Source organism: Panicum virgatum, chromosome 2N, assembly GCF_016808335.1.
Source record: "Panicum virgatum strain AP13 chromosome 2N, P.virgatum_v5, whole genome shotgun sequence".
NCBI classification, from domain to species: domain Eukaryota; kingdom Viridiplantae; phylum Streptophyta; class Magnoliopsida; order Poales; family Poaceae; genus Panicum; species Panicum virgatum.
The window spans coordinates 44,871,557-44,940,979 of NC_053146.1; the positions used below are offsets into that span (position 1 = coordinate 44,871,557).

The 69,423-nt window shown below is 46.7% G+C and overlaps 6 protein-coding genes and 1 pseudogene across 14 annotated transcripts in view; 4 read left to right on the forward strand and 3 right to left on the reverse strand.

The window, feature by feature from the left end:
- Nucleotides 1-4,154: 4,154 nt before the first annotated feature.
- LOC120658848 lies at nucleotides 4,155-6,022 on the forward strand (annotated as a pseudogene).
- A 4,501-nt stretch (nucleotides 6,023-10,523) lies between these two features.
- LOC120660655 (probable methyltransferase PMT2) lies at nucleotides 10,524-13,953 on the forward strand. Its single transcript, XM_039939264.1, has 7 exons — nucleotides 10,524-10,868; nucleotides 11,282-11,931; nucleotides 12,025-12,235; nucleotides 12,351-12,645; nucleotides 12,744-13,133; nucleotides 13,220-13,297; nucleotides 13,388-13,953. The coding sequence occupies exons 2-7, from the start codon at nucleotides 11,290-11,292 to the stop codon at nucleotides 13,614-13,616; spliced, it is 1,845 nt and encodes a 614-aa protein (XP_039795198.1). The 5' UTR covers nucleotides 10,524-10,868; nucleotides 11,282-11,289; the 3' UTR covers nucleotides 13,617-13,953.
- A 2,923-nt stretch (nucleotides 13,954-16,876) lies between these two features.
- On the reverse strand, nucleotides 16,877-22,308 carry LOC120660656 (ATP-dependent 6-phosphofructokinase 5, chloroplastic-like). Its single transcript, XM_039939265.1, has 14 exons — nucleotides 22,151-22,308; nucleotides 21,322-21,653; nucleotides 21,128-21,209; nucleotides 20,914-20,987; nucleotides 20,448-20,559; nucleotides 19,814-19,909; nucleotides 19,626-19,727; nucleotides 19,472-19,546; nucleotides 18,850-18,990; nucleotides 18,626-18,742; nucleotides 18,442-18,546; nucleotides 18,259-18,339; nucleotides 17,451-17,579; nucleotides 16,877-17,348 (listed from the first exon to the last, which is right to left on the reverse strand). Exons 2-14 carry the CDS (start codon nucleotides 21,627-21,629, stop codon nucleotides 17,181-17,183), a joined length of 1,590 nt encoding a protein of 529 aa, XP_039795199.1. The 5' UTR covers nucleotides 21,630-21,653; nucleotides 22,151-22,308; the 3' UTR covers nucleotides 16,877-17,180.
- Nucleotides 22,309-55,549: 33,241 nt separating this feature from the next.
- On the forward strand, nucleotides 55,550-60,237 carry LOC120660657 (sugar transport protein 7-like). Its single transcript, XM_039939266.1, has 4 exons — nucleotides 55,550-55,887; nucleotides 58,404-58,723; nucleotides 58,802-59,428; nucleotides 59,551-60,237. Exons 1-4 carry the CDS (start codon nucleotides 55,743-55,745, stop codon nucleotides 60,025-60,027), a joined length of 1,569 nt encoding a protein of 522 aa, XP_039795200.1. The 5' UTR covers nucleotides 55,550-55,742; the 3' UTR covers nucleotides 60,028-60,237.
- Nucleotides 60,238-61,341: 1,104 nt separating this feature from the next.
- LOC120662664 (60S ribosomal protein L22-like) lies at nucleotides 61,342-61,983 on the reverse strand. The gene has a single exon (XM_039941763.1). It carries the CDS (start codon nucleotides 61,981-61,983, stop codon nucleotides 61,342-61,344), a length of 642 nt encoding a protein of 213 aa, XP_039797697.1.
- A 331-nt stretch (nucleotides 61,984-62,314) lies between these two features.
- LOC120660659 lies at nucleotides 62,315-65,529 on the forward strand. 3 transcript variants are annotated; one of them, XR_005669689.1, is made up of 6 exons: nucleotides 62,316-62,980; nucleotides 63,063-63,226; nucleotides 63,356-63,584; nucleotides 63,787-63,889; nucleotides 64,608-64,860; nucleotides 65,226-65,529. XR_005669689.1 is itself a non-coding variant. In XM_039939274.1 (5 exons), exons 2-5 carry the CDS (start codon nucleotides 63,146-63,148, stop codon nucleotides 64,762-64,764), a joined length of 570 nt encoding a protein of 189 aa, XP_039795208.1. In that variant the 5' UTR covers nucleotides 62,315-62,980; nucleotides 63,121-63,145; the 3' UTR covers nucleotides 64,765-64,996. The 3 variants fall into 3 exon arrangements, 2 of the variants coding, with proteins under 2 accessions (XP_039795208.1, XP_039795207.1); XM_039939274.1 differs by lacking the exon at nucleotides 65,226-65,529 and having other exon boundaries at nucleotides 62,315-62,980; nucleotides 63,121-63,226; nucleotides 64,608-64,996; XM_039939273.1 differs by lacking the exon at nucleotides 65,226-65,529 and having other exon boundaries at nucleotides 64,608-64,996.
- Nucleotides 65,530-66,576: 1,047 nt separating this feature from the next.
- LOC120660658 (phosphatidylinositol N-acetylglucosaminyltransferase subunit A-like) overlaps nucleotides 66,577-69,423 on the reverse strand; it is a 4,289-nt gene continuing 1,442 nt past the window's right edge. Inside the window, exons 2-9 of one of the 7 annotated variants that reach the window (XM_039939269.1) lie at nucleotides 69,287-69,415; nucleotides 68,597-69,169; nucleotides 68,212-68,330; nucleotides 67,660-67,750; nucleotides 67,408-67,524; nucleotides 67,197-67,300; nucleotides 66,915-67,005; nucleotides 66,577-66,843 (exon numbers count right to left, since the gene is read on the reverse strand). In XM_039939269.1, the coding sequence (XP_039795203.1) occupies nucleotides 66,769-66,843; nucleotides 66,915-67,005; nucleotides 67,197-67,300; nucleotides 67,408-67,524; nucleotides 67,660-67,750; nucleotides 68,212-68,330; nucleotides 68,597-69,169; nucleotides 69,287-69,403 (1,287 nt within the window). In that variant the 5' untranslated portion in view covers nucleotides 69,404-69,415 and the 3' untranslated portion in view covers nucleotides 66,577-66,768. The other 6 variants (XM_039939268.1, XM_039939270.1, XR_005669686.1 and 3 more) reach the window with 6 other exon arrangements.

A 69,423-nucleotide genomic window follows, 5' to 3' on the forward strand; every position in this document is an offset into this window, starting at 1 on the left:
TTGATGAGGCTCATCTCTCTAGGTATTCTATTCATCCTGGCAGCAACAAGATGTATCAGGATCTAAAACAGCGATTTTGGTGGACAAGGATGAAGCGGGAAATCGCTAGGTATGTGTCAGAATGTGACACCTGTCGGAGGGTTAAGGCAAGCCACTTGAGACCAGCCGGCCCTTTGCAGCCCCTGAGTATTCCCTCCTGGAAGTGGGAGGACATCAGTATGGATTTCATTGTCGGCTTACCCAAAATCCCCAAGGGGTATGATTCGATATGGGTTATTGTGGACCGTCTTACCAAGACCGCGCATTTTCTACCGGTAAAGACCACACATACGGCAAAACAATATGCTCAACTGTATATGGACCGTATTGTGAGTCTTCATGGAATTCCAAAGACAATCATTTCAGACCGGGGCGCTCAGTTCATTGCCCGGTTCTGGGAGCATTTTCACGCCGCCCTAGGCACTCAGCTCCTCCGCAGTTCGGCTTATCATCCCCAGACTGACGGCCAGACAGAAAGGATAAATCAAATCTTAGAAGACATGCTTCGAGCATGTGTGCTCACCTATAGTCAAAAATGGGATGAGTGCTTGCCATTGGCCGAGTTTGCTTATAACAATAGTTATCAAGAAAGCATCAAGATGGCTCCATTTGAGGCCTTATATGGACGGAAATGCAGAACCCCATTGAATTGGTCAGAAGCGGGGGAGAGAACTTTCTTTGGGCCCGATATGGTAAATGAAGCAGAAGAGCTGGTTCGGGTTATTCAGGAAAATTTGAAGATTGCCCAATCCCGACAAAAGAGTTATGCCGACAAGAAGCGTCAATCTATCCTGTTTCAAGTGGGGGATCATGTCTATCTGCGGGTATCTCCAATGAAAGGGGTTCAACGATTCGGGGTGAAGGGAAAGCTTGCACCTCGCTATGTTGGGCCTTTTCTTATTAGTGAGCAGTGTGGACCAGTGGCATACCGCCTAGAGCTTCCTACTCACTTATCCGCGGTTCATAATATTTTCCATGTCTCTCAGCTCCGGAAGTGCCTCCGTGTTCCAGAAAAGATGGTTGACATCGAGAAATTGCAACTAGAGCCCGATCTTGTCTATCCGGAGCAACCAATAAAAATTGTTGATTTCAAGACTCGGGTTACTCGGAATCAAACCAGCAAATTTTATAAGGTTCAGTGGAGTAATCACTCCGAGCGAGAGGCTACTTGGGAGACGGAAGACTTCGTTCGGTCTAAATGTCCGGAATTGTTACAAATGTATCAAGGTACTCACCAAGTTCCATTTTCCTCAATTTAGCACATCCATTAAATCTCGGGACGAGATTTCTTTTAGGGGGAAGGATTGTAACACCCGGATACTCCGGCCATTGGCCCGGAGACTCCGGGCATGGAGTTACTACTTTCATAATTTGGTCATCTGGACCCACAACCATTTAAATAAAATATATCACTCTCTCTCTCTCACTCACTTTCACTCTCTCCCGCGATCTCTCTCTCCTCCTCACTCTCTCCACGAGCTCTCCCTCTCTCTTTGGCCCTAAACTCCAAATCCTTCCCTCCCAATCCATTTCCACGGCCAAAGAAGCTCAAATCGACGTGGGGAATCATCTTCTCCAGGTATTCCACCTTGAGATGGTTTCATTTTCGAGTTTTTCTTGCAATGGAAGCCCCCTCAAGGTACCTAAGCTAGGGCTAAATGGATTGATCATTCTAGGATGTTTTAAACGATTTCTTTTGGGTCAATCATCTTCTTATGAGTCACTCTACTAGGGTCTAGGAAGGTTTGGATTTTTGTGGGTTGGTTTTGTCACAATCGAAATTTCAGTTTTTGGGGCGAAAATGCTGTCAAGCCCGGAGACTCCGGGTATAAGCCCGGAAACTCCGGGTTTTGAAGACTCCGGGCGAAACTCCGGGTATAGGCTCGGAAACTCCGGGTTTTGGGACACTCCGGGCGAAACTCCGGGTATAGGCCCGGAAACTCCGGATTTTCGGAATCCGGATACTCCGGGTATGAGTCCGGAAATTCCGGGTTTTAATAGAACTGTTGGGTGTAGAATTGGGTAAATTTGGGGTAAATTTGTAGTGTTTCTACTTGGGCATTTTAAGGATTGTTGTTGCATATCGTATTTGCATACATTCTCATATCATTGCATACGTGTAGACGTTGTCGCCGAGGGATCCGTATACGCAGTGGTTGCGGAGCCACAGGAGCCGCAGGGGCCAGCCCCGCAGGAGGAGGTTCGCGGGGAGTCGGCCCAAGGCCCCACTCACCCCAGTGTTGAGCAGCAGGCGCAAGGCAAGCCCCGGTGCATGTCCTATTATTTTAAATGATGATTCACTATGTATATGTTTTATCTATTACTTGTGCATTACGTATTAGGGAATTGATTGAAACCCTAGTTGCATAATCCCTAGGTTTACCTTGGGTTTACTAGTAAGTCTAGGTCGATAGCGGTGCTAGGCTGAAAGAGTCCGGTAGAAGTCGAGTGGCTTCGTGTCACTCGCGAGACACAGGAAACTTTAGAAGCCGAGTAATTGCCGGTTACTCGCGAGATACATTACTATCTTTATACTTTAGTATTGCTGGATTGGATTGTAATGGATATGGTGATATGAGACCGGGCGGGGATGATGGATAGGTATGGCAGCAGGACAGGGTTCCTGGGTGTCTTAGCCCCGTCTGTGTCGATTAAGGACCGGTGGATGTGGCAGTGCTGATCGGGGATTGAGTTGTACTAACCGCATGCCGGGAGTAGGAGGTAGTCGAAACCGGTAAGCCGAGTACTGCCTTGCTTCGAAAGTACAGGAACCCGCACCCAACTCCTGGGGCGAGTCGAGTAGTCGCGGAGAATTGGGATGCATATGTTTACTTTTGGTGGTCTCACGTTGAGCTCGACTGACCATATGTCGTTGGGCTGGTTCCTGTAGTTCGAGGCGGGGAGGGGAATGGTTGGCATGTATAGTCCGACGGGGCAAATACGTGCCGTGTTGGTTAGGTCCACCTTGCAAGGTTAAATCGGATCGATTCGCCGTGTCTCGCGGATATGAGGGCCTTGATCTCTTTGTCACACCGTAGCAAATGAGATAGAATATTAGAAACATAGAAATGGATACTATTCTGAATCTTAATTGTATGCCTCAACTTGGGTGTTTAGATAGGCAAACATTAGTAAAAGTCCATCTATCAAAAATTTGTGGCTAAAACATGGAAAGTAAGGATACACCTCTAGTTGCTTTTTTTCTGCAAAACAAACCACCATCCAAAGGCCGTGCATGTCTAGATATGTGGGCTAAGTTATACCCACTGGTCGGGTAAGCCTTGCTGAGTATTAGAATACTCAGGGTTTGTTGCCACCATTATTATTTCAGGACCCCAGGACGTCGACTTCTGCCCCTGTTGCGTCAAGTTCATCCGCCGGGATGCAGAGGGGTGGCAGGTCGTGGAGCGAGACCCTTAGGTTAGGGGTTTGTCGGGTTGCACACTCGAGGGCGGAGTGTTCAGCCCATCTATTTTGTTGATACCGGTCTGGTGGACCGGTCTGACCGGTGTTGTTAGGCTGAGAGTGGGCAGCAGTGTAGGGTAGTTGTTTTAGTGAAGTTTCTTTCAAATTTAACTTTAGACCTCCAGTTGCAAGTTCATGAGGGTTCCAACTTATGTAAATTAAATTTTGTATTTGAAACTCGGTTTGTAAACTTAAAGTTCTATCACGCGTCTTTGTATAATTTCAAGTATTTTGTGTCATGCTTGTACCATCTGAGCCCACCTTCGCGTGGGACTACCGGTGTTGTTTCGATCGGGCCGTGGGTTGAGAAGGGATCGCCAAATTAAGCCGTTAAGCTAATGCGCCCGATGTGTTCAAATGACGGCCATTACGCTTAATTAGAGTTTTAATTTGGCGGTTCCGTCACATAGACCCCCTCAAAAATGACCCATGGGCTAAAAGTAAAACTAGATGCAGAATCATTTGCTCTATGCAAAGATCTCCTTCCCTTTGGATACATGCTGGCATGATTCCATCCCACCCGATCTTCTTTCTCCAGGTAAAAAAAAAAGCCGGGTACCGCAGCGAGCGCCACGGACCACATCTTGAAACAAGTTGGGAATTTGGGATCCATTCATACCACGGCTTGTTGGCCTATAAATACTCCAGCTCACTCGTCGTGTCGCGAACAGATCTGGAGTCTATCTTCTCTGCTTCACTCCACATCACACAAGCAGCGGCATTCCTGCGAAATGGCGCTCGCCGGCAGGCTGCTCGTCCTCCTCGCCGGCAGGCTGCTCGTCCTCCTCGCCGTCGCCGGTCTTCTCACCGTCGCCATGGCCGAGCACGAGGTGAGAATGAGATCAGATCACTGTAATGGACGTGCAGGTTGCTTATTACTCGAAGTAGTTCCCCCGAGAGGCTCATGCGCGCGGTTCCTTCTTCCATTCTCAGGTGGCGGCCAAAGGATCCGAGTAGCATGACGACAGTGTGTACAGAGTGAGCAAGGTCTGCACGCACTTCTCTCTCTTCGGATCTCACTTTTCCAGTTCTCCTTGTTCACAAACTCGAAGTTTTCATGGTTTCGTGCCAGTCCACTACTGATACGTGTGTTGTCAATCAAAATTGGCAACTGCCGAATGCCGACTAGTCTGACCGGTTGGGCCGACCGGCCAGACCGGTCTGGTCCTGTGTAATCCGAATAAGATTAGATTTGATTTGTAGAGTCCGTTTATAATCCGATTTGGAAGGGGTACGTTCTCCCCGGCCTATAAATATAAAGGTCATGGCCGACTGCCTGGCCCTGTGTAATCCGAATCAGATTAGATTTGATTTGTAGAATCCGTTTATAACCCGATTTGGAAGGGGTACGTTCTCCCCGGCCTGTAAATATAAAGGTCATGGCCGACTGAGCTCCTACTACCCAATTGAATCAATTAATCTACTATTTTTCTTATTTTTCTCAAACCCTAGCTTTTTCAACCTCGTGCTGTTTTTTTGCTCGTCTCTACGGCGTTCAAGAGCGTCTTGGGTGGTCTGCCGACTCCAAGTCAACTCTAAATCTGCGAGCTCCGACGGGGTCCCTCCCGAGCTTGCAGTCTTAGGTCTTCGCGAAGCTGCTCTGCGTCCGACCAGATCGGTTGGCGCGACCAGTCTGACCGGTCGCCGGGGTAGTTCGTCTGATTGCGATCGTTGCGATCCTGTGTGTTCTAACATTTGTGTGTTGACAAAATCTGCGTCAACAATGTGCTCCCGCGGATCCTTGTTCTCGTTTTGCAGGGAGGACAGGGCAGTCTCAAAAGCTACCGTGAGTCCCCCCGGCTGCATTATTCCCGTCCTTCAATTCCTTTCTCGATCTACTCGTCCTGCGCTGCGCATCATCTTCTTCAGCCATGCTTGGCATACGCAGCAGTTTAATTTTCTGGTATGTTTGTATCCCTGATAATGATCAGTCTGTGCGTGCGTTTCCACTGGCATGCAGAGTGCTCGCCGGAGTGCGCGCGGCGGTGCGGGAACACGCAGTACAAGAAGCCGTGCCTCTTCTTCTGCAACAAGTGCTGCAGCACCTGCCTGTGCGTGCCGTCTGGGTACTACGGCAACAAGGGCGAGTGCCCCTGCTACAACAACTGGAAGACCAAGCGCGGCGGCCCAAGTGCCCATGAATGAGGATCCGCGAACCTCGGAGCTTCCGTTCTTATTCCGCTCGAGCTGGCTGCTTCGATCTTCCCAAGGCATACGGCACCGTTACCACACGCCCTCGATCAAGAATACCAGAGATTGATGTGCTACACTCCTCACAGAGATCTTATTGCAATCCTCCGCGATGCAAATCTAGTGTATCGCCACACATTCTCACCAGAATGTAGCCTATTGTTTTGCTTCCTATCCGTTGACGACGGTTCAGGCCGCTGCCTGCATAGAATTAGAACAGACTGAACAGCCAGAGCCCGTGGTTGTATGTATGTAGCAGGTCTGGCTGTTCATGCACCTGGGATTTCGAATTTGGAACCTGCTGCAGGTGCACTTTTCTCTGCCGCTACACTGCTGCTTTTGTGCCACGCCATTTTGCTTTGTAAAGTCATTTTTTCCTTTTCCAGGGAAACCTGAAAAAGCAGTCCATAATCCCATCCAGCCCACCAGAACCACCTCCAGAAACTCGAGACTGAAACTCTCTCTCAAGCTTGGGCTGCTTCTGGCTGTCCACCACGTACCCCACAGGCCGCCATCGACATGGCGGCGTACGCAGGCCCATCTGGCGCCTCCAGTGTTTCGGGCTTCCGGCCCCAATGTGAGCGGCCGGTGTTGCGTGGCAGTGGCACGCGAGCTAATTCTGAGCCACCACGGCCGGTGCGTCATGAACCAACTCCGTTTGGGTGCGCCCGCCCCTAACCGCCGAGAGGCGTGTCGTGTCACGACGACTAGTCGCCGGTAAGAGTAAGACTGCCAACCCTCGGGCGGCCTGGAGTATGCGTCAACGCGTGCGAGACCGCGACCACGCCCGTGTGGATGTCGTCGTCGCCCGGGCCGACGCGGCCGCCGCCGTCGTGCATCGTACCCGTCGTTTGTTTTTTATTTTTGTTTGTTGGACGACCCTGGTGAAGCGAAGCCCTGTCCACACGGCCACACGGGGCATCTGGATGGATGGGCCCACCTGACGCTCTCTCATCCAACACTCCCACGCGTGGCCCGCACGCACGTGATCCCTCATTAGTGCGAGCCCACCGAGCCAACTCCCCGCTGCCGTTGGGCCCGACGTGATTTAGTACGTGCGTCCGTCGAGTCACGGCCAGGGTTAAAAATCCCGACCGGAATCGGTTCGATTTTACTGGTAACCGGTCAAACTGGTCCGGACCGATTCCGGTTCCGGCCGGTTTCAAACCGGCCCAAATTCAAAATTTGAATTTGAATTTTTAAAAAATAAAAAATTCTGAATTTTTTTTTTAAAAAATACTTCAAGTTGCGATGAATCTAATGGTATCAATTTTTTTCAAATATTCCTTCATTTAGTATACTTTGCTAGCATTTGAAGTTAAACAAAAAAAACGTGCATACAAAAGTATACAAATACAATGTAAAAGTAGTACAAAAGAGGGTTGAAGGGTTCATTTAGGCTTAAACATGTTATACAAATATTTATTTAGTATACTTTGCGGGCATTTGAATTTAAACCAAAAAAGAAAAAAATTTGAATTTTGCCGGTTACCACTCAAACCGACCGGTTACCACTCAAACTGACCGGTAACCAGTCAAACTGGACCGGTAAATCGGTCAAACCGGTCAGCTAGCCGATAGGAACCGGTTGAACATGAGTTTTTGGTTTGGATTTTAAATTTGATCGTTTTTTCAGTAACCGGTCAAACCGGTCCGGTTTACCACTACCGGTGGACGGCGGTTTTATCCCACCGGTCGATAAAATAAAAAAAACCCTGGTCCCGGCCTCCCGGGCACGCGCTTGCACATGCACTGATGCGGGTGCTCACGCAACGAGATCTCGTGCCTATGCGAGGCAATTTGTCAATTTGTATTTGTATGGGAGGATTTTTTTTCTGTTCCACGGTATCATCATCATTGGTACGAACGCCGGGCCGGGATGTTTGTCGTCCCCGCACAAACAAAAACAGAAAAAGTATCTCTTAGACCGGGTACCGGGCTCCGATCTCGTACCCGCACCGCTACATAACTACTCCTATATGAAACTAAATAAACAATACAATCTTCAACCACAACTGCTATAGTTAATTAGGATTAATATGACCATTTTACACTACTACTGATACTACATTAGAGATTTTCTAAACGAACAATTTTTTCATTGCTAGTAGCTCCCCTCCCTCGCTTGCCATAGATGGGTATGTGTTGCGTTTCTTCGCTGGCGAGGAAGAGCAGCGGCGGCCTGAGCATGGCGGCGCGCGCGTGGTGGGCGAGAGGAGCCCCGCCGCGTTGAGCGAGGCCTTGACAAGGAAGACAGCAGTGGCGCGAGCACGGCGGCCAGGCGGCGACGGCGGTGGCGCAGCGCGCTCGGAGGCCACAACGGATAGGGGAGGTTGAGGAGGATAAAGAAAAGGAAAGGAAAATGATGACATGTGGGACCCACACACCAATATGTATGGAGGATGACAATGGAAGGAGCGGTTGAGATTTGGAGAATGGAAAATGAAGAGTTTGGACTGCACCTCAGTATGGACATGTTTTAAGAGAGTTAAAAAGGAGAGTCTGATAGAAAATTAAAATAGCTACTCTCTTTGAAATGCTATTGTACGTTTAAAATGGTTGAATCAAGATAACCACAAAACATCGTTAATTCGTGTTTATAGGAAGGAATTGGAGTGAGATACGCCTCTGTTTATTTCTATAGTATTGTCAAATACGATTTCCTTTTGTGGTACGGTTTTCTCCCACCACTTCTAGAAGAGTGAATGCCCTTAAGCAAAGACTCCCAAATGACAATTCTACTTCTACATTTGCCTAAAACATTTTTAGGCCGTGTTTGGGAGCGCTCCGGCTCCGGCTCCGCACGTCACTTCGGCACCGGAAAAGCCGGAGCTGAACCAAACGGCCATTCCACCGGAGCCGCTCCTAGGCATCCGTAAGAGGAGCTGGAGCCGTTTTTAGTCTGCATTGGTGGAGCTGCAAATAGTAGCTCCGCTTATAGGTGGCCAAACGGGCGGCCCGGCCCGGCCTGGCACGGGCCCGATTAGGCACGGCCCGTTTAGACACGGCCCGCGTAGGCACGAAATTATTTACGGGCCGTGTCGTGCCTGCCCATGGGCCTCACTGTTGGCCCAGGCACGGCCCAAAAATGATTTAATCGTGCTGGGCCGGCCTGTTTGGCCCGACAGCCCGGCGGCCTGAAAATGTTTAAATAGGGTTTGATAATGGGATGAGCGAGTATTTAAACGAGCCTATCATGCTACTCATTGGCTCATCGGGCCGCCTATTTTTATTTTTGGGCCGTGCCTGGACGTGTCCATGGGCCGGCATTAAGGCCCGGGCACAGTGAAAGCGTTCGGGTGCTCTAGCCTAAGAGGGTGAGGGGTGAATTAGGCACTATTAAAATCTTAACCTATGGCTCCAACTAGTTTGCACAAAATTTAAACTAAAATAAGCTATCTAGATGTGCAACTACGGTTCACCTTAGTGGAAAACCCTCATCCTAAAAAGTTTTGCAACCTATAGCTAATTTTAGCAAGATACTACACTAAGAAAGTAAAGGCACACAAGTTGCAATATGAAATGCGGAAGCTTAAATAGAGGAATGAGAGGAAGCGAACTATCGACACGAGGATTTATCCCGTGGTTCAGATTGCCACAAAGGCGCCCCTCCGTCCACGTTGTTGAGACACTCACTAAGAGTATCGCTTCCCGGCAATCAAGTCTCTTCCGTGAACACAATCACGGTCACCTTGATCCCGATCTTCACTAAGGGAGATTGCCCACGAAGGAGGGGTTTCCGTGCCCCGCACAATATCGTCGACGCCGCTCCACACCAAACCGGAGGGTCGTTGACTTGACGGCGAGCCACCAAACCTCCAAGGATGGCCGGCGCACCAAGATACAAGGATGGTTCACTCTAGAACCACAGCACAAGGATCTAAACATTGCTTGATCACTCACTCAAGAGCTAACCATGCACTAACACTCACAAAGATTGTGCTAAGGACTAAGGATTTGATCTTTATGCTCTTGGATGGCTTGGAGATGTTCTTGGGTGTGTGTGGGATGTTCAGCAACTCCAGCAATCTTCAAATGGCCGGGGTGAGGCATATATATAGGCCACCAATTCAAGAGAGCCGTTACTAGCCGTTGGCTAGTTTTCTGCGTAGGCATCGGAACTTCCGGTCACTCACAACAACTGAAGTAGCCGTTGGCTTCCTGACACAGTTGCAGTGCCTTCATGGACCACCGGATGAACCGATGGACCACCGGATGAACCGATGCATAGGGCGTCGGTTAAACCGATCACACACAGCACCAGGACTAGCCGTTGGACCTCCCACTTCTGCTGACGTCATTGCACCGACACCATGCTCCGATGCACCATCGGTTGAACCGGTGCTGAAGGCTTGGCTCCTGTGTGCTTGACATCGTCTCTGGAACATAGTACATCCAATGCACCGATGCCTAGCTTTACGCCGTCGGTTACACCGGTGACCTGACAGTCTTGACTTGGTCTTCACTTGATCTCCATTTGGTGCTCAGACTTGACATGGCGTCATTTATGCCATTTCGAGTGATTTATGCCATGTTCGTTACACACGGCCCTGCTATCGGGCCCGTGCCGCCCAGGGCCCAATAATGATCGAGTCCGGGCCGTGCTCGTGTCTGGCTATTATGGGCCGGGCCTCGGCCCCCATGGGTATCGGGCCAAATGGCCAACTACGGCTTTGCTGCTCTGGCTCTGGCTCCGGCTTCGGCTCCGACTCCGACTCCGTGCGTAAAGCCCTCGGCGAGGAGCCCTCCCAAACAAGACGGTCAGGTCTCAGGCTCTCGGAGCTACACGGCTCTATCCACAACCCGGAAGCCAGACCGCCGGCTCAGCCAGATCTATGCGCGGAACCACATCAGCACACCGCCTCCAGCCTCCTTCGAAAGCCCCGAGCTCGTAACCTTTTTTCCCCCCGCTTTACTATTCATTGGAACCCAGCGATTCTCCCCATCCCCATCCACGGTGCGCACTGTTCGCCCGTCGGTGGAGGAAGAAGGGGAGTGGGAGCCGAACTGTAAAAGCCGCCGGGTGGGGGAACCCGCACTCCGCCTCCTCTCAAAATCGCAGAAACCCACAGGCCACATCCTGAAAAACCCCTGGCCAAAGCCTCAGATTTTGCAGCCGCCGCCGAAGCTGGCGTTCGCGTAGGAGGCTGCGCCCTCTGTCCTGGATCCATCCGGTGAGCCGCCGCCGTCTCCTTTGCTCCCCACTTCTTGTAGATGCCTTATTCGTGCTCGTCGCCAAGATCCGCTGCTGTCGCCGTTGGGGCGTCTTCGGATGCTTGTAGCTAAACCCGCAATGCGATGACTGATTTGCTGTGGAGACCTTCTTATGGCATTGTTCGTCCTTTATTGCCTTCGTTCTCGTGTTGGCAACTAGGGATCTGACGGCATTTACAATTTTGGTAAAGTTCGGTGGTTAGGGCGCACTGATGTGATAGGTGAATGTGGCTTGCTTATATTATGAGTACTGGCCATGCTTGCGTCAGGGGAAATTTCTTAATTTAGTTTAATTCCCGTTGCCTTTAATCTTTCTCCCACTACTTCGTAGTTGGTAAATTTTCTTTTTCTTTTTTAATGTCTAATTTCTCAGGGTAAGCCATGGCTGTGAAGGCGAGCTCCGTCGACAACAGGACCAGGAGCACGGTGTCCATATGCATAGTCATTGGCATGTGCTGCTTCTTCTACATCCTCGGAGCATGGCAGAAGAGCGGGTTTGGCAAGGGAGACAGCATCGCACTGGAGATCACAAAGCGCACGGACTGCACCATCCTGCCGAACCTCAGCTTCGACACACATTCTAAAGTTGACAGCAGCTCCAGTGATCTTGTTTTGCCGGTGAAGAAGTTCAAGCCGTGCCCTGATCGATACACGGATTATACCCCTTGTCAAGATCAGAACAGGGCGATGAAGTTCCCTAGGGAGAACATGAACTACAGAGAGAGGCACTGCCCGCCACAGAAGGAAAAGCTGCACTGTTTGATACCGCCGCCGAAGGGATATGTGGCTCCGTTCCCATGGCCGAAGAGTCGGGACTATGTTCCTTTCGCGAATTGCCCATATAAGAGCTTGACAGTTGAGAAAGCCATCCAGAACTGGGTTCAATATGAGGGCAATGTGTTCAGATTCCCTGGTGGAGGGACACAATTTCCTCAAGGAGCAGATAAGTACATAGATCAGCTGGCATCAGTCATTCCGATCGCCAATGGAACTGTCAGGACTGCACTTGACACTGGTTGCGGGGTAAGAGGAAATGTCAAAGTACATATTACTTAATACTATGTCAAGCTAGGTTACAAAGTCTAATCCATGTCTTAACACACTAAACTATTTCAGGTAGCCAGTTTGGGAGCATATTTGTTGAAGAGGAATGTCTTGGCCATGTCGTTTGCACCAAGAGATTCGCATGAGGCACAAGTGCAGTTTGCCCTGGAGAGAGGTGTCCCTGCTGTTATTGGTGTTCTGGGTACAATAAAACTTCCTTATCCATCGAGGGCCTTTGACATGGCACATTGTTCCAGGTGTTTGATTCCATGGGGAGCAAATGGTGAGCCTAACCATGCATCCTTTCATATTTTGCATCAAAGCAAACATTTATTACGATTAATACTTTGAATATTCATGCTATGTTTATACACATTTTATTTCATTCTCATTCACAGATGGAATGTACATGATGGAAGTTGATAGGGTTCTAAGGCCTGGTGGCTACTGGGTTCTGTCTGGACCTCCAATTAATTGGAAGGTGAACTATAAGGGTTGGCAGCGCACAAAGAATGATCTTGAAGCAGAGCAGAACAGAATAGAGGAAATTGCTGACCTTCTTTGTTGGGAAAAAGTCTCAGAGAAGGGTGAGATGGCAATATGGAGGAAAAGGGTAAACACTGAGTCTTGTCCTTCTAGGCAAGATGAATCCACTGTGCAGATGTGTGAATCAACAAATCCAGATGATGTCTGGTATGCTATTCATGTAAAATTTTGCTAAGTGCTAGCAACATCAATCATTTTTATAATCCCTTTTTGTTCCTAATTTTTACTTGCTGCTGCTATATCAGGTACAAGAAGATGAAGGCCTGTGTGACACCCCTTCCAGATGTAAAAGATGATAGTGAAGTAGCTGGAGGAGCAATCAAGCCCTTCCCAGACAGGCTTCATGCAGTTCCTCCAAGAATTGCTAATGGTTTTATTCCAGGGGTTTCATCTGAGGCCTTTCAAAAAGACGATAAAATGTGGAAGAAGCATGTGAAGGCTTATAGCACTGTAAACAAATATTTACTTAATGGTAGATACAGAAATATTATAGACATGAATGCAGGTTTTGGGGGATTCGCTGCTGCGATAGAGTCCCCGAAATCTTGGGTGATGAATGTTGTGCCAACCATTGCGAAGATGTCTACCCTTGGGGCTGTGTATGAGCGAGGATTGATCGGCATATACCATGACTGGTATGGCATTTCACACTCAAATTCTGTACTCGCAAAAGTTGGGTTCTAATGAGCATGAACCTACAATTTGACACAATGTATGCCAGGTGTGAGGCTTTCTCTACTTATCCAAGGACATATGATCTTATCCATGCTAGTGGTCTTTTCACCTTGTACAAGAACAAGTAAGCTAGTCTTGCCTTATATAGCGAATTAATTGCTCTAATATCCTGTGCTGATTGTTGATCTATTTTATCTTTTGAAACTAACAATAGGTGCAGCATGGAAGACATTATCTTGGAAATGGACCGCATCTTGAGGCCAGAAGGTGCTGTCATAATACGGGATGATGTCGATGTCTTGATTAAGGTGAATAGCCTTGCTCAGGGCATGAGGTGGAACACAAAGATGGTCGATCATGAGGATGGCCCCCTCATGCGCGAGAAGATCTTGTATGCTGTAAAGCAGTATTGGGTTGGTGGAAATCAGACGGCTGTAGCTTGAACCAAGGACGTTTCCAAGCTTCTAACACGAGAAAAATCTGCAATCCAACCTTTTCTGACGACCAATTAGCATAGGGAGTTATCCTGTGGAAGGGAAATGGCCCACTGTTGGGGTAGCACTGAAGCAGCCAAGATACCATTGCTTGCTGGAGATAGCTGCAGCCACATAATGTTGTAACAATTTTGTAATTTTTTGAAGCCCCTCGTATAAACTGGTTACTATGTTCAAAAGCTTGCCCATCTCACAAAATTTCTTACGGATCCCCGTACTGTTTTTTGTGTAGCCTCTTTTTGTAATCGGTGGCATGCAGATCAAGGAGCACATGTGCTTTGGAAAAGCCCAGGTCTGTGTATGCGGTATGCCCTTCTGAATGATTCTGAAGAAATAAGGGCTGCTTAATGTTGCAACACGCTGGCGCCAAACCCGAAAGAGCAGCGGACCGAAATTTGAAATAATATGGAGAGCATCTAGATGAGTGTGAAAATACAGGGCATCTCGTCTTCATGATATTCTTTTTTTTTTTGAGAATCTCGTCTTCATGATATTCAATCAAAAATCAAGATAATATTCTAGAATACCATATCTTTGTTAGTGTTGAATTGAATGCCTCCTGCTGATGAAGTAAAGGCCCAAGGCCCAACAAACCCCCAAGTCTAGATAGATCCATCCATCGGCTAGATAGATCTACCTCGACTTCTTCTTACCCGACAAGTCGTTTTTTTTTGGCAAATTAAATTCACTCTACATTTTCTTTTGACTTACTACTCGGAAACTCTACTCCCAAGAGTCAAGGGCTAGATATACCTGTATCTTCCACGCTTCTTTGGATTAAACCTCACAGCACTACGTCAAAATGATGATTATATCTTGTTTAGAGCATGTTCGAGAGTTCACCAAGCTTGACGGAGTACGCATTCTTGAGTGAGTCCAAAATGCTCCCAAGAGATGTGATGGCCCATACGAGGGTTCTGTTAGGAATAAACTGGTATGATCTCATCCACTGGGTGTCTATTCGCTAGTGTTCCTTTCGTGGCACCATTTTCACACACACACACACACACACACACACACACTTTTAAGATCAATAAAAGGATTCATTCATATCTCATTTTGTGTCACTCCTACTCTAGATACGTTATCATGGTTATCATGCACTCGCTCTATGCCAACAACTAATCGGCCACTACGAAAAGAAGATCTGGACGTCGTTCCTCGACTTTATCAAGTCGTGACTAGAAACCTGGGGCGCGGCGTTGCCGCGCCATGTTTGTGCTAGCCACTGGTAATTCTGGGTGGGAGGACTTGCTTTAGAACTTGATGGACAAACCGTTACATAAATCAACGAATGAAGACAAGGAAACCAAAGCAGATTTCTGGCAAGAGCATAAGTATAAATATGTTTGATGATTTTGTCCTCGAGAAAATATATGCATTTTATTTGCCACTGCATATACCATGTTTCTGAGCAAACTTTTGTACTAGTATACGTCGAGCTCCCTGCAAACAATCTAGATAAAAAATATGGGGGAAAATAATACCTTAATTACTTTCGGAATCTCATCTCATGCTATTGCTTTTTCCAGTTGCAAGCCCAAAAGAACATGAGATAGCTATTGAGTGTTTGTATATAGTACAATTTTCAAATATTCTATATCAGGAGTGTTATGCTTCATTGATGTTCTTTTCTATCTTATTATCAGGAGTGTTATGCTTCAAATATTCTGTATCAGGAGTAGTAGTTATGAAAAAGGGAAGACGGACTGAACCCATATAGAAGATCTTACACGGAGTGCTAATTGTGGATAAAAAAGACGTATTGATATTTGATAGGAATCGGTTACGGAGACACGACAAGCTGATGCTCACCGCCCACGGGTGGTCCGGCGGCGAGGCAAAGGGAAGCGAGCGCTCCAGTGCAGGCGCGGGGAGCGTGGTGAAGGCCGTGGAGTGGCGCACTGTCGCGGGCTGCCAGTTGTCTTGCTCCTCGTCGCGTCCGCAGCGCACAGCCGCAGAGCAGAGAGCTGGCGATGGCCATTTTCTTCTCCATATATCCAGAGCCGCTCCGCCATGGCAGGTGAATCCACGGCGTGGTTCCCTACTCCCACCGTGACTGCCCGAGCCAAAGCATTTGCGAGAAGTGGCGCTGCTGCTAGAGCCGTTACGCTGGGCGGAGCGCTGAAGTGGAAGAAGCACAGGCGAGGCCGTGGGATCTGCGCTTGCCATCGCTGGCCGTCGTGGTCGTGGCCACGCCCCGCCGGCGGCCCTGCCCAGCCGCGGACCTCGCGGAGCCGCGCCGGCCACGCTTGGTCGCCGCCGTGCCCGGTCTCGCTTGTAGGGGAAGGGAGGGAGGGTGCGGCTCGCAGCCGCGCCCGGCATCCGCGGCCCTCGCGGAGCCGTGCCGGCCGCGCTTGGCCGATGCCGTGCTTGGCCTCCTCTTGTAGAGGAAGGGAGGGAGGGAGAGCGGCCTCGACGCCGCGCCCGGCCACCCCACCGCACGGCGGCACCCCGCAGTGCCGCCTGCCGCTGCGGCCGCGCCGTCAGATGTGCCCGCCACCGAGGAGAGAGGGAAGAGGATAAGGGAGGGGAGGAGAGAGGGGATCCGGACCGCGGGTTGATTTCATCAAACCTTGAGGTCCTTTTTGCAAAATGTCCGGGTCCTGGAGGATCTACACCGTCCATCTCGCGATCGGATAGCCGAGAAGAAGGCGTTAGACATGGCTCAATGCGCGCTCGTTTTGGCCCGATGGCAGGGTCAGGATTCGTCTATTAGAGATAGGCCATATAAGACCGTCCACAGCGATAGGAGGAAATGGAGGAGTAAATCTACTGTTTGGCACTGTAGATGCACTGTTTGGCACTGTAGACAGAGAGGGCGTGGGAAACGAGGCAAGAGCAAATTTGCTCTTGCTCTTGCCATTGTGGACAGCCTAATGCCGTGACAGTTTCGTAATTTTCCTCACTCGTGGGAACTGTTGCAACATGCGGGGTATGAAGCACAACTTACCCCAGCCAGATTATTTTTCCCCTTACAATTACGGCCACGGGCTCTGACATTCCTAAAAGGAGAAAATTTCAGCGCATTATTTGTCTACTTGTGAGGAAGCATATATAAACAAAGCTCCAAACTTCCCACAGCAACATCGATTCCACCAAAAGGCAAAAACCCATCTCGGGCTGCTGAGGATGCTGCACTTCCCAGTCAGATTGTCCATCATAGAGTAATAAATTGCCGTCAATTAAACATCTCATCAGGCTGCATCTGGATTACGTAGTCTCCAAAGTTCTTTGTGATGGGATTTATGGTCCAATCGTTTGCAGTGATAGATGTAGCGTTTTACAAAATTTTCCCTTCTGGGGGCAAATCAGAATGATCAAGGGGCAACTCTGGAAAGTTTACTATGACCTCCTCCAACTTCACACACAAACTTTGGAGCCAGGAGGATTTATTCTAGTTTCCGGGAAGAAAATTTGGCGCCACAAGGAATTTATTCTCATTTCCCCTTAGCAAATACATGATGGACAGATTCTCTTGGCACCTTGCGTTGTGGTGATGGCAAGGTGGAATCAGTGGAAGTCAGGCTGGCCAGTGGATGTCAGGCAGCGGTGCCACATCCTGCTATTGGGGTTTACATGCTTTGGCGTTGTGATGACCTCTGGAATGGGAAGGTAGACGTAGTGTGTATTGCAAACACCTGATGTGATGCCACTGAACCCGGCAAAGGCTCCATGTACCTAAAAGAGCATTCGTACAATTTTCTTACAGTCGAACTAATTAAGATTGATAAAAACTTTACTCTTACATTCAAATGAGTACAATGTAAGAAATCAACTTACAGCATTTTGCCCAAGCACAGTGCAGAGAATAGCATCAGATGCATTTGCCCGGCAGGCCCGAACCATATATGTTGGATCAATATATTTTAGATCAGCTGGAACACCAATATCCTTGAAATGCTTCTTGATCTGCAAGGTTGAAACCAATGCTATTGAATAATTTGTAAAAGGGAAAACTGTTTAGAATGGAACACAAAGCTAACAACCATATGGAAGAAAGAGTTCAGTAATCTTCACATTTATCTGCCAGTTGAAACAAGTTATGCTTGCACTTTATAGAAAATTAGAGGTTTTATCTACTGATTTCCATATGTATTTGGTATGCATAGAGAAAACTGAGTTCCATAAACTACATACTGGCCATGAAAAAAACAACTGATGCTATCTTAACTACTGTTTGCACTTTATAAATCTGGTAAGACTGTATCAGACCTATATTGTTGGTAACTTGGTATGTCCCCAAATATGAAACTTGAGGAGAATCAACAATTCAAAATTAATCATATGCATATGGTTAACATCAAGAAAAGAACTTGATTCTGAAAACTGGAGGTCCGCACCCCTAACAAGTAACAAACGTAACTCAGCACCCAGTGCTGTACTGCAACACGCACAGTGGTTGTAGGATGGCTTCACTTTTTGAAAGTTTTTATCTTATTCTAATGTGGTACATTTTCATGGTACTTTTGCACGAATCCCTGGCACGAGGTGCAACCTCCGTCTGGGGACCAGATCACAACCAACCCTTATACTGACTTCAAATATACTAGAGGCAAATGTATGTGTAAGGAGTTTCAGACGAGGATACCTTCTGTTGCATGTGGACACCAAAGTCACTAAGTATCGCATTTCCTGAAGCATCAGTTGCATTTGACTTTTGCAGTAAATCCTGGAAGAAGAGTCAAAGAAATACATTCCTCAAATTTCATAATTCATTCATATACCCCTTCAGTCAAAAGTTTTTGAAGTAGAAACCACAATGCCAACTTACCTGCCCCGCACCTTCAGCGACACAAATCACGCAAAATCCCTTTGTATTAAGTAAATGCTCAAGGTGTTGCAAGACACCATGTTCTCCGTCAAGTGTGAAAGACACCTTCATTCATATTGTAATCTTTTGTCGGTACATGTGAAGCAAAGCCAAATTTTCATCATAGGTTTCAGTGTTTGCAGACCTCGGGGATTAGGCAAACATCGATCTGTCCACTGGAAAGAGAAGCATGCATGGCTATGAACCCACTGCTTCTTCCCATTAGTTTGACTAACCCAATTCCATGGTACGCACTACGTGCCTAGAGACAGAGGAAAGCACAAGTAAAGCAAGTTCAAACAGTAGGGTAGAATCCATATTCATTTGACTATGCATTTTGAAACACACAACTGAGCAATAGCAGCCTACCTCTATATAGGCAGAATTGATAGCACGCTGGGCTTCTTCCACAGCCGTATCAAAACCAAATGTCTTATCCATAAAAAGTATATCATTATCAATTGTCTTTGGAATAGCTACAACTGAAACTTTCAGTTTCCTCTTACGACACTGCAAGCCAGAAAAAAGACAAAAACATAAATCATGCATGAAATCACATTCTGCAGAACTTGCAATATATGATGTTTGAGAGTAGATGATTCATTGGAACTCTTCCTGAATCCTAACCAAGGTAATGTACAGAATAGAATATAGTTTAGTTTCAGGACTTTGTGAAAAATCACACCCACCACCCACTGGAATACTTTGTGCACAAGTGACCTCCATGGATGAGAGAAACACACTCCTGTTTTATTTTACTCATACACATAGTTTAGATATAAAATAGGGTTCAATTCAATTTTGTTAACTTTAACTCTGAAATTCAAGAAACTTGATAACTTTTATCTCAGTATTGCAAAAAAATACCAAGGTAGTGAAATTAGTTCATATATGGATTTGGCTACTAGATGAAGTGAATGAAACTAAATGTAAATACTACAAACATGCCCGAAAATTTCATAGAAGTATGAAAGGAAGAGTGAGTAGCAACCTCCTCATGAATAGCATTAGCTCCTGCATGGCTACCATTTCCACCAATTACAAAGAGCATATCAATTCTTCTGGCCTACAAACATAAGATGATCACAGAAACAATATTGAAGCTGCAAAACAGAATATGGTGTCTTCCACTTCAGATTAGTTACCTGTATACTATCTACAATCTCACTAGTTTTAGCTCCTCCACGAGAGACACCTAGGAAACTTCCTCCAGAAAGATTTATGTTTTCCACCCATTCACGTGAAAGCTGAAGGTTTTCACCACGATGATTCAACAGTGTCCTGAACATTAACTCTCTTTAGCACCTAAGGGATAATGGAAAAGCAACCTTACCGGCATTTCTTTTAAGCCTTTCTCAAAAAATCCACGATAACCAAATGGAATTCCAACAATATTCTTCACCCCATAGGTCTCCAAGGTAAATACTATCTGTAAATATAAGTAAACCATATACAAATACAGTTCTGATTATTCATGGATCCATAATCTTATTAACAGTATGCAACATTAATTTAAACTACATGCATGTAAAAATGACCCTTTGCCAGATTATTTCTGGGTATGTCAAATAAATACTAAATGCAGGGCAATCATACTGAAAATCTGAATAACTGTCCTAAATTAGATTCAGAGTTCTTTGAATCAAAAAATTCTTTAATTATTCAGCATATACATGAAAGTGTGCTACTCAGGATTCAAATAACATCTATAAGCTCAACGCATAGCCATTCACTAATCAACCCATCAACTTTCGTCTGCATTTTGTCTTCCACTTTTCTTGTTAGCTCTGATCAAATGGGTTGTCATAGCCCATAACATATCTAACTCCTAAAATGGTCAATAATTCTATAACTTTACAATTGTAAATGTGCCATAAATGCCTAGATAGTGCATCATGGACTCTATGCAGTGAGAATAAAAACAATGCAATAGTACTTTAGCAATGTTAAAAGAATCAAACTCATACCTGTCTAATGACATCATTTAACCCAGGGGAGAGCCCTCCACAGGTAACAATGGCAGCCTTTACTTCTTCAGGTTCGTAGTATATCTCCTTACGAGGGCCTGCACGATGAACCCTATGGAAAGCAACAATCATTATCTCATTCTTATAACAAAATTGTTTTCTGAAGCAACTGGAAATCTGATGGTATTTTATTAACTGGAGATCTTGAATGTCTAAAAGTGTGAAAAAGATGAGAAAACAAAGAAACAAGAAAATAAACACTGTACAGTTAGCAGGACCAAAGAACAAGAATATAGAGATTGTCGATTGTTCTCTATCAGGTATACACATGATATGATAAAAGGTGAACAATGACGTAAGTTGGCAACACAGAGCATTTCATGGAAACATTCATACTTTTGCATAAAAAGGCAAATCAGTCCCCTAGAAAAAGGAAAAATAACCAATGTGCTGCATGAGATCATACCAGTGTTCCACCCAGCTACAATCAGGATCAATGCACTCAGCTCCAGCAGAATTAGGAGACGCATACTTTATCACCTAAATAAACACATTACGGTAAGCGATAGTTTCACTAGTAGAAAAAACAAAGCCTCTTCTCGAGACCATGCCTTGTTTTATGTACTCATCTGCAAGTGATGAACAAGTTATATGCCATGTCATATGTGCTCGATATTGACCTTTAGAAGTGCTCGGTCATCCTTATTAACATAACCATTCCGCATATCAGTTGATGAGACATCACCATCACCCAGCGGAGTTCTGTCAGAATAAACGATGGATTTCTTGAAGTATGAGATCCAGCTAATGTTTCCTGTTCAGATGCATAAACCAGCTATTAAGTCAAACAAAGATATAGCGAACGGGAATGAACCTGTTTTTCTTCAGAGAGAATGTAGTAGTCCTGGGCTCCAAATCATATATGTCAGTAATGTGTGGCAAACTAAAACGCCCATCCCAGTCTTCCTGATACTTTTGCTTCCAAGAAGGATCACTGAAATCTAGGTCTAACTTCCCAGAAATAGCTTTAACACCCAGCAGCACAGGTCTTTTTCTGAACTTTCGCTCGCTTAAGAAAGTGAAACCATACTGACATTGGTCCCTTGTTGGATGCCACCACTGTTGCTGTGTAACAGAACTACTACTTGCTTTAAACGCAACGGTCATCCCAGATAAGGACATGAAGCTTACAGTTTGCCCACTAATCTGCAGCAGAAATGCAGTGAGTTGAATGTGAATTGATGCTAACAGTCCTATAGAAAAATGATGATCACATTTCATATGAGTGATGGGCAGTAACCCAAATAAGTACAATAGGAGCCACAGCCATAGCACCTAGCATCTGAGACTCTGAGTATCTTAACACAGAACACCATTACCTGAACGACTAAATACACTGGCAGTTTGGCAAAACTCAAAAAACATCAGTACGAGTGATGAAGTTGAAGTTAAAGCTGGCACTGGGATCGAGCTCACAGCCCATCTATCTTCATAACAACCTAACCATGGCCCATGGGCACTCGCAGAGGCTGGAGCAAACCAAAGTCAACATGACACGGCAAAAGTGCATTACATTCGAGCCAGGGGCGGAACCAGTACAGGACATGGTCAGATCCGAATAGAATACAAGTAGCAAATGTTGGGGGCTTGGGAGTTCGATTTCGCACAGCAGGGAAGGAAGGGAAGGGAAAGGGCGGGCATACCTAGTCGGCCGGCGGAGCGCCCGAGGAAGAGCTGGCAAGGCGGCGCCACTCCCCAGTCGTCGCCGCTTGGAAAGAAGGCCGAGAGAGATGGATCCGGGAATAGAGAAGAGGAGGAGAAAGGGGGCCCGCCGCATGTGGGGACGGGGGACAGAGGGGGTGCTTCCAGGTGGCGGGGACGGTAGGTTGCTGCTGGGGTGGTTCGTTTGTCGGCCTGCGATCGGATTGGACGCAGTTAACCCGCGACCGGTCGCGCAAACCGCACAGCGCGCGACCCCTTCTCCTTCGGATTCAACACATGTTTCCTCTCCCACTAATGAATGTCGCTTTCCACCTACAGTATGACGAGGGTTCACCTCCAGATTTCTTTTTTTAATATGAAACTTCTTCAACTAAATGTTTTATTTCCTTCATATGATCTTTATTTTGAATACTAATTGCATCATTGTGATCTACATGATGAGACGAACAAAACTAGATCTCACTTGCATATATTTTGAACACATTTTGCAATAGTAACAACTTGTATGTAAATTTGAGTTTGGTATTATTGAAGGATTTGCTACAATATACATATATAAATTGTCACACATATAAAAAAAAATATTTATAAGTTTTTTACAATAATAAAGTTCCCACCAAAGCATAATCTATTACTCAAAAAATAGAATTTGTCATATACATAAGTTGTTACAGACACAAGATGTCATTTTACATAAGTTGTAAAAAAAGAGTAAATTGTCGTACACATAAGTTTATATACAATAAAAATAAAAATTGTCACACATTTAAATAAATGTTGCCACAAAACAAAATTGATTATATACATGAGTTGCCACACATATATGATATAAGGTAGTACAAATAAAATACTCATATAAGTTGACACAAGACAAAAAAAAATTATTATATGCACATAATAAGTTGTTACTATAATAAGCCGATATATACATAAGTTGATACTACAGTAAATCGATATACACATAAATTGCTACATAAATAGAGCAGATCTTCATATAAGTTACTACTATTTATAACATCGTCAAAATATATGCAAGCGGGGTCTAGTTTTGTCCGTCTCATTGTTTAGAATACAATGACGTGATCGATTCTTAAAACGGATGTAATATGAAGGAGATAAAATATTTTTTACCAACAAGCATATTCAATAAAGGAGGGAGTGGAGAGGTTGAGAGAGCGGGGGACGTGGACCCTGGGCTAGCGTGCGCAGCAGGCTCTGTCAGCAAGTCGCAAGCCCAACAGCTATAAATGTGCGTGTAAAACCAATCAAATAAGGGCCGTGTTTGGATACACGGTAAATTTTTCGTGCACGTTTTTCGAGAAGAGAATCTCGCATGCATGGAGTACTAAATAAAGTCTATTTGCAAAACCTTTTTAGGGATGGGTGTAACTTTTCGAGACGAATCTAATGACAGTAATTAATTGATGATTTGCTACAGTGACACTACAGTAACCATCCTCTAATCGCGCGGTCAAAGATCTCATTAGATTCATCTTTCGATTTACACGGGGGTTGTGGATGTGGTTTTGTAATTAGACTTCGTTTACTACTCTAAATTTTTGGTCAAAAGTGCTACAGTAATACCATGGTTTCTAACCAAACACGGCCAAGCCAAAAATAAAAGTCAATGCAGGCCAATCAAATAAGCCCAAAGCAGAAGTCAATGCAGGCCATAGTTGGGCGCTGGTGGGCTGCCCAGGGTCGCGTGCTCGGGCGCGAGCGCGACTCCGCACGCGGTAACATTTTCCGATCGGATTGTTTGACGAAGCAGTCCGATGGGCCAGAAAGGTCCAATGGTGTGTGTGTGGGTCGTTTCGTTTGGGCTCGGGGGTATGATCATCGCGTCTTTTTTTATATTTAAAAAAATATATGTCTGTTTTGAAAATTTTTGAAAATAGCCCCCGGTCGCCCGCCCCAGGGGCGACAGGAGTCCTGTCGCCCAAGCAACAGGCAACAGGACCTTAATGTAATTTTTTTTTGAATTTGCAAAGAGGTCCCTGGCCGGGTGTGGGGGTCCTGTCGCCCCCCCACGGGCGACAGGGGTCTCCCACCCTATATAAGCCCTGGACTCCATTCCTTTCTCATTTGAGCCCAAAAATTGCACCAAAAAATCAGAAAAAAAGAGATGGGTGAGGAGAAGAAAAGCGGCGAAGCTCTGCCGAATTGCGCACTTGTGATCTACCGGTAACTTCCGTATGAATCCATTGATATTGTATAACAATTTAATTTAATTAGCGGATTAGCTGAATTAGATTTGGTGATTTAGAACACTCGTTTAGTATTATAATTTCAGTACTATTACAGACTTGTTTTTAAATTAATTATGAATTAGAATAGAATTATGACAGTACCTTATTGATATTGCAGCATAAGGCAATGACTGCCTCCAATTGTGGAGGATTTTCATGGACCGAAGAAAAATCTAGTATAATACTTGATATCATGACCCATCTTGTTATCAGTAAGAAGTTGGATCCGTTAGCGGATGGTACGATAGAGATGGTGTTGTCCAAAGTAGTAGAGTTTAAAGATTTCATATTATTTCGAGGTATTACAAATAAACATCGGAGATACAAACATCTTCGGTGGACTTATGCCGCAAACTAGGCGAAGGAGGTGGAGAAGATCTTCGGGTGATAGTACTTGGCCTCCACAAGAACAGATGACCGGAGGTTCGTCAAGTCATACTGCAGCACCTCAAGCACCAAGTTGTGTTAACTTGGATGACGACATGGATGACTTCATGCCCCCCAAATTATTGCCTTCAACACATGATGTTCCTTCCCCTGTACATGAACCTAGATCCAGAAAAGAAAGGGAAAGGGAAGAGGTTCGTCAAGTCATGCTGCAGCACCTCAAGCACCAACTTGTGTTAACTGGGATGACGACATGGATGACTTTACGCCCCCCCAACCATGGCCTCCAACACATGATGTTCCTCCCCCTGTACATGAATGTAGATCCAGAAAAGAGAGAAAGGGAAAGGCAAGAGGTTCGTCGAGCCATACTACACCACCTGCAACACCACCATCTGTCAATTGGGATGACGACCTAGATGATTTCATGCCATGATCTATAACATATGATGTTCATCGGTTTAAGATGTATTCGCATTTAGTATTGTTAATGATGTATTATACTTGTATGTATGTTTCGTACCTAACTTGCATTCACTGGACATATACATAATGTCGAGTTTGAATCATAGTTAGTCCTAATGGAGCATCGAAGCATAAATATACCATCTATCGTATGTAATGAAAAATATGAGAGTGATCAGAGGCGAACGTTGAAGTGTACAAATAAGCAGTCCACAGCTATCTCATTATAAATAAACATCAGAGATACAAACATCGGATATATCTAACCACCCCTAGGGCGTCGGACCCTCTTAGCCCTCTGTTGGGCACGGACATGCCCCTCGGAGTAGGTGTGACGATCCGGAGATCTCACCTGTCGCTCAGGACGCACAAGGGGCTGCGGTGTCTGCTGCTGAGAGATCCCAAGTGGTGCTCCTCCAAGCTGTGAATACTCCAAGACATCGGGGTCACCGTGCGCGCCAGGTGACTCTGGAGTCAAGCTGTCGAGTTCGTCTAAGGTGACGCCCTCGTTATCTGGAACGAACATACTCGAAAAAACCCTGCATAACATATAAAGGTAAACCAACATATGTTGCGTGGTAAATTAGTGAGTGTATTGAGAGAGTGTTTTGTACCAGGTCGAAAAGAGGAAGAAGGTCCGGCGCCCGCATCGGGGTAGAATCCTACGCATAAAATGCGGATGTTAGCGTACGGTCTTGTCTTTCGTCATGACATGTAGAAACCGAAATACGAAACATAAACTAACCTGTGTAGGCCGGTATCTGTGGCCCCGGTACCATCCCTGGATACGGTCCGCCAACTGGTGGTGCCCCTCTAAACATTCCAGTATGGCCGAACGCAGTAGCTGGATCGTATCATGTTTGTGATATTAGTAAATATGTAGCAACACTTGATCTAATTTTAAAGAGATATCTACGTTACCTGCAGTTGTGTACAGTGGCGAAGCCAGCCCGAGAATTCACCTAGGGCGGACTCATACTCTAAAATTTTCGCTACTAACGACAGCTTGCATGTTTTGAGCAAAAATGGTAGAACAACCAACAAAAATCAAGATGTTACCTTTTAATAATGGAAGTATCAATAATAGATGTTTCAATAGACAAATGAAGTACAGAACCTGTCATTTTTTTACACAAGTCAATTAGAAAACAACATTAATCATAAAACATTGAAGAATGTAAAAAGGACGTCTAAACATTGAAGAATGAAGTACAGAACCTGTCATTGCGAGGAGGCCTGCAGGCGTCCCGCGTCCGCGGCGGCGGCCGGCCGGGGCGGCGCGTGTCGGCGGCAGGGGAAAGGCCGACCGGAGGCGGGCTGCTACCCTGGCCCTGCTGCCCTGCGCCCCTGCAGGTAGATCCCCGCGGCGGCGGGCGACCGGGGGCTGCGGCCGGGGCCCGGGGGCGGCGGCCGGGGCCCGGGGGCGCGAGCGCCGAGCGGTGGAGGGGGGAGCCGGGGAGGAGCGGAGGGCGCGGCCTGGCCCGGCTGCCCTGCGCGGCTGCGCCCCTGCAGGCAGATCCCCGCGGCGGCGGGCGACCGGGGGCGGCGGCCGGGGCCCGGGGGCGCGAGCGCCGAGCGGTGGAGGGGGGAGCCGGGGAGGAGCGGAGGGCGCGGCCTGGCCCTGCTGCCCTACGCGGCTGCGCCCCTGCAGGCAAATCCCCGCGGTGGCGGGCGACCGGGGGCTGCGGCCGGGGCCCGGGGGCGGCGGCCGGGGCCCAGGGGCGCGAGCGCCGAGCGGTGGAGGGGGGAGCCGGGGAGGAGCAGAGGGCGCGGGGTTCAGGCGCTGAGCGGCGGCGGCTCGATGCGGGTGGGTGCGTTGCTTGCGTTAGTTGGAAGAGGACGCCCGCGTTTTTTTGGGCCGTAGGGCGCAAGCTGCAGCCCACCAGGCCAGCGGCCCACGCTCGCCAGGTCGCCCCCAATCTCAGGCTGACGGACGACGCTTTCGTTCTTCTCCGTCGGAGGGCGCCATCGCGCCGCCATGGGACCTCGCCGGAGCTACGGACTACCTATATGATGTGGAGTTCGCCCACAGGGACCTAGGGCGGCCACCCTAGCTCGCCCTAGTGGTGGCTCCGCCCCTGGTTGTGTAGTACTGAGACGTCGGCCCATGCACGGTCGCCGGACACGGGAACGACGACGAGGTTTGGGACGACCCGTGGCTGTCTTCATACTGCACACGGCTTCCCAAGTTGTGCAGTACTGAACGCAACTGGTCACGCTGCCTCGACCATGCCTCTGTCTGCTCAAACTGGGTCATTGGGGATCCGGCACGTACCCTCGTCAGGTAAGTCGAGCAGTACGTCTCCATCATGTTGCAAAGGCGAAACTGCATCCATTGAGTAAAGAAACAGTTAGTAACACATGAATTATCTTATAGATATATATATATGAAAATATGATCAAGAGACTCACCGCGCCAGCTAGTGCCTCCACGTGGTGCCAGGCATAGCCATCCTGAGGCCTCGGCTGGTGTGGCTGCGGGTGAGTGTCAACATAAACCAGACGAGCCCGAATCCGGGGTAAGTACCAGGTGAGGTAAGCTCTAAAGGAACTGTCTGTGTGTGGTCCTGCTGGATGGACCAAGTACTCGTCTGCCTGTTCCCATTGGTCCACCCACGGCTGCATCTTGGTGAGCCAATCATCAGAGCACGGCAAGCCACTCCTTGACAACCTACAAAAGTGGACCACGAAGAATCGTTAGATTCGACACGAATGTATGAGTCAAGTTAATTCATAATTACCTGTGGGCCTGGCGACTGACACCCTCCAACGCGGTGGGCACCGGAAACTCCTGGCGCTGCCCAAACTGTCTCCTGACTCTCCAGGGGCAATATGCCTCAACCGCGATGTCGTAAACCAGGACGGTTGTAGTAAGCCACAGGCTCGCATTCGCGTAGCAGTATGAAGACAGGCCTGCTGGTGCACGGGTAGCCACTGCCTCTGGGCTGTAAGGCTCCCAGACAACGTCCTCGGGCGTCAGGATGTCGAGCTCCGAAACAAACTCAAGATATGCGCGTCTAACCTGCGCATGCGCCCAGGACCTCTGCAGTCCGAATAAGTAAAATTAAAAGTGCGCTAATGCAACGTGTAACAATGAATAAGAAAATTAGATTTGTTGCGAACGTACCTGACACCAGATCCAGAGAGTTCACATAGTGGGCCTGTCGTCCTCCTCGTCGCCGTACATGGCCTCGTGGTAAGCCTCGTGGCTGACGATGGGCCGACCAACGGCTAGCTTCTCGTACGACCAAAGTTGCAGCAGTAGTGGGCACCCCGCCAGGATAGCATTCCCATGTGTCTTCCTGCAGCCGTCGCAGAGTCCACAGTAAGTGGCTGCAAGTACCGCCTCACCCCAGCTGTAGGGCGGTACGTCCTCGTCCCCATCCGCAATCTCCCGTGCATACGGAAGGAGAATCCTATCGACCGAGTTGCCATGAGTGTTGTTGAACATGATGTAACCAAACAACCATAGCAGGTACGTCTCCAGCGATCTGGTCATACTGTACTCGTCGGCATCCGCAGGCAACATGGTAGGCTGCATAAACAATTAAGATTAATGGTTTTAACTGACAATACAACATGTGAATTATAACAATTAAATTTAAATATGCAATGAATACATACTGTAAACTGTAGTAACCAGGTCTTCGAAGGACCTGCTGTTCGCGGGTGCGGGTTGATCAAACCTGCTTCTTCCACGCGGTCAACCAGGGCAAAACGGGCCTCCAGGTCATCCTTCCACGAGGCCGCCACCACACGCGGACCTACAGCCTCCCCGACGATAGGGAGACCGAGGAGGTAGGCCACGTCCTGCAGCGTAGGAGTCATCTCCCCACACGGGAGGTGGAACGTGTGTGTCTCCGGCCTCCATCTGTCAACGAGCGCCGTCAAGAGGGATCGGTCGAGCTGAATTGTCCCATCCTCGACAAGACGGCCCAGAGTCAGTAGACCGGACTCACATAACCTGCAATAAACAAAATTGTCGAAACAAAGAAATACCGATGAATACATAAGTGATAAACAATAATATTTTATTATATACCTGTCAACCCAATCGTGGTGTATAGAGATCGCCTCCCCAGGATTTTTGGGCTCAAATGAGAAGGGAATGGGGTCAAGGGCTTATATAGGGGGGCAGGAGCAGGTCGCCCGATGGGGGGGGGGGCGACAGGCCCCCGTGTCGCCAGTGGGTGGGGCTCTCCAGTCGCCCGGGGGGGGGGGGGGGCGACAGGCCCCTTGCCCCCACACGCCCCCGGTCAGGGTCTTATTTGCAAATTTGAAGAACAAAAAAATTACATTAAGGGCCAGTCGCCCCTTGGGCGGGCGACCGGGGTATATTTTCGAAATTTTTCGAAATGGACATATATTTTTGAAATTTTTATTTTTTTTAAATATAAAAAAGAAAAAATCGCATGATCATCCGGCGCACGCAGTCCAATTGGATGAAACAAATCCAAAGCCCGTTCATCCTGCAAAACCAAATCCTACTGGGTCAACTCTACCAGCTAAAACAGGCAATCTCACCATGTTAAGCAAGGTTAGTCTGGAACAAGTTGTCCATCCCAGAGTCTCCGCTTCCTTGATCAGATAAGCGTGCATCCATGTCGGGCAAGAGAAGTGGCAAGCAGCGTCACGACTCCCACGACCAACCATGCGTATCTCAGATGATTACGCTCCATGTGAGTGACAGTATGGCTATCCATCCAGGTCCAAGCTTTCGACTCGGCACAGGCACTTGTGAGTGGGCATACACGTAGGACCCATTACCTGAGATCATCGCAGCTCACGCCAGTCGCCAGGGCCAGGGGAGACCGACCGGCCCTGTCACCCCCTTGTTTTTTCACGCTTCGCCCGCTGTCAAACGCAAGCGCCAGGGGATCGGAACGAACTTGGGCAGAGGCGGATCCCTCAAAAAAAAAAAAATGGGCAGAGGCGGAACGTGAGGGGTGACAAAATCCCGTCTCGACCGGCACCGAATCATGTAAAAATCGACCACGTACTGTTTTGACAAAAAAAACGAGAATAGATAAAAAAAGGGGGAAATCGGCAGAAACGGGAACGGAAATAGGAGGGACACGTTGGAAAAGGTGACAAAATAAATATGACACATGTTGTGTATAAGAAATTTAGTATACATAATAGTTATTTGAAATTTCCATTGATTAAGCTTCCATATATAGAACTCTTAATTCTTGTTTAATTTATTCCTGCAGATGAATTAAGTGGACTGGAATGGCACACACGCTATAAAATATTTTTGGGAATTTGCAAGGGCTGGACTGGAATGGCACACACGCTATAAAATATTTTTGGGAATTTGCAAGGGCTTACATTATCTTGACAAGAAAAAACATATTACTCACACGGACCTTAAGCCAGCCAATATACTAATAAATAACTAGATGGTGCAAAAGATTACATATTAATAATTGTCTGGCGGAACGTGAGGCTACCTGGCAGACCATGGATCCTCCCACAGCCCCCCCCCCCCCACCCCCCCCCCCCCAAAAAAAAACCTTTAGCATCATTGATAAAGAAAGGAAAGAGCTCAAGGCAGAAAAAGTTCATTAGCCCCCCTATACCTCATTCCTGCATTCGCTCTTGCGTGAGGGGATCCCCCCCTGTGGACATATGGAAAAGGCGGTAGGGGGGCAAGAAGGCCCATTACATTTCACATGAACCCAAAGATCTCGGATTTCGGCTTGGCCAAGCTATTTGCAATTGATTTGATACAAAATGATTGTGCTACATATATGTATATTCCTGAAATGTTGCATCTTCATGAATCATGTTTTAGAGGGTATATATCGCGCGGAAATGTCATGCATATCATTTCGTTTGATGCTTTCAGCTATGGAATTCGCATCCTATAAATCATCACCAGTCAACGTCCCTTTTCTGAAAAGTTCCTAGAACTGGAATGTGTGGGACCCCCCCCCCAACACACACACACAAAAAGTACCTCCAGCCCATGCGAACATACACTGTTGGAGAATGGTACATTGGTACCAGCACGTTAGTGCCGGTCCAACAGGAGCCGGCACTAACGTGCATGAACCGTACAAAGCGAGCACGTTAGTGCCGGCTAGAAACTCCAGCCGGCACTAACGTGCCATCCCCCAACGGTCAGCCCGTCTGCCACAACGGTCAAAAGACACGTTAGTGCCGGCTGGGAATTCTAGCCGGCACTAACTTGGTCAATTGCATATTAGTGCCGGCTGGTAGTTCTAGCCGGCACTAAACGTACACACTTAGTGCCGGCTAAAGCCACCAACCGGCACTAACTTGCCCCGCATAAGCCAGGCACTCCTTCTTCCCCAGCCCGACCATTTCATTTGGCCGAGCTCCTCCTCTCTCTCATGGCGTGTTAGAGGGGAGGTGCTGCCCATTTCCCTCCAAATTTGTGAGGATTTCACCCATCCAAGTGCACCAAAAGTTAGTAGCTTCTTTCACTCTTCTCTCACGGTGTTTATTTTTTGTTTCATGCTTTCTAGATAAAGAAAATAGTGATTTTAGGGTTGAGGAAAAATGAGCATAATTTTCCGATTTGTTCATTAATTTTAGCAAAATAGAATCAATTTGTTACTTTTTAGAGAAGGTTTTCTAGATAGTTTTACTATGACACATTTAGAATGATTTTTTTGAATTATTTCACGGGACATGTATATATGTTATTATGCAAAATTTTAAGGATTTTAAGGATGAGGGAAAATGGGCATTATTTATTAATTTGTTCATTAATTTGAGAAAGGTAGAATTGATTTGTTGCTTTTTAGAGAATGATTACTATATAGTTTGACTATCACACATTTAGAATGTTTTTTTCGAATTATTTCATGGTGACATGTGTATATGTTATTGTGCCAATTTATTTTGCTATTTAGTTTAAATTTACTAGATAGGTGGCCTATGACACATTTACATTTTTTTTTGAATTACTTCATAGTAACCTGTTTTTACTTTTTAGGAATAATGAGCATGATTTTTTTTAATTTGTACAGATGGACCGGCAATGGATGCACGGAAGCCGGAGCACCTCGGCGTGGATTCAGGGTTTAGATTCTTTTCTCAAGGCGGCAATGGCAAATAGGTCGCCAAAGGGTTTAATGTGTTGTCCATGCAGTATTTGCGAAAATAAAAAGAAATTCCGAAAAAGAGATACTCTATGAAATCACCTGGCCTTGAATGGTTTCATGAGTAACTATAGCCTTTGGACTAAACACGGCGAAGTTGGAGTTATGATGGAAGATAATGAAGAAGATGACGATGGTGATAACAATCTTCCAGATTGGACATGTGTTCATGAAGCAGGTGGCTTTCAAGATGAACTAATGGACGAGGGTGAAGCAAATGTTGCACAAGAGGAGCCACCTGACGAGCTAGGTCAGGCGTTGCTTGATGCACAGAAAGATAGTGAAACTGTGAAGGATTTGGTGAGCTATTAAAGATTGTAAAGAACATGCTTCCTGAGGGTAATGAACTGCCGTCAACAACATACGAAGCTAAAAAGATGGTTTGCCCTCTTGGATTGGACGTGCAGAAGATTCACGCATGTCCTAACGACTGCATCCTGTATCGCGGCGAATACGAGAACTTGGAAGCTTGTCCTGTTTGCAGCGCATTGCGGTATAAGATCAGGCGAGATGATCCAGGTGATGTTGATGGGCAGCCGGTAAAGAAGAGAGTTCCCGCAAAGTTGGTGTGGTACTTCCCTATAATACCACGTCTGAAGCGCTTTTTCAAAAACAAGGATAACGCCAAGTTGATGCGGTGGCACAAAGAAGACCGTAAGGAGGATCACATGATCAGACACCCAGCAGATGGGTCCCAGTGGAGAAACCTTAACCGAGAGTATCCTCAATTTGACAACGACCCAAGGAATATAAGATTTGCTCTAAGTGCGGATGGAATGAATCCGTACGGTGAGTTTGGCAGCGCTCATAGTACATGGCCCGTGACCCTATGTATGTTCAACCTTCCTCCTTGGTTGTGCCTGAAGCGTAAGTTCATCATGATGCCGGTGCTTATAGAAGGGCCAAAAGAACCTGGCAACGACATTGATGTGTTCCTGCAACCCTTGATGGATGATCTCTTACTACTCTGGAAAGAAGAAGGTGTACGTATGTGGGATGAGTATAAACAGGAGTCCTTCAACCTCGGAGCTTTGCTTTTTGTATGCATCAATGATTGGCCTGCACTTGCAAAACTTTCGGGACAGTCGAACATGGGATACATGGCCTGCACCCACTGTTATGACGAGACCGATAGCATTTATTGGAAACACTGTAAGAAGTGCGTATACATGGGCCATCGTCGATTTCTTCCTACCAATCACCCCCTAAGAACCGAAGGGAAGCATTTCAAAGGAGAGTCCGAAACTCGTCCTAAGCCTCTATTCCGTAATGGAAAGCGTGTGTTCTCGATGATCAAGGATGTGAAGGTAGTATTTGGAAAGGGTCCCGGTAGCCAACCTGTTCCCAAGGATGACCAGGGACATGTTCGAATGTGGAAGAAGAAGTCTATATTGTGGAACCTACCTTATTGGCAAGTCTTACAGGTTCGCAACGCAATTGATGTGATGCATCTGTCGAAGAATCTTTGCGTGAACCTATTAGGCTTTCTGGGAGTGTATGGTAAGTCAAAAGACACATTGGAAGCAAGGCGCGACATGCAGCAGCTAGCTGGACGACAAGGCTTGCAACCCGAGAAGAGAGACAAAGGATGCCACTATTTAAAACCTGCCAGCTATAATCTGAGCAAAGAGGAGAAGGAAAGTATGTTTGATTGCTTGAACAGTATCAAGGTCCCGTCTGGGTACTCCTCAAATATACAGGGCATAATAAATGTGAAAGAGAAGAAAATCCAAAACTTGAAGTCCCATGACTGCCATGTCCTGATGACACAATTACTTCCGGTTATACTGAGGGGTGTTCTACCGGAAAATGTGAGATTGGCAGTTGTAAAGCTTTGTGCGTTCATGAATGAAATTTCACAAAAAGCAATTAATCCAAATAATCTAATAAAGCTGCAGAAAGACATTGTCGAATGTCTTGTCAGTTTCGAGATGGTCTTCCCACCTTCCTTCTTCAATATTATGACACACCTTCTAGTTCATATTGTGACAGAAATAACTATCTTGGGTCCTGTTTTTCTACACAATATGTTCCCTTTTGAGAGGTTCATGGCCGTATTGAAGAAGTACGTGCGCAAACGTTCTCGCCCAGAAGGATGCATTGCTAAGGGCTATGGAACAGAGGAGGTCATTGAGTTTTGCGTTGACTATCTTCCTGATCTCAATCCGATTGGGCTCCCCGTGTCACACCATGAGGGGCGACTAAAGGGAAAAGGCACACTAGGAAAGAAATGTAATATGAACATCTCTTGTAGTGAATTCAGCCAAGCAAACTTCACGGTTCTTCAGAATTCATCCAAGGTGGCTCCATATATTGATGAGCACATGAATATTATACAGTCTGAAAATCCACAGAAGAATCTTGCTTGGATTACACGGCAACATATAAAAACTTTTGACGGTTGGTTCAGACGAAAATTATTGGGCAACAATACAGTTGATCAAGAACTTCAATGGCTGGCTAGGGGACCATCAATCACAGTCCAGCAATACCAAGGGTACGAAATAAATGGGTATACATTTTATACGAGAGCTCAAGACAAAAAAAGCACCAACCAAAACAGTGGTGTCCGTATGTGTATAGTAAACAGTAATGGAGAAAAGAGCAACTACTATGGTGTCATAGAAGAGATATGGGAACTTGAATATGGACCCATAGTTGTCCCTTTATTTCGTTGTGAATGGGTGGCTGGAGGAGGCGTAACGAAGGACCGGTATGGGATGACCATAGTTGACTTTAAAAAGATTGGATATAAAGATGAACCATTCGTTCTAGCTAAGGATGTGACACAAGTGTTCTATGTGAAGGACATGTCGAGCAAACCGAAGAAGAAGTCGGATAAGACGCCTGAAGCAGACAAGGCTGGAAATGAGCCGAAACGGCACATAGTTCTTCCCGGAAAAAGAAAAGTAGTTGGAGTTGAGGATATTTCGGACAATTCGGAAGATTATGACCAGATTGATAACCTTCCTCCATTCTCAGTTGACGTTGACCCTAGCATCCTCTTATCCAAAGAGGACACACCTTACTTACGTTGTGATCACGCTCAAGGCACTTTCGTCAAAAGGAAGATTATCAATGTTCCAGTAGATAATAATAATGAGTAGTAGTTTTATATAATTTATATATTGATTTCTCTCAATCAGTGATGTAATGTAACGCACCGCGTCGTATTTGTCTCAATTCTCGATACTATTCGTCCAATTAGAACACAATATCATCTTCAGATAATATTATATTTTTGCATGATATAAATATTATTTACTTTCACTAATTTTGCATTACTAGGAGTGTTGAAACATTAAATTACAAACAAATAATCAAGTAATTTGCGAATTGATTACATCATTGTATAGGTTATTACTGAAAAGACTTTTGAATATTTTTGCATGGATCAAACTGAATTTTTTTTGATTTATTACGAATAATAGAAGCATACTAACATATAAACTCTATAAGCTACACATAATTGATAATGGTAGCATATTTGTTAATTTACTTCAATTGCTATTATTATTGTGTAGATATAATTACTATAATTATTGTTCAGCTTAAAAAATTAAGATATAAATTTTTGTTATATTATTCTAATTATTAAGTTTGTTATGAATAAATTTAAAAATATTAAAAATTTAGTATAAATGGGAACTGATTGGCCATTTTTCATGGAACACGTTAGTGCCGGCTAGCCTTACAGGCCGGCACTAACGTGCCCTCGTGACGTCAGATTGGCACGTTAGTGCCGGCTAGTAAACCTAGCCGGCACTAAACTGCGAAAGTTAGTGCCGGCTAGGATTACTAGCCGGCACTAACGTGCCAATCTGACGTCACGAGGGCACGTTAGTGCCGGCTGGTAAGGCTAGCAGGCACTAACCGAGCCATCCCCGCCAAACAAATTACCCCCTTCTCCAAATTTTTCAGATCGCCCAACAAACCCGCCCGCGTGCGCCGCCGCCTTCTTCCCCGGCCGCCTTCTTCCTCGCCCGCGCTGCCGCGCACCTCGGCGTCCTCGCCGCACGGTCCGTGCAGCCGCCCCTCGAGGTCATCCCCCGCCGTCGCGGCCGCCCGGCTGCCCCCACCGCCCCCCGACCACGCCGCCCCTGCCTCCGCCGCCGCGCGCCTCGTCGTCCTCGCGCGCGGCCCGTTTCGCGCAGCCCGGCTGCCCCCGCCGCCCCGACCACGTTGTCAGTGCCGTTCTTCCTCGTCGTCCCCAGCCCGCCGTCCCTCCTCGTCGTCCCCAGGCCGGCCGCCCCCACGCCTCGTCGTCGTCCTCGCCGGCTCGGCCCGCGCCGCCGCGCACCTCGGCGTCCTCGCCCGGCCCGCGCCGCCGCGCACCTCGGCGTCCTCGCCCGGTCCGTGGAGCCACCCGTTGAGTCATCAGCGCCATCGCGGCCGCCCGGCTGCCCCCACGCCGCCCCGGCCCCGACCACGCCGCCCCTGCTTCCACCGAGGTAATTAGTTGTTTCCAATGTTAATTTGCCGAGTAATTAGTTGTTTCCAATATGAGCCAATTAAGGACTGAAACCATAAAAAAACATGAAATTATGGAAATGTCTTTTATATAACAAATTAGCTAGGTCATACGAAATATATACTGCCCTACACAACACATCTTGATCATATCCTTCTCTTTTGGTATCCATGCAAAACTAAAATCAATAAGTTTCTTTTTAATTCCTAAAACAGTTTTTATACACTATTTGTTTAGAAAGCATTGCGGTTCCATTTGAAAACAAAAAAATGAGCTTAACTATTGCATTTATTACAAAATGCATGTGTAAAAAATTATAAGATTTCGAACAGGTCAAGGGCATGTAGACAGTTCCGTATGCAGATGTGTTTTTATTAGTGTTGGTCACCGAGGTCTGAGAACAAGCTAGATGGGTAGGGTCACATGATATTGTACGACCAGTAATGCAAAACTCCTAAATTTATCGTGGAAAAACCTAGATTTAAACCACTGTTCTTGCACATGCTTGTGTCGTCTTATTCATAGGTATATTGCATTTTTGGAGGATTTTTCAATTTTCATGATCAAAGTGTTTCTATGATGGTGGACGGAATTAAAGATCATGTTGAGTGTTGTAGTTCACCGCGGCATGATGTTATTTCATTATTCTGCCATCCTAGTTATGTTGAGGTCAGGAGGATATCCTGCTGCAATATTATCACTGCACCTTGATCTAATTTTCTTGCATCAATAAAATTTCCTTTATCTAAACATTAAAGACCACAATCACACTAGGAATCCGCTAGCTATTTAGAGTCCATCATTATTTAAAAGAAGATACAATAGAACCTAGAGTCTAGATGCACGTAAATGGAATAAACAGAAATACCCGAAAGAAAAAGGACAGAAATGTTTCCAACCCTCAATTTGGTACTAGAATATATTGCTGCTGACATCACAAATAGTGAATCAGTAAAAGAATGTATCTATACTTGGATAAACAAAAGGTTCCATTGCTACTTCTTGATAACTGGAGTCCCGTAGTAGTGCACCATGTAGTTTTGTGTACTCTTTCTTATTTAGCTCTCCAATTTGGCGAATGAAGCATTTGATAAATGTTCTGAAAGATTACTGTTAGATCTTGTTGATTTATGACAAATCCTTCACAAGTGGGTGTATGACACTACTACATATCTTTTCTCTAAGGTACATGGTTGAGTGGAGATGACTCGTTGTAAATTAAATCGATCCCATTGGACCAAGTCTTGGTCATGCACTCCAATGGAGCTTTTCTTTATCTTGCGGCATTATCACAGTATATATGCTTATCTCATTTAGTATTTCACAATCTGGATGTTGCTATTGCATACAAAATAATCTAAAGGCCTTAGCAACTAATGGCAGCAACTTGATTGCCAATGGCTCAGTATCTACTTGCTGCATGCATGTTGACAGTCATAGCTTCTTGGGTCAATTTTAGTTACTTGTCTGCAGCGACAGATAATGGGAGATTATCCATCATGCACTCTCTTTGTTTTTTATTGTTTCAGGTAGTGGAAATGGATCCTACGGACAACCAAGACGAGTTAATGCACGAGCTCATTCGTGGTAGTTCTGGGCACATAGCTCCAGAGTTTGATGAGGACGAGAACGATGGCAGCCAATTTTTAAACTTGCATTATCATGGCGACGAGGAGCAAGATATTAGTGGGGAGGAAGAAGGAAATGTCGAGGAAGCCGAGGTATAAAAGTTTAGTGATTCTTTCAGGCATCAGGATAAACGTTTTGTCAATATATATGTTAGGAGCAAGATATTGTTTGTGACACATGCGGCCCAGCTGCGAACTATTTGTGTTATGTTGCTAGCTTTGTTGATGATTTCAGTCCTTGTGTAAGGAGTCGTGCTCCAGCTAAAAATTCTTATGAATGTTTCAGTCAATAAGTTACCTAATATCATGATAATTTTCGATCTGGAACCCTTGCTTGCGGGTTATGAAGGTTACGCATACCTGCCGCGACATCCACTAGTTGCTAGCAACCCGCTTGATAAATTTGCGATTCTTTCAGGCATCAGGATCGACGAAGCCTAAGCGGAAACGTGGCTCCAAGAGGAAGATGTTAGGATGTACGACCATCACGGAGATCAACGAAGCAACCGGCGAGCCACTAGCTCCTGGTCAAATTAAGACAACATTTGTAAATCAATTGGGATATCTTGTTAGGGAATCCATCCCCATAAAGTATAAGCTTTGGAAGAGAAATAAAGTCTCTGATCGACCTGAAGATATCGTGCCAGATTCAGAGAAAGATTTGTTATGGAAAGAGGTGTCGTTGCACTTCAACTTTCCCCCAGGCAAAGCTGACAAAATAAAGGGATGGGCATTTAAAAAGATGGCAATTCAGTTCGCCTCATTCAAGAAAAAATTGGTGGCAAACTTTGTCAACAAGGGCCTCACACCAGATTTTGATAAAGTCTGGAAGAAGCAACGAGAGTGGTGGAATGAATTCGTGAATTACAAGCACAGTGCTGACAGCATGGCAGCCTCGATTCAAGGCAAAATGAATGCTAGCAAAAAGAAAAACTTCCATAGACTTGGGCCCGGAGATTATAAGGTTGCCATTCCGAAATGGGAAAAGATGGAAAATAATTTAATTGTAAAAGGAATCGTACCGCAAACCTTGAGTTGGCCCAAACGAGCAAGGTATTACTTCTATGCTCATGGAGGCACACTAGACCCCGACACTGGAATATTTGTGACTAGCGACGTACTAAGAGAGGCTGCCCAAAGACTCGAGGACGCAATGAGGCGTACCGAAGAAGGAACCTTCCAGCCCAACAGAGAGAATGACGAGCTGACTTACGCTCTTGGGAATGCGGAACACACTGGACGGACCCGAGGTGTGGGCGTAGTTCCATGGAAATATGGCTTTTCCGGAGATCTCGAAACCTACCGAAGCCGATGCAGAAGCAAGGCAGTAGTGGCTGAGAAGATTCATAGCCTAGAAAACCGGATAATGTCACTTGAGGCAGCAGTTGGGCAACGCTCGGACCAACCAGCTGCCAATGTGGAGATCAGCCCCTCTTCTCAGCGTCGTAGCAGTGTTGCTTCCACGGAGCACCCTAATTTGGGTGCCGACAGGCCGAGGGACCCCATTGACGACATCACCGTTAGGACCCAATGTGAGCTTCTGGTTCTTTATGGGAAAAAGCTTAAAGTTTGTGCTGAGGGTTATGCGGAAGTCCAAGAACAGGGCGGGACAATACATTGCCAGCCGATTCCTGAAGGATTCGCCAGAGTCTTTGTTGACCGAATTACTGAAGAACGCTGGGAAGACATGGACCTTCCGATCCCTATAAGTCCTGAAGAAACAGAACTACAACATGCCGTACACACATGGATCGCGTGGCCAAAGCGCGACATAAGATTGGTGCAAGCAGACACAGATTCCGCTCGGTGCTCAAGGCAAAGATCACCAACGCTAGCTGATAGGAATCCTAGTGTTGGCCCACCTTCTCCACCGCCTGCACGGGACCCCAGCATGGATCCACCATCACCAGCCGCACAAAGCGAGCCAATTCTGGCATCATCACCAGCCGCACAACAGAATCAGAGTCAGCGACAGAAGTCATACACGGTACCTTCGGTCCAGCCATCTCATAAGCAGCAAAGAAAGAAGAAAAAGAAGGCGCCAGAAGAGGAAGAGGCAGAAGAATCGTTTCAAACCTTCTTGCTGAAGCGCAAGCTACTGAGGGAGGCTGCGAACAAGAAGCCAGAAATAGATCCGGTTGCAAAGGCACACTTTGTGAAACACTTCATTAAAGATCCCACCAAGGAGAAAGAGAGTCGGATTATGATCGGCAGATCAGAAAGTGCTACAGCAACCCCAAGAATCGCCTGATTAATGCAAAGACCGTTCCCCAGCTCGGAGAGCAGTCCAAACAATCGATCCCTCCGTTGATAGTGCCGCATGAAGACTGTCCCGATGAATCAAGAGATCCGTTGACCATGGCTGGGATGATATTGCAAACTGATCTAACAAGGGCTCAATTGCTTGGGGAGGCCCTACAGAATGCCCGCGGCAGGAAAAAGTTTGTACTTGGTGAACCTTTGATATGGCCAGAGTTGCTACCATTCCTACCAACGAGAATGGCCGAATTACACAAATGGTATGCCGTGCAATCTAAAGCTAGTAAATTAGAGATGTTCCCAGCTCGGATTAAAGATGAGCATTTCTGGCGGGGGGCAGATGATGTATATATCGAGTTTGCATCACTCTACGATTTATACCATCAAGATGCCCTTCACAAGTCCCTCGTCAGTGTATGGTACATGTAAGTATTGTCTCTCATTTCATTATTTTAGCCTTGAGTGTTGATTGATCCCCGTTTTTCTTGTGTCCCGTAGGTCAAAAATTCAAATTTGCCGAAAGAAGAACTTTCATAACGTCGGGTTCTTCGACCCCGATATTATACACGAGAAATCGCTAGCGATAAATCCTGGAGACATAGTCAATGTTATATACAGGGGGTTGTGTAAAAATAGCATGTGTCCCTTCATTCTCTTGCCATACAACCATCAGTGAGTCGTTCTTTGTTAGACTTTTTTTTCAATCCCTTCGTATTAATAATACCATTTAATAACTATTATAATCAATATTAATTGGTTATGCGTATGTATATGCACAGCTTTCATTGGATATTGCTTTGTATTCGGATTGAGGAGCACAAGGTCTTGGTGTACGACTCGTTAAGGCAAGATAAATCAAAGTACCAAGATATCATCAAGGTGGTAAATACTGCATGGAGTCGCTACCTCCACAAACACATAGGCTTGCCCATAGGTGAAATCGAGCCTCTTCATTGGGTGACTGATTTTCCGGTATGAATATACTCTCGCTACTAATGTCATTCGCAATAAACATAAAAAAAATTCTATATCGTAACCCACATTTGTCCATAGTGTTGGAGACAGGGCCAAGGAAACAACTTATGTGGATACTACGTATGCGAGTGGATCAACTCTTTTGCAAGTGAAAAAGGGCAAATGACAGTGGAGGCATTCAATGTACGTGAGCACAATCACATCTGCTCATTATTTTAATTCATTATTTTTTATTCTCATGTTTTTATCGAAAAATGTGACAGCGTTGGCGGATGAAAGAAGAACTCATTGAAATCGCTCGGATCAGGGCAATTCAAGAAGCTATATGCGGATTTCTACTCGATGAAGTCATAAATCCTAAGGGCGAATTTCATGGCGATCTCCGTCTAAGCGTCGCCCAAGAAGATCCGACGACGAGGAAGCTGATACGTTATTATAGTTGATGTAATATCATGTACTTTTGAACTCCTAAGTGTTCCATACATGACATATAATATATATAAATATATAATGTTAGTGTAATATGCTGTTCTAATAATACTGTGCAATGCAAAGAGTACGACTATGTAGTCACATACGCTAGAAATACGCATAGCCATACGTATAAAAACGAAAAGAAAAGAAACATAAAGAAGAAAAAACATTTAGTGCCGGCTAGTTATATCAGCCGGCACTAACCTGGCTGTCAGAACTCGGGCGGGGGCGGGCACGTTAGTGCCGGCTGGTATTACGGACCGGCACTAACATACGCACGTTAGTGCCGGTCAGAGTAGCCGGCACTAACGTCTGTCACGTTAGTGCCGGCCATTTAGTGCCGGCCACAGGGACCGGCACTAAGCCGTCCTGTGACCGGCACTAATGTGCCTTTCTCCAACAGTGATATGGGCAGACCGACCCATTAGCATCTACGTTTCACTAACAGGATAGCATGAGGCCTTATGTACCTTCACGAGGACTCATGACTGAAAAACATCCACCGCAATCTGAAGCCTGGCAACATATTGCTAGACGGAGACATAAACCCCAAGATCTCAGATTTTAGCTTGGCCAAGCTATTTGCAATTGATTTGATACAAAATGATTGTGCTACACATTTGTATGTTCCCAAAATATTGCATCTTCATGAATTACATGTCGCCGAAATCAGTGGCGGATCTAGCGGTGGGGCGGGTGGGGCTCGAGCCCCCCTACCTCTGCCAAACCTGTGAAGCCCCCCCTTGAAATTTTCGACATGGATGAAGAGGATGAGATGCGTTTGAAGGTTGAAGACGACGCTGCAGCCGCGACTTGGGCCATCCGAATGCATGGGCCTCTTCAGATCCTCTCTTCTCCGCGATTTTTTCTTTTTTATATTAAAAAAATTAAAATTTCAAAAATATATGTCTATTTTGGAAAATTTCAAAAATATACCCCGGTCGCCCTATGGGGGGGGGCCACAGGGCTCAAATATAATTTTTTTTCTTCAAATTTGCAAAGAAGTCCCTGGAGAAAAAAAAAGAGGGGGGCCAGTGGGCGACAGGGGCCTGTCGCCCGTTGGGGCGGCGACAGGCTCCCTCTCCCCCATTTTAACCCCTGGCCACCATTCGCCGCCATTCCCTTTGTCATTTGAGCCTAAAAATTCAGAAAAAAAGAGAGGGGTGAGGAGAAGAAATGCGGCGAAGCTCTGCCGAATTGCGTACTCCTGATCTACAGGTAACTTCCGTATGAATCCATTGATATTGTATAACAATTTAATTTAATTTAATTAGTGGATTAGCTGTATTAGATTTGGTGCTTTAGAACACTCGTTTAGTATTACAATTTCAGTACTATTACAGACTTTTTTAAAAAATTAATTATGAATTAGAATAGAATTATGAAAGTGCCTTATTGATATTGCAGCATAAGGCAATGGCTGCCTCAAATTGTGGAGGATTTTCATGGACCGAAGAAAAATCTAGTATAATACTTGATATCATGACCCATCTTGTTATCAGTAAGAAGTTGGATCCGTTAGCGGATGGTACGATAGAGATAGTGTTGTCCAAAGTAGTAGAGTTTAAAGATTTCATATTATTTCGAGGTATTACGACGCAAGATGTAAAGGGACACCTGATAGAACGTCGGAAGATATACATGAGAGTATGTGAACTAGCGAATCATCCTAATATCATTGGATTCTTACAAAGTTCTTGTAAGATATGGATGCGGCCAGAGGTGTATGAGATGCACATTAAGGTAACTCTCATTCAGTTGTAATCCCGTCCGTCATTTCGAATTCATATTTATGAAATAGTAACATTGTTTTTTAATTATATGCTAGGATTACCCCGAGGACACGGAGTTGATTAACAAAACGATACCAAATTTCCGTAAATTGGTATGTATCTTCGGTGGTGGACTTATGCCGCAAACTAGACGAAGGAGGCGGATAAGATCTTCGGGTGATAGTACTTGGCCTGCGCAAGAACAGATGCCCGGAAGTTCGTCAAGTCATGTTGCACCACCTGCAGCACAAACTTGTGTTAACTGGGATGATGACATGGATGACTTCATGCCCCCCAAACCATGGCCTCCAACACATGATGTTCCTCCCCCTGTACATGAACCTAGAATCAGAAAGGAGACAAAGGGAAAGGCAAGAGGTTCGTCAAGTCATGTTGCACCACTTGCAGCACAAACTTGTGTTAACTGGGATGATGACATGGATGACTTCATGCCCCCCAAACCATGGCCTCCAACACATGATGTTCATCCCCCTTACATGAACCTAGAATCAGAAAAGAGAGAAAGGGAAATCCAAGAGGTTCGTCGAGCCATACTACACCATCTGCAGCACCACCATCTGTCAACTGGGATGACGACCTAAATGATTTCATGCCATGATCTATAACATATGATGTTCATCGGTTTAAGATGTATTCGCATTTAGTATTGTTAATGTTGTATTATGCTTGTATGTATGTCTCGTACCAAACTTGCATTCACTGGACATGTACATAATGTCGAGTTTGAATCGTACTTAGTCGTAATGGAGCATCGAAGTATAAACATACCATCTATTGATTGTAATGGAAAATACGAGAGTGATCAGAGGCGAACGTTGAAGTGTATAAATAAGCGGTCCACAGCTATCTCATTACAAATAAACATCAGAGATACAAACATCAGATATGTCTAACCACCCCTGTGGCGTCGGACCCTCTTAGGCCTCTGCTGGGCACGGACATGGCCCTCGGAGCTTTTAATGTCACTAGAATATTAAAAAGCACACATGTAATTAATATAACGATAAGAAATAAGAACTAAGAAATGCATTACGTAATGTGAACCACCAAATTTTACATCATAATACAACGATAATGAAACACACATCACACATGCAGTGGCATGTCAGAACCCGTTGCAAACTACGGTAAACAGATTCCGGACTAACCTAAAATGCCTTAGGTAATTTAAAAAAAAACAAAACAAACACAATGATGCAGCATGTCACTAGCACTAGGGTAGTCCTAGTAGCCGTACCCCCACGTAGCAAACTGCGTTGAGCCTTCTCCGCAGTATCCACCCATTACAGGTGGTGCAGGCGGTGGTGCCGGAGGCGCATGGCCCTTCTTCTTGTGACAAGGGCAGTTGCAGTAAGGAATAGTGCATGGTTCATCCTGTGAACCGGCTGCATTGCTGGTATCATTAACTTCGTCGTCTTTGTTACCCTCGCTCACTTCCTCATAATGGTTCACCTTACATTCCAGATCAAAGATCTTTATCTGGAGGTACTCGATGAACTCTTGAACAGAATCAATTGGTGCAGGATCTACCCACCTAGTAAAACCACAGTTTTCTGGAGCATCGGAAGACTGCAAAACAAATTCCATGTAAGGTGTCTCATTGAAGATAAAGAAATGAAACAACCGAGTATTACCCATGCGTGTGGACATTTAAAGAAACGCCGACCGCCATCCATCCCGTCGATGCACATCTGCACTAAGCAGTCCTCACCATGTCTGCATTTTGGCCACGGTTCTCTACGGTTATCGTATTGTCGAAGAGGGGTTTCATTGGTAAATTCACTCTTGTGCTGTGGCGGAAACTCAAACACTGGTTCCGGAAAGGAATCAGGTCCAAGAGGCCCCTCCCATATTATGGGGTCTCCCTTTCTTCCCCCTTTTCCTTTCCCAAAAGCATAGTAATTCTTCCCGCTAGACCCACCTCCAGACATTGGGTATACAATGAGGTTTGATGTTTGAGTTGTGCTGGGAGTTCACAAACTTGGGAGTATTTATAGGCGCACAAAGGTCTGATACCCGGAGTGTGGAGTGTAAATGCACCTAAAAAACCTACATGACAACACAGTGAAGAGGCTAGCTGACCTAACACTGAAAAGGCTAGATTCGATTCTCGAAATGACTACTCGATGCATCTCTGTGCATGCAGACTCACAGCACTGCATTACTGTCGCTCGGTCAATCGCGCCAAGATGCCGCCTTCCCCACTACACGCCACAGACCTTCGCTGTAGTATGACGGGTCCGTCGTCCTCGCCAGAGAGACTGCTTTGAAGGTGAGCTGGTGTGGTTGCCGTCTTGTCACATCTTTTTGAAATGTTGGAAGAGCTCCGAAAATATTAAGAAAAAGTTCAAAGATTTCATAGACTCCCGGCTACAACTGCAAATTAATGGTAAAGGCTACAACACACAGAGTTAAGCTCTCAACTTAAAACATAAACAATTAATTGCAGTGGCATGTGCACGCGACAAGATAATTTCTTGTTGCATCTAAACCTACCATGCCTTATGGAATGTAAAATGCCGGGATTACATGGTACTACTCTACTGAGTGCACCTAAGATATTTGCCCTTCCTAATTGCTTCGGGCCCGGCTTCCTTCGCACGGCGTGCCCTCTCTCGCTTTCTCTCCCTGTCAGCTTCACGTTCGGCCGCCGTCTTACGATCCACCTCCTCCATCCTCTTGCGGATCTCTTCTTGCTCTTTGTTGCGCTTCTCCTCTTGCTGTTCCTCGTGCTTCATTCGGCGCCAACATTCTGCAGCCCATCTTGCTTTTTGTTCCACAATGTCCTTTGCCTGCTGCGACTGAACGGTGTCGAACCACTGCATAAAATCACAAAGAGGCGGAGGAGACTTTGTCCAACACAAGTTAGAATCATAACTCAATGTTAGGTCATATAGAAAAATAGCGTATGTTGTCCTACTACCTTGGCCCGGTCTTTGCCATATCGCTTAGGTGGATCATATTCGTAGTTCTCACACATAAAGAACCTCATGCCGTAGTCATCTCCTAAAACCTCAGATTGCATGAACTTTAATGAACCGCAGAAGCACATTGGCACATCAATTCCTTTGGGTACGGTGGCTTTACACTTGCTCCACGGAATGTAGGTTGATCCTGACGAAGACATTGGCGCTATAGTGTGGTGCGCCAAATAACAAACAATAATTTAAACAATGCACATATCGTATACCAAATCGATGCGTGAAAATATAGGTACTGTTATAATTCTATTGTCTTATACTGCAATATTAATAAGGTACTATAATAATTCTATTCTAATGTATAATTATTTTATTTGAAAAAGTCTGTAATAGTACTCAAATTGTAATACTAAACCAGTGTTCTAAAGCACCAAATCTAATTCAGCTAATCTGCTAATTAAATTAAATTGTTATACAATATCAACGAATTTATACGGAAGTTACCGGTAGATCACAAGTGCGGAATTCGGCAGAGCTTCGCCGCTTCCCTTCTTCTCACCCCTCTCTTTTTTCTGGATTTTTTTGGATTTTTTGAGGTCAAATGAGAGGAGAGAATGAGAGGGAGGCCTTATATAGGCGGCCTGACCCGGTCGCCCGGGGGGGGTGCGACAGGCCCCCCTGTCGCCCGTAGGAGGGGCGACCGGCCCCCCTGGCGCCTGTAGGCTAGGCCCAGGGGCGACCCCACCGGCTGGTCGCCCCTGGGGTGGGCGACAGGGGCCTGTCGCCCGTTGGGGGGGCGACAGGCCCCCTCTTTTTTTTCTCCAGGGACTTCTTTGCAAATTTGAAGAAAAAAAAATACATTTGAGCATATATTTTTGAAATTTTAATTTTTTTTAAAATATAAAAAAGAAAAAATTTCCTCTTCTCCGCTCCTCAAGGCCGGTATCCTGGCCCAATAAAGCCTGGGCGCAAGACAGCCTGCTGCTTTTCTGGCCTTCACATGTTAACTGCTGTCCTGGATTTAACGCGAGCGGTGCAGAGAAGCCCTGCAGTGGCCACGACAAGTCAATAATGCTCCTTGGACCTTGCAAGCCTGACAAAGTCCAGTCTAGTTCAGCCCCACCTTTGATTTTCCGAAATATGTCATGCATGTCATTTTCTCTGCCAAGTCTGCTGCTTTCAGCTACGGAATCCTTATTCTGGTAATCATCACCCATTGGCGTCCTTTTTTTCTGAAAAGCTCCTGGAATATGTAAGTTTTAGTCTCAGAATTAGAACAAGCCAATGTACTTTGCTTTCTTCTACCTTAATGAAAGAGCAGTGCTCCTGCTCTTGCCCATTTTTTTTAAAAAAAATCCTGCAACGTGCTAATGGTTATGAACGGTGAGCAAGTTTGGAGGCATTAGAGCCAAGGGGACGTGCGGTCTCGAGCCTAGTTATAACATCAAATAGTAATATTTCCTTTTTGATATGTAGTTTGATTCGTCTTGTTCTTACTTTACTAGTTTCAACTACAAATACAGAGCACATTTTCTGCAATGAAACTTAATAAGACTAGCCTACGAAACAAAATAAATGATGAATTTAAGAAATTGCTTGGTACTCTATATTGAGAGAGATTGCGCCAAAGGATGCTAGACTAGCTGGTTGAAGCACTCCGGCGGCACGCCACATGTCGGGGGTTCGAACACCGCATGGGGCGAATGTCCGCATGTGGATAAAGAAATCCCACTCGTTGGTGCAATCAGAGTTCGGGAGGTTTTCTCGACCGGAAAGCCAATTGCTTCCTCTTAATGGAAAACAGTTGGGACCGTCATACCCACCCAATCGAGCCTTTTTTAAGAGAGAGATTGCAATGAAGATTACATCAGATTCGATTATTGCAATGAAGGTTACATCGGATTAGATTATCGATGCTTTCAATACGGTGAAGAAGATCACGCTGTGAAGTTTAAATGAATAGGTAAGATATATTGACCGCTTTTGCAAATTATTTGCTTTTGTGTATTGCCATTGCTATAATTGGCTAGCTAGTGTATGCTTGTGTGGATAATAAAAAATAGGATAAATTGTTAAATTCTCGAACCATATATATGTCATCTGTCCACCTCTAGTTTTGTCTCCAGTTCTACCACTGAACTTGGGAGGGGCTCACCGGCCCCGGTGGCCCGAGCGGTCAGTAGGGAACAGTTTCCAAAAATTTTTGCATAGTACCCTTCACATCGAATCTTTAGACATATGCATGGAGCATTAAATGTGGTTGAAAAAATAACTAATTACATAGTCTAACTGATTAGCACGAGCTGAATCTTTTAAGTCTAATTAATTCATAATTGGACATTATTTGTCAAATAACAACGAAATATGCTACAATATCAAAATCCAAACTTTTTTACTAACTACTAGTAGGATGCACGTGCGACACGCAGGTGTTTGCGGAACAATATTGAGAGAAAATACATACACCAACACTTTGTGTACACATACGGAAAATTACATTGCCTATTACACGTGTTAGCTAATTCTGCTGCTTAATAATGAGTTAGCTATACTGAATTCTGTACATACGGAAATCCAATTAGCAGTATACATACAAAAAATGGCATCAGCAATGGGCGAGACCAGGACCCATCTAGACTAAATGTGAAAAGTCGAATTTTATGGCCATGTTAAGACTTTAGAATACACATTATATAATTGTGTAATTGCCACAGGATGAAAATAACTCCGTATTTGTCGTAAGATTAACACCTCGCCACTTTTTATGAACTGAATATCAAGAACGTCAGGCATGATAAAGATGAGCGAGAGAGAGCAATCACTGCAAAAGTTGTTCGGTGGCACTGCGTGGATCGCCGGCGTCGATGAGGTTCCTTCAACACTGAAGCACGGAAGCACTGGATGGATCGCCGGCGCCGCCGATGTTCCTTGTACGCACCGAAGAACCGTCGCGGTCGCGGAGGAGAAGTCTCTGGCCCAATGGATCGCTGATGGATCGTGTGGATCGCCAGTGCAAGCAAACAAGGGAAGTCTCTTCTGAAAGAAAGAAGCACGGAAATTCTTTAGCTCAAGGCCTGGCGCAAGGAAAGTCTCCGGCGCTGCGCAGAGGAGCAAGGAAAGTTTTGGCACCGTGAAAGGCTCTGGACTGGCGCAAGGAAAGTCTCTGGTGCTGCTGCGTGCATCAGGGGGTGGGTAAGAAATGTTTACGGTGAAACAAGTTCCGCCAAAATTGCAGAAACATTTTGCAGCATGTTGTTTTTTCTTTTCCCTAGAAACTTTCTCCCACTCTGGTACTGACAGGTGGGGCTCCTGTGAGGGGTACATGGATGTTTTTTAGGTGGAAAATATTTTCAATTGTTTTGATTATTTATAGTGTAGATAGAAATACATCCTAGATTTTGTAGCAAAGAACAGTCTCGCTCTCACGCGGCGGCGACTGACCCGGTCGCACAGGCTGCACCTGCACGGCGCGGGTGATGACTGCCACCAGCGAGCGAGAGCGTCGTCTCTCAGTCTCTCTCGGCTCCGGGAGACTTTGCGGGAGCCCTAGTCTTCTTTTTCTTGAGATTAAGCTTAGCCTAGTCTTGGTAGTACGTGATGGCGACGGGTGGTGACTGGTGAGTGACCTCCGATGTTTACGCCGTGCAAATTTGATCACGTCGCACTAACACGCGAAGTGGTGGTGGTCCGCGAGATATTTGGCTGGCTAGCTAACAATGGGGACGATTAGGGCCGGGAAAACTGAAGAATAATCGGTCGGGCTGTTTTGGCCGGCGCCGCGCCATGGAGCGGCTGTTTTACACCCGGTAACTCTGTCGTCTCTGCCTTTCGTTGCTTCTAGACTACTCTGTGCATATCTCGACACATCACATGACATCAGGGTGGCACCATCAGAGACAGAGCATAACACACGGGCGTGGCCTGACTCTGAACCTCTGTTTTGTTTTGGTTAAAACCTTGCCACGGATGGTCATTTTGTTAGCACGCGCAACGCAAAACGCGAGCGATGGTCAGAGAAACACACGGAGCTGAAATGGATGGGGCCGTGGCCGACTGAAGAAATTTGCACGCGCCGTGTTCAGTTGGAGCATGTAAAAATTTGCATGTAAATTTTTTTGGCGCTTTGACCACTAATTAAAGATATTAAATGAAGTCTAATTACAAAACAATTCAACAGCTATGACACTGTAGCAGTACTGTAGCTAATTATGCTTTTGACCGTATGATTAGAAATGGTTAGGTGCGGTTACTGTAGCATCAATGTAGCCAATCATGGTGGAACTTGGCTCATTAGATTCGTCTCGAAAAGTTACACACATCTATAAAAAAAAAATTCGCAAATAAATTTCATTTAGTACTACATGTATTTATTCGTCTTTTTATGTAAAATTTTACTGAACACGGGCGTGGATAGATAGGTAGCTGTGTAGAACCTTCTGTCCTCCGAGCTGCCGCGGATCGGATCATCGGACACCGTTCGTTAGGTCTGTCGCTTGCATGTCACGAAGTTTCTGGAGTGGAAGGTTGCTCCGCTGCTTCTCTTTCTCCTCTTGCTCACGCACACTATAGGGGGTGTTTAGTTCAAAAAAAAAATTGCACAGTACTTATCACATTAAATTTTTTGATATATGTATGAAATATTAAATGTAGTTAAAAAAATAACTAATTATATAGTCTAATTAATTTATACGAAATGAATCTAATAATGCTAATTAATCCATAATTAGATATTAATTGTCAAATAATAACGAAATGTGTTACAGTACCCAAATCCAAATTTTTTTACCAACTAAACACCCTCACAGTAGTAGTGCCGTCACTTGCTTTATGCGTGACGAAAACAAGAATTCTAAATTTTTTAATCTAATAATAACACTTAGCAAAGAAGAGTAGGAAGATGGAAAGGGGATCGCTTTAGGACGAGCGTGCAAAAGAGAGAGCGATGCTGGCATGCTGATATGCGCGGAGGGGATAGGATATCCTGGGATATCATCTGCAACCCGTCAAAAAGGAGGGAGAGCATGTACGCGATCATGACGAGCACGACCACTCCTAATCTGCCGGCCCCCCGGACCAAAACACTCCAAGCAACAGGGAGAACAGTCAGTGGGAGTCCCCGATTCTTATGTTATAGTATTCGATCTGGTGGGAAAAAGGGGAGGCTTTGGTCCAAAAGAAGGCCCCGATTAGCTTTCGGTCCTGCACGCTTGGATTATCGCACGGGCGCCAGCGAAATATCCCCCGGTTAGTCAATGCCTAAACAGGCCCTGATTTGCTTTCGGTTCGTGTTCTATCGGTACACAATTATTGTTCTCGTTCAAAAAGAACAAGTACAGCTGAAGACCTGCCGCCGGGTAGTTCATTTGTGTGGCGTTTAGCTTCCCGTGAGATGGTTGTGTGACGTGTCTTCTGTGAAATGGACGAAAAGAGTGGGTATGCGTTGGCGTGCAGTGATCGACCTGCAGTGCAGCAGCCACCGTGTGTTGGCGTGCCTTGGTTTTCCCGAGACTCGGGATCAGTTGAGGTGATGCTGCAAAGTCCAAACCCGCTGTTGCGCCGTGCGGGAGATCTATCTAGGTGTACATTGTACAAGTGCAAGCAATGGCAGCTGGCATGCATGCATCCAGATGGAGGTATATGAAATCAGCAAATGGGCCGCCCCAAACGGGAGGGACACGGCCTGCAGGCACGCATGCTGCATGCATGCATAGATGTGGATGTATAGACTATGGCCGATTAGTTCCCAAATAAAAAAAAATTTGGGTATCACATCAACAATTAGATCAGATGTCGGGAGGGCTTTTCGGACACTAATTAAAAAACTAATTTCAGAATTCACTTGGAAACCGCGAGACGAATCTTTTGAGGACTTTGATCGAATCATTAGCACATGTGGGTTACTGTAGCATTTATGGTTAATCATGCACTAATTAGACTCAAAAGATTCGTCTCATCGTGTACATCCAAACTGTGTAATTAGTTTTGTTATTTAATTACATTTAATGCTCCATGCATGTGTTCAAAGGAAAAGTCACAAATTTGGAGGTGAAAATTTTTGGGAACTAAGGGCCCCCTAACATTTTAACAACGTAGAACGTGGTGTGTCGGCCGCCCCCCCCCCCCGAGCTCAAACACCTGCCGACTCCGGCGCGGCTGGATGAGCGAGCAGCCCATGCTGGCAAATTAAATGATCATGAGCTAGTACTGATCAACTTGCAGAGAGCCCTGAGCGGTGTGGCTCCGTGAGCGGCATGTCACGCTGCCGAGCAAGTAGCACGTCCTGACTGAGATCTTGCAGCTGCAGCTCTCGCTGACCATGCTTAGTTAACACTGCTTGTGTGCTCGCTATTAGCGTAGCGGGATGACCCGCTGTGCGGAGCCGCAGTTGCCGATTCATACGCAGCGGCGAAGCAGCGGCAGAGCAGTGACAGAGCCACAGAGGGGGAGATCTCAAGGCCGGTAACAACGACAGAATGTAACAGCAGGCGGTCCCTGACACGGCGGCCGGCTGGCCGTGTGGACACGGGGAGGAGCCGTGGCCCGTGGGGTCTGCGGCTGCGCGGTGCGGGCGAGGAGGCGCCGCGCGTCACGCTCGCTCTCGCTCTCGCTCCCGTTTCCTGGTCATTTATGGGCAGAGACTAGAGCCGCCACACGCTGACACGCTTGTTACGAAGAAAACAAGTTTAGTGATCAATTATTGTAATTAGTTAATTACTTAATAAGTTAATGACATCATTAGCAGTTACATTATATGAAAGGGTCAATCCAAAGGAGCATGTACCTTCGGGCACCCTTGCCCCTTGGCTTGTATATAAACCAGAATCCCCATCAATGTAATCAGTTGTTCAATCCATTTCTAGGACTGGGCATTCGGTTTTTCGGTTTAGTTCGGGTCGGTTTTTTCGGTTTGAGAAAAATTCGGTTGTCTAAAACCATAAACCGATCGGTCCTCAAGGAAACAAAAAACCGACACCGAAAATGTCGGTTTTTCGGTTCGGTTTTTCGGTGCAACCGAACAAAACCGAGTCTCATTTTGACAGAAAGATATCAAGCAACAGGCTGGTATATATTGGACAGGTTAATGGGCCGTGGGCTGCACTGGCTGTCTTGGCCTTTGCCCTTTGGGACGGCTGGGTCTAATTCGGTTTTTCGGCTATTCGGTTCGGTGCGAGATAAAAACCGAACCCGAACCCGATGACCGAACTTCCTAAAAATCCAACCCGAAGCCGAACCGAAAAAACCGAAAAACCGACAATTCGATTCGGTTCGGGCCGGTTCGGTTCGGTTCGGTTTTTTCGGTGAAAAAATGCCCAGGCCTATCCATTTCCCTCTTTCAATTTTCACTCACAACAACGCTCTCGCTCGTTCGCTCGGCAACGCGCTGGCCAGTGGCCACGGTGCCCGAGCCACGGGAGGTGGGTCAGGGTCAACACAACGGGCCAGCTGTCTCTCCCTCTCACTGCTTCTGTTGTGTAGGCAAAAGTAAGGGAAGTTCCAATGGTATATCAATGATGATTTCTATCATTATTAAATGACTTGTCACGTAGGTAAAATGCTGATGTGACAACATAATTAATAAAGAAAGAGAGCAAAAATACTAAAAATCTTCTCTTGACCCAATGCACCAAAAAACCATAAAATCACCATTGCGGAGGAACCATCAGTTTCTAGGGTGTTCGCGCTTGCTTGCCATTGGACCAAGAAGATAGACTTTGGAGAAAGAAAAAACATTTATTACTCGAAGACACCTTCACAATAGAAAATAGTTTCTATAAATGATTTTTTGTGCTATGGAAACCGTGTCAGTTTCTTCTATTGAGACTGCTCTAAGGATGGATACGTGAATATGGATGGCTGAACATTCGAGTCAACTAAGAACGGTAATAGGGATATCTATATATATTCGTATATAGATGTTGTGTGGATGTATCCGAATTCATTTTTTATAATTTTTCTTTATCCGATGTAAATTGGATGTATGCGAATTCAATTTTGATAATTTTCTCTATCCTTCAATATGAATGTCATCTCGATGATCTGTATCTAATTTTGATAATTTTTTTTATCTGATTTCATATCCTTATCTAAAATAAATGTTGTATATCCAACTATATCCGTATCCGAAAAGAAAAAGTGACCAGTAAAACCATCTTAAACTTATCTTATCTATATAGCTAATTAGTTAATGATGTTAAATTATTTAAAAGATAAATGACTAATAATATTAATTCTAATTTTATAATAATATAAAAATTAAGTTTAATTATTTTAATTTGTTTTTTTATGACATCCCCAATCCGGCGGCCATCCCCTCCCCCAACTTGCTTCCGGTTGTGGCAACCACAATGCCTGCGTTCACTTCATCACTCTCCTCCGCTATCCCCCTTCCCTGGTACTATCTTTCCGGAGCCGGTCTATAATGTCCCACCTCCTCGAAACCGGATCCACTTGCATCTTACAGATTTTCTAGGATATAAATTGCTCTCACAAACTAACCAAATATTTTCTGCACACTTTATCCTCGTTCATGCACATCCAGCTCACACATCCAAAAACTGCTTCAGGCCAAGCACATTTAAAGTCAGGCCAAGCGCTGCTGCCAGTGCCATCAGACGGGAGGGCCGGACGGGGGAGCGAGATAAGACTCCACTCCTATATATATCCGCTGTTTTGGTTGGACCACTGCTTCGGTGTGGCACTGTGGCGTTGGCGCGGTTGGTGACTGCAGCTCTGCTCTTCGTTCTCCGGTCCACTCCAGCCGGTCCTTGGACGAGGAGGAGGAGATCGAGCAGAGGTCCTAGCTGCGCGGCGGGGAGCGATGGCGGGCGGCGGGGTGGCGGCGCTTGGGGTGCACACGGAGCGCGCCGCGCAGTACAAGGGCCGCATGACGCTCGCCGTCGCCATGACCTGCCTCGTCGCCGCCGTCGGCGGCGCCATCTTCGGCTACGACATCGGCATCTCCGGTACGCACGCTTCGCTTCTCCCCCCGCCGCCGCGCTCTCCTCAATTCTCAGCCATGCACGGCCGAATCGCCGCCGGGCCCCGGCTCCGCGCTATCATTCTAGCAGCCTCGCTCGCTGGGATTGGATTTGTTGGTCGCGCGCGCGCGGCACCGGCCACTAGCCCAGCGACGTCGGGCCCTCGGCGGAGGTCAGGTGGGAGGTGCCCGTCTCTCTCGCTCCGGCAGCAGTTTGGCACGGACCACGCTGTCCACGCATCGGCGCCCGTCGCGGCGCAGCCCTTTTGGATTTCACGGCGTCTCGAGCGGACACGCCCGGATGATTTGGGTTTGGGTAGGAGGACTGGGACTCTAGGAGGGAGGAACGAGGCCGCAGGGAAGGCGACACGCGGACGCTCCAAAGCTTTGCAGTCCGAGCTGGCGGCCGGGGGAGTTGTGCCTGCCTCGCCGCCGGTCAGCTTCCGGTGCGCTCCCATCTCCTGCTGGTCTCTCTCTCAGTGCAGAGACATCCATATCATACCATACCAATCCATACAGTACACGCGCTCTGTACTCCCTGCATGCCCGATTATTTGACCTGACCTCGAAAAGGTGTTTCTAGCTCGTGTTTCATGAGCGCTTCCCCAGTTCCGCTTCACCAACCCCTCTTGAATCTTTGAGCATCGGTTGCGACTCGTCACAACCGATGAGCAGATGTCGAGATCGACCGGCGGCCCCACTGGTCATTCTCAGTACACGGTTTGCTGCAGGATTTGTTAGCACTGGGTAGTTGCTCCAAATAACACGATTACACTACCTACACGGGTGCAGATGATGCACGGCAGGGACGGGGAAAAGATGCAGAAGCGAACAGAGTAATCCGGGAGTGGTTGCAGAGTCCACTGACTGGAGCCATACTCGTTGCTCAGGCGAGGACAAAACCTGCAAAAGTCATATTGCCAGAAAGTATTATAGTATTTCTTTTTTAAAAAAAAAAATGTTGGATACGAAGTCAAGACATCGTCACATCCAAAACCCTCAGTGATAACTACTCTATCGACTATCTTTAGGCTGGTTCCAACAGTGGGTCTGTAGCTCCAGCCCGCAGCCACAGCCACATCAGCGCCACGTCAGCTCTCGCCAGCCCACTCGATCCCAGCGCTCCATCAGTGAGCCTGCAGCCTCAGCCCACAGCCACGTCAGCTTTTCCATTTCAGACTTAACCATTTCAGAACGCGTTCTTTTATAATTTAAATGGACACAATAACCTCATTTTATTAAATTTAAAAATTCGGAAATTACATAAAAATTCGAAATAAAAATTACACGACAATTTAAAATAAAGGAAATTACATAAGAATAAAAAATTACATAAATCTAATGATGATTTTTGTTCCAAACATGCTCAATCAAATCCCTCTGAAGCTGTGAATATACTTGCCCTGATGTCATCGCGGCCTCTCTCTGAAGGCGAATTGCTAGACTCGGCGGTGCGTTGTGGAATGAGCTCCAACCAGCCATCTCTATTTATAGATGAGTTGGGGACGAAATTTGTGATTTTTTGGAATTTTTTTCAAATTTTTTGGAGTTCAAACGGTCAAAAACGGCTAATTGCAACGGCTAGCTGACGTGGCAGCCGTTGGCCAATCACAGAGCGCCATATGGCAGCCAACCGGACGCCGGGTCGATACCGACCGGCCAGTACCGACCGCGCGCGGCTCCAACGCCGGTCGGTACCGACCGCCCGGCTGGTCGGTAGCGCTGCCGCCCCGCGCTCTCGGTTTCCGCGCTTACCGACCGGCGCGGGTCGTTAGCCGGGTCGGTACCGACCGGTGCCCCGTTGGAACCAGCCTTACAATATCCTCGAGATTGGCTTTGTTTAACAAAAAAAACTCAGCATACATGGTCACCAGCTCGATGTGATTATAAAAATAATATGTGTCGTCAATGGATATTTATCTACAATAAGTAGTAGAGGTCATCACTGTTGGAACAGAAACAATAGTACTCTGATACTCTGAAACAATAGTACTGGAAACGGAAAGTCTGACACATGAGACTGAGGCCGTGTTTGGTTCGCCTTGTGCTACCCGCGCTACACATAAGATGCTTAAGAAATACTAGTACCACGTATTAACAATTTTATGAGCCACATGTTAGGCTGCATTTTTGAGAGAATGGCCTCTTGGCATGCAAGATTCTCCAAATGTACGGATAGGGGAAAAAATAGATATCTTTTATCCCCCTCTGTTCCAAATACACGACGCAAAGAATGACAAAAGGATGATAAAGTAGACAAATGAATGAACAAGCAACCAAGAGAGTTTTTCATTGATCCTGAGTTCATATATATACATGACAAAGGGACACCATGAATGGGTGCGTATGCACGCACACGGCAACCGCTCCCAAGGAGCGGGCGCTTGCTGCCTCCTGACAAACGTGTCAAGGATGAGGCCATTTGCGAATATCTACAGTGTTCCACATGCCATGATTTGTGATCTCTGATCCTCTACCAATCTGACTGGCCGAATGCTGCAGGAGGAGTGACCTCGATGGACCCATTTCTGGAGAAGTTCTTCCCCGCGGTGTTCCATAAGAAGAACTCCGGCAGCAAGAACAACTACTGCAAGTACGACAACCAGGGCCTGGCGGCGTTCACCTCCTCGCTCTACCTCGCCGGCCTCGTCGCCTCCCTCGCGGCGTCCCCCGTCACCAGGAACTACGGCCGCAAAGCCAGCATTGTCTGCGGCGGCGTCAGCTTCCTCGCCGGCGCCACGCTCAACGTCGCCGCCGTGAACCTGCCCATGCTCATCCTCGGGCGCATCTTGCTCGGCGTCGGCATCGGTTTCGGCAACCAGGTGCGGACCCGACGAGCTTCTTCTGATCGCTTGGTTGGCTGCCGAATAACAGTGTGCTCTTGCTTCTTGGTGGCGCAGGCCGTGCCGCTGTACCTGTCGGAGATGGCGCCGGCGCACCTCCGCGGCGGGCTGAACATGATGTTCCAGCTCGCGACGACGCTGGGCATCTTCACGGCGAACCTGATCAACTACGGCACGCAGAACATCAAGCCGTGGGGGTGGCGCCTGTCGCTCGGGCTGGCCGCGGTGCCGGCGCTGCTGATGACCCTGGGCGGGCTGCTCCTCCCGGAGACGCCCAACAGCCTCATCGAGCGCGGGCGCGCCGAGGAGGGCCGGCGCGTGCTGGAGCGCATCCGCGGCACCGCCGACGTGGACGCCGAGTACACGGACATGGTGGAGGCGAGCGAGCTGGCCAACACCATCGAGCACCCGTTCCGGAACATCCTGGAGCGGCGCAACCGGCCGCAGCTGGTGATGGCCGTGTGCATGCCGGCGTTCCAGATCCTGACGGGCATCAACTCCATCCTCTTCTACGCGCCGGTGCTGTTCCAGAGCATGGGCTTCGGCGGGAACGCGTCCCTCTACTCCTCCGTGCTCACCGGCGCCGTGCTCTTCTCCTCCACGCTCATCTCCATCGGCACCGTCGACCGCCTCGGCCGCCGGAAGCTCCTCATCAGCGGCGGGATCCAGATGATCGTCTGCCAGGTGGACTGTGTCGATCGCTGCGCTACGTTACACATCGCATCGCAATCAATCACAGTGTAGGTAGGCCATTTGCAGAGCACGGGGTGGCTAAAGAAGTAAAGAGTCATCATGGATGCGTGCAGGTGATCGTGGCGGTGATCCTGGGCGTCAAGTTCGGGGCGGACAAGCAGCTGTCCCGGAGCTACTCGATCGCGGTGGTGGTGGTGATCTGCCTGTTCGTGCTGGCGTTCGGGTGGTCGTGGGGCCCGCTTGGGTGGACGGTGCCGAGCGAGATCTTCCCGCTGGAGACGCGGTCGGCGGGGCAGAGCATCACGGTGGCCGTGAACCTGCTCTTCACCTTCGCCGTCGCGCAGGCGTTCCTGTCGCTGCTGTGCGCCTTCAAGTTCGGCATCTTCCTCTTCTTCGCCGGGTGGATCACCGTCATGACCGTCTTCGTGTACATCTTCCTCCCCGAGACCAAGGGCGTGCCCATCGAGGAGATGGTGCTGCTCTGGCGCAAGCACTGGTTCTGGAAGAAGGTCATGCCGGACATGCCGCTCGAGGACGGCTGGGGCGCAGCTGAGGGCAACGCTGCGCCTGCCGACAAGAATCACAAGTGACATAGATAGACTTATGTGAAAGCTGAGGGGGCAGACTGAGCCTGTAGCTGTAGGAGGATGTTTACTGTATCCAGCTTATGTGTAGTTTTCATCTTCAGTTGTTCTTTTTCTCCTCACCTATATTATCATAGTTGCGGGGGGCATACATATACTTCATACACATATCATGCTGCCATAGGAAACAAGGCAGAAATGCTCTTCAAGCCTTGATGATTTTGTCATTTTGAATTGAAAGAAAAATTCGTATACAGAGTAAGGATCACATAGGTGATAGGTGCGCGTCGACAACCCTGGCTACTTTTGCTGGGCTCTACCTGGGGAGTTCTATTCATCGCATCCGCGAAAATCGCGGCTCCCATCGCAGAAGTGCTGCTACCCCACCTCTCGTGCCTTCTCCGGCTCCGGCGCCGCTCCGCCGCCCTCCACCACCGCTCACGCCGCCCTCCGCCGCTCCCGCCTCCTCTGTCGCCGCTCCCGCCGCATCCGCCTCCGCCGCCGCTCCCGCCGCCCTCCACGACTGCTCCCGCCGCTGCTCCCCGACCTCCCCGGCTCTGGCGCAGCTCCCGCCGCCCTCCACGACCACTCCGACCGCCTCCGCCTCCGCCGCTCCCGCCTCCACCGCCGCAGCTCGCGCCGCCTCCACCTCTGCCGCCGTTTCTGCGACATGATGCTCAGAAATCGCGCTCGATATGAATAGATCTCCCCGCTCTACCTTGCCAGAACAGGTGCGCGTCGATATCGGCCTTCTTATCCTCTGGCAAATTTGGAAAGCACGCAAAACGCGATGGTCTTAGACCACATCAACTCTACCCCGAGTGACATTCTCCGGAAGGTCGTGAAGGACATGGTCACCTGGAGCGGCAGATACAACGCCCTGAAGCCACACCTGACCGTGTGGAAAGATTGGCTGCCGACCTGCTTCTGATCCTATATGTACTCCCACCCGGCCCTCCCTCTCCTAATTTTGGAAGAACTCATGTAATCTTGATCCTGGTATGCCGGGAATTACCTGTACTTGTACTTGGCTTACAAGCTCTCGATCAATGAAAACGTAGGCGGGGATCTTCCCCCCTATATTGCTCGAAAAAACATAGGTGATAGGTGACACATGAACATTTTCTGAAATCACATGAACAGAGTATAAAAATGTCGCTTCAGGGTGATCCTAAATATGCTCCAAATTTGTAAATCTACAGACAAAGGAGCATCACATAAACAACAGTGGGGCACGCTACAATCTTGACGAGACAGTACAATGTACAAGGAAGCGAGCCTATGCCTATGGAAGGTCTAGTCCACCGGCTTGCTCGAAGCTCATGCTGCCGCAGCCGTGGGCGCCGGTGCGCGCTCGTCGTCAGGCGCACGGATCCGAGGCCGAGCGCCCCTGCCGCGGGCTTTCAGCAAGAGCCCCGGGATGGGCAGGGCACGTGGGTCGGGCGCGGCCACGAGGAACGACGCGCCCGCGTACGGAGCCGACGGCGCCGGCTGCGCGGTCGCGGCTGACAAGGGTGCCCGCCCGGCCTCCTCCTCCGCCTGTGGGAGGGTCGTCCGTCGCGGTCGCGCGGCGGCCGCCACGGCCTCTGCTATCGTGGCATCGGCGCCGTGGCGGTCTGCGGCAGCCACATCCACCGGCTCTTCCTTCTCCGCCGCCTCTGCACTGCTCTGCTTCGCGGCCTCCACGGACTCATGCACCTTCGTCTCCACCGTCGACGCCTCCGTAAACACAGGCGGGACCTGCTCCCCGCGCTTCAGGATCACGACGTTCTCCATGGCCGCCGGGGGAGACCGGCGCCTGCGCGGCCGCCCGTTGGCGTTGCACGCCCGTCCGCGCGCCGGCCCGGGCGCAGGCCGGGGAGCCGTGGCCTGAGACTTCCGCTGCTGCATCGGCCGGAGAGGAGCCTCGAAGAACGCGCGGGCGGCGAAGCAGTCCGCGTGGCGGACGCACAACGTTGCCATGGCAACACAGGGGTACCGGCGTGCGGAGCCGATTCACTTGGGTTTGGGGTTTGCCGCCGGTGCGCGAGTGGACGGACGATCGGCTTCGGCTCGTGTGTCACCGGCGCCGAGCTCGACGAGCGGACGAAATCGTGGTGGGCGGCAGGGGATATAGACCGGTGAGACGGCAGCGCGGCGCGTTGGAATCGGAGCCGAACTTCGAGTGATCGAGTCGGGCCAGGGTCCACCCGTGGTCCTGCGTGGTCGCGTGGGCCCAGGCCCAGGCCCAGGGGCAAAACCGGAAAGAGAATATCTGAGGTGAGGGATTGGAGGGGGATTCGTTGGACTTGGACCCTGCCGGCGGCGCTGCTGCTCCCCTCCCGCCCGTAGCGGCTAGCGCCGCTTCGCCCGCCCTGCTCTGCTCGCTAGCGGCCTGCGCTCCCGCTTCCCCAGCAGCCGGCGGCGTTCTCCCTCCGGGCGAGCTCGAGCTCCACCGAGGAGTAGCCTAGCCGGGGGTGGATTTGGTGGCCAGTACAGGCGGCCGCGGAAGCTCGGCCACGCCGCCTATCGGCCCCCGCCAGAGGCTACGCTCCCTTCATCGCTGCACCACGGCTCGTCCGCGCGACGGCGGGCCGAGCTTGCCTTCCCCGCGCTCCTCTCACCCGTGCTCGTGGGTCCCGTTGTCGTGGAACACCGTGCTATCGAGAGTCTGCTAGATCTATCGACGATTTTTCTCTCTCGTCTTCTCGCTCCAACGTGGATCTGTTGACGCAACCTGCTATCGGCCCGTTGGACGTGCCCTAGGACTTTTTAAGTAATCGCTCTTCCCCAGTCACACTCTTCTCCCCTCCCCGTCTCGCGCCTCGACGTCGGCGACCTCACCGCCGGCGACGCGGCGCGGCGAACCGGGCCCTTGTTCCACCGCAATCGTCTTTCGCCAGGCGGCGTCTCCAACTTCCTCTACCCGCGCGGGTGGAGATCCGTCATTCGGAAGTCAGATCGGTTTCTACTTTCGCCGGTAAGCAAGCTCGCCTGGATGGATTGATGAATTTACTAAGCACCATGCAGGCTATCTTTTATATAAGCTGCATGATCACCAGGGGCATATGTTTTCCGGAGGGTTAGTTCTGTACCATCTGCTACTGAACATTTTGTCAGGACCACTCCTCTCAGTTCAGTGGTTATGGAGCCTCCCATGATGCATAAACCCAGTGCCGTGCCAATCAACACTTCAGAGAAGGAAGTGGAGTTGCAAGATAGAAATGTAAAAGATCGCCAAAATCTCTTGCATCCATTTTCCCATCTTCCTTTCGAATTAACTGCAGCATGCTCTCAGCAGATTAAATCTATATATATATTTGTATTCTGATGTTATCAATTGCTGTCCTTGTAGGCTGAGTTAGCAAAGCGCAGGAGAACTGGATTTTCAGGGTCCATTGTCCAACCACAACAGGAAAGTGAAGTCTCTGACATGGAGAAAAATGTTCCTGATGGTCTTCCAGTTGAAGTTTCTACTGGTGGCGATCCCATGGCCATGGATGTACTCACTGATTGTGCGCTGCAAAACTCTGGTGAAGCGAATGGTCACAGTGAGGGGCGCGTTCGTAGTATCTCATTTACAGGTGATTGGTTGGTACTACATTGCAATTGATATGATTTGGTTTTATGTGTGTTAGTTTCTTTCATTCTTGAAAGTTGGTGAGGAGCTATTGCATGCTCTTGAGTTTTTGTGCATCAGTGTTCTTGCTTCTTCCTTCATCAGATATATAACACCACTTCTTCTCCTGTAAGCTATTGTTTTACTGAAATTCAAATGGTATACAGGTAATGAACCAGCAAGTCTGAGGCTGCGAAAAATATGTGCTGCAATTGGCTGCAAAGAACCATCATTTGACTTTGAAAAACAAGGACCTCCTCACAACATATTGTGAGTTATTAACTGATGAACGTTGAATACTTAAATTTAATGTTCATGCGCTTTCCATGTGTATAACATTGTTCTGTATCATGTTACCATGAGAGGGAGGGAGGGATATCCTTTTATGGTGGATTTTATTGGGTGATATTATATAATAATGCCAATGCTGGAATATGGCATGAAAAGTACTTTGGCTGCATAAATTTACATGCACAAGAGTAGTCCAGAACTGGGAGGGACTGGGAAAATAGGTGAGTTCCATGACCATGAGTAGAGGGTACCTGCAGGTTTTTGTCTTTTATCACAGGAAATTTAGTGGCATGTCTTTCCAATCTAGATGGCTGAAAGAACAAACAAAGTTGAAAAGAAAGCAGCAGTTTCTGAGAACAAAACAACCAAATCATTGTTAGTATGTATGAGAAATAACCATATAATTAGTTCAAAAAGAATCAAATGGAGAATTGTCTAACTTCTCCAAAATTTATGGTTATAGGAACGGCAATGGAGACATTTTTTTCTCCGTTTCTTTTTTAGCCAGTATTCTAATCATGATGTTTAGCTTTAATTCCCTAAGTAGCACCTGTAAAGTGGTTCGAATTCAGTTAGCGGTAATCATTTGTCATCTGTGTGATAGAATAATTCATGATTGTCCATGATAACCTGGTTATTATTAGACTCATAATTATGGTTTGAAATGGCATTGACTGCTTTCACGTTAACTCTGTAGGTTCACTTGCAAGGTGTCTGTCTGCTTAGAGGGATTCGTCAACACTGTCATAGAGTGCTTAGGTGACCCCAAGCCTAAGGAGGAAGATACACAAGAACATGCTGCTCAAGGGGCATTGTGGTGCCTTGAGCGCTTTGGACATACCAAGCAATCTTAGGTTGTGTATGCACCATCCCAAGGAAGGCGTCTGCCAGCCCTTGTGCTCCTCTGACCAACCCTTGTTTCCGTTGCAATATGTACATGGCTTTTTAACCTAGGGTCAGGTGGTATAATTGTTCTTTCATTGGTGCTTAGCCGTTGTTGCCGTGTGGTGGCAGAACATCAGCATCGGCCTCTGTGGATCCCTCCCCATGATTAGTAATTTTTGGTTTGTACATGGTTAAACTTCATTCCTGGGGTCTTATCATGCTGTCATGATTGTTGGGGCACATCGATTTTCCAATTATCCTTGCAGTGGGTACCTGCACCTGCATTTGCTAGTTTTTGGATCTGGAGCCATGGCTCCTTGACTGCCGACGGGCAGGCTACCTGCAGAGGGGAGCAACAGCCAGCGGAGGGACGCGCCTCCAGCGCAGAAGATACATCAGCAGCCTCCCATAGAGCAGTCTTGTGCGCACGCAAAACGGAGGCATCAGCAATATCTTCGGAGCTCGTCGAAGCTATAAGTTCAACCTCCAAAAGCCACATTTCTTTTTATTTCCATTTTTCAAAGGAAAAAAGATATTGTCAGCACCATACATCGCTGATCGCACTTCATTTACGGGAGTTGGATAGGTAAATCCTGCAGGTTGACGTTATTCGTGTTCATTCAGTTCCAGCTTCCTACTTGTAAGCGATTAACTTTGTGGTGCTGCTCATCACAACAAAGTAAGTAATGTATGCTCACATAAAAAGGTATGAAAATTGGGCATTTTTTTTATTATCTTATATAAGTTGCCAACTCGTATACTAACCAGAGGAACATGTCCATATGGCAACGGCAAATAGATTTAACAAAAATACAAGTTACTAACTTAGTTGAAAAGTACCAAGTGACCTTCATTTCAAATCTCGAGGAGCCCTGTATATTTCATCATGATTGATGTAGTTAAATATTTCTTGAGTTAGCATGTTTACACGACCGAATTTTCCTGTCTTTTCTTAGGTGACGGCACAAGATTCTACATATAGGTTAATAGCACCGCAATACCCTTTTTTCTTGAAGAGATCAGCAGTAACTTCAGTGCCCAAGATAGCTTAGGCAATTACAAAGCAATGATCATACGGCCAATAGCTAGTTTAGCATAAACTCCCAGCTGCAACTGATGGTAGGTCTTGCTTGTAAATGAGAACTTGCACTCCTAAATGATGCTGTTCATTTCAACATTGCACCAATGCACAAATGGGTTGATATGTTGTATTGAACTTTAGACAGTTCCGATTATTGCTCATATGAATGGCTGATCAGGGTTCACCTAACCGGTGGGAACTGGTCCGGTTTGACCGGTTACCGGTCAAACCGGTCCGGATCGGTTCCGGTTCCGGCCGGTACCCAACCGGCCAAAATTTAAAATTCAAATTTGAATTCAAAAAAATAAAAAATTCCTAAAAATACTTCAAGGTGTGATGAATCTAATTGTGTCAAATTTTCTCAAAAATTCGTTCGTTTAACATACTTTTCGGGCATTTAAAGTTAAAACAAAAAAGAAAAGGAAAAAATGAGACGGCCCATTAAGGCCCACTTGGTAAACCGGTCAAACCGGCAGGTATATCGGTTACACATGCGATTTTAAATTTGGATTTGAATTCAAACCGGCCGGTAAACCGGTCAAACCGGCCGGTAAACCGGTCTAACCGGTCGGTATACCGGTACGAACCGGTTGAACTGAGTTTTTGAATTCAAATTTGAATTTGACCGGTTTCTACCGGTAACCGGTCAAACCAGTCCGGTAAACCGGAACCGGTGGCCGGCGGTTTGGGTCAACCGGTCGGGAAAAAAACCCTGTGGCTGATAGAGTTAACTTGCCAACCCAACTATACATTCAGATATGTCTGCTTCTGAGGCTCTAACCACCATGAAAAAAATTCCCACAATGAGGAATGGTGTCCTTTCTTTTAGAAACATTGAAAAAAAATTCTGAGTAGGTTCACTTCTTGCTTCTTAACTCACTTTCTCCAAACTTCATAAATCATCTCTTGAATCTAAACGAGCCTGTAGTGGTCCTATATCTGGGACTTCTTCAATACCTTCAGCTGGCTGTGGAGGGAAACTTGTATAAGGATTCCTTCAAATCTCAAAAAGAAAAAATAGCATGGATACACAATTACCTGTAAGAATTCTAGAAGGCACCATAGTAGGTAATTGATTATCATAACCAGGCAAAACAGTTTTCCCGCCCAAACTCCACAAGTGAGATATCTAATACCATTACAGAGGTGCATGAATGAATTATATATCAATTTTGATGTGAGTGCAAATATGTGGTGATATTGCCTAGGCCTAAAGCCAAACATTATCTGGCAGGATTTGGAATTGGAGCAGCAGATAATGATACAAAATAATTTGCTGCAGTAAACAAGGTGAGTTTTTGACAGTTTATGTTTACTCACTGGGGAAGGCGGTCTAGCAAATTTGTTGTCAAGGATTGCACTGCACGATCATAAACAATCTCTGTTCTTTTGGCCACATCATCCCAACTATAAAGTTTTTTCATCTAATCCACATTAGAGACAACTGAATGAATATCAGAAAACTTGGATAGTGATCTCTGATTTAAAAAGCTCCTGTACAATGTGTAGAGATCTGAGAGTTAAACTTCACCTGAAGATGCATAACTTGAGGATTTATTCCAGGCAGCATGTCAATAGCTTTCCTAACAGCTCTTACCATATCTTCTGGAGCTGGTTCTGCAAGTACTATCATGTCATCTGGAAGAACCTGAAAAAGAAAGAATGGTTTGCAGGAAACTCTGAAATCATCTGATTAAAATCATTCTCTATAAAAGATAACCTTACTGCCAACAGTCCTAAATGCCATATGTTTAAAATTGAGGGAGTATCAGAAAGCATATACCTCTGGGACACCTCCAACTCTAGTGCTTACAGTCAACAGTCCACAGCTAGCTGCTTCTAAAATGGCAATACAAAATGCCTCCGTAAGTGAACTGAAAGTAAAAAAAAAAGTTTATGTTTCACTATTACTGTGTTTTATCCACATACAGGTCACACTTCTTTCATCTATGGCACGTGAACAATCAAGTTTCTCTAAAAGAGGTTAGAATATAAAAGATGAGAAAAATAGCTCTACCTCTGTTTACCCATGATCCATCCAACGTAAATTCAAAACTCCTAAACAAAACTTCCCAGACACTAAATCATATGTCAAATATATGTTGACAGCCCACATGATCATAAAGCACTTCATGAATCTGATATAAGAATGTCAAAATTCTACTGCAAGTGCAGAAAATATATCCTATATTCAAAATGGTCAAGACCTGTATCCGATGAGAAAATGAGGGACCAATGCACTATAAAAGGTAGAAACCATATATTAATAGGAAATGATGAAAATTTAGAATTTTTTTACCTGTTTAAAAATATATGACCAGAGATCAGAACTGACCGTACTTGAGCATGAGGCACAGCTCCTAACATTTCAACTCTATCCTGAAGGGAGAACTTCTCCCTCATCTCTTCAAGTCGCACACGTTTTGGACCATCACCTCCAATGATAAAGCGAACCTGAGTCAATGGAGTTGTTTATTTACAAAATACAGGCACCTTATCAGATCCAACACATCGTATACATCAAGAAAATAATGGTGCAAGAAAACTAGATGAGAACAGCTGGACATTAACGTCCAATGACTGACATAAACTTGGTTTTAATGGTGCAAAAATTGACAAATTTTATAATATTATATGCTCCATAACAAAGGCTTCTCCTCAAGTATATGCATGCACTAACCTATATTATTTTGATTCAGAGTGATGTAGCTATGACTCACCTTTGGAAATAGACGGCATACTTCTGGAATTACTTCCACAAGAAGGTCTGCACCTTTTCGGTACACTAACCTACTGATCACTACAATAACTATTTCATCACAGCTTAGGCGCTCAGGGGAGGGAGTAAACATTGCAGTATCAACAGCATTAGGAACCATAAAAACTTTCTCCGGAGATATCCCAGACCTCAGTACAGTATTCTCTTTGCTTGTATGAGAAACACATATTGCCTGATCAATATCGGCAAGAGTAAACTGCAGCACCTTATTCATGTGAATGCTTCCAGCATCAGCGAAACCATAAAGTGAGTGATCTGTGAAGACAACTTTGTACCCCATCGTCCTGGCATGCATCAATGCTTCATGGCACAATGTAGAAAAAGCCTGATGTCCGTGCACGACAGAAATCCTCTCACGTATGATAATGGTTCTTACAACTGGAAAAGTCAAGAATAATGTAGGCAGTGTATTCTGCATCAGGAATGGTCTCCACGGTACATAATAAACCTTTAAACCATTTGTGACATAACGTACTCCAGATCGGTTTTCATATGCATGTGTCATGACAACAACCTAGAAACCAAACAAAACTGTCTTATATTTTTCAAGAAAAAGAAAGTTTTCAATTAACCGTTTATACAGTTCGTATTATTTGATCCGAGTAAAACAGTTCATGAGGAAAATTAGGACCTTATGGCCAAGCTTAAGCAGGCATTGGGACAAATAGTAGATGTGGCTTTCAACACCACCAAAGTTTGGGAAGAAAAAGTCGGACACCATCAGTATCCTGTGCTTTTGCCGATCCATTGCGTTGGAAATCTGAAATT

Excerpts from the sequence above, each read along its gene's own strand:
- LOC120660655 (XM_039939264.1), top strand. The coding sequence starts at position 11,290 with ATGGCTGTGAAGGCGAGCTCCGTCGACAACAGGACCAGGAGCACGGTG. Across the intron at positions 11,932-12,024 it reads CACTTGACACTGGTTGCGGG|GTAGCCAGTTTGGGAGCATA; the intron begins GTAAGAGGAAAT and ends AAACTATTTCAG. Across the intron at positions 13,134-13,219 it reads ATCGGCATATACCATGACTG|GTGTGAGGCTTTCTCTACTT; the intron begins GTATGGCATTTC and ends AATGTATGCCAG.
- LOC120660656 (XM_039939265.1), bottom strand. The coding sequence starts at position 21,629 with ATGTCCTTATCTGGGATGACCGTTGCGTTTAAAGCAAGTAGTAGTTCT. Across the intron at positions 19,547-19,625 it reads AGATTGTAGATAGTATACAG|GCCAGAAGAATTGATATGCT; the intron begins GTAACTAATCTG and ends TTATGTTTGTAG. Across the intron at positions 17,349-17,450 it reads CTGTGCTTGGGCAAAATGCT|GTACATGGAGCCTTTGCCGG; the intron begins GTAAGTTGATTT and ends ATGCTCTTTTAG.
- LOC120660657 (XM_039939266.1), top strand. The coding sequence starts at position 55,743 with ATGGCGGGCGGCGGGGTGGCGGCGCTTGGGGTGCACACGGAGCGCGCC. Across the intron at positions 55,888-58,403 it reads CTACGACATCGGCATCTCCG|GAGGAGTGACCTCGATGGAC; the intron begins GTACGCACGCTT and ends CGAATGCTGCAG. Across the intron at positions 58,724-58,801 it reads GCATCGGTTTCGGCAACCAG|GCCGTGCCGCTGTACCTGTC; the intron begins GTGCGGACCCGA and ends TTGGTGGCGCAG.
- LOC120662664 (XM_039941763.1), bottom strand. The coding sequence starts at position 61,983 with ATGGCAACGTTGTGCGTCCGCCACGCGGACTGCTTCGCCGCCCGCGCG.
- LOC120660659 (XM_039939274.1), top strand. The coding sequence starts at position 63,146 with ATGGAGCCTCCCATGATGCATAAACCCAGTGCCGTGCCAATCAACACT. Across the intron at positions 63,585-63,786 it reads TCGTAGTATCTCATTTACAG|GTAATGAACCAGCAAGTCTG; the intron begins GTGATTGGTTGG and ends AATGGTATACAG. Across the intron at positions 63,890-64,607 it reads GGACCTCCTCACAACATATT|GTTCACTTGCAAGGTGTCTG; the intron begins GTGAGTTATTAA and ends TTAACTCTGTAG.